Source organism: Saccostrea cucullata, unplaced genomic scaffold, assembly GCF_032062105.1.
Source record: "Saccostrea cucullata isolate Sc308-1 unplaced genomic scaffold, CSIRO_AGI_Scuc_v1 ctg773, whole genome shotgun sequence".
Taxonomy (NCBI): Eukaryota; Metazoa; Mollusca; class Bivalvia; order Ostreida; family Ostreidae; genus Saccostrea; species Saccostrea cuccullata.
This window is the reverse complement of record NW_026928493.1, coordinates 270,277-342,365: the sequence shown is the minus strand read 5'-3', so window position 1 is coordinate 342,365 and position 72,089 is coordinate 270,277. Positions and strand designations below refer to the sequence as shown.

The 72,089-nt window shown below is 33.2% G+C and overlaps 3 protein-coding genes across 3 annotated transcripts; all 3 read right to left on the bottom strand.

Annotated features, from left to right (window-relative positions):
- Window positions 1-451: 451 nt before the first annotated feature.
- LOC134277762 (NFX1-type zinc finger-containing protein 1-like) lies at window positions 452-9,882 on the bottom strand. Its single transcript, XM_062760073.1, is given in 3 exon segments — window positions 452-1,923; window positions 2,196-8,501; window positions 9,778-9,882. Coding segments are annotated over 3 exon segments (7,065 nt in total). The 5' UTR covers window positions 9,851-9,882; the 3' UTR covers window positions 452-1,237.
- A 5,826-nt stretch (window positions 9,883-15,708) lies between these two features.
- Window positions 15,709-41,282, bottom strand: LOC134277756 (uncharacterized). Its single transcript, XM_062760066.1, has 21 exons — window positions 41,201-41,282; window positions 40,213-40,303; window positions 36,887-39,804; window positions 36,648-36,791; window positions 36,352-36,510; window positions 36,148-36,234; window positions 35,971-36,052; window positions 35,480-35,556; window positions 35,252-35,389; window positions 34,751-34,888; window positions 34,267-34,412; window positions 31,659-31,818; window positions 31,247-31,274; window positions 23,210-23,229; window positions 20,396-20,606; window positions 20,173-20,280; window positions 19,941-20,068; window positions 19,621-19,709; window positions 18,532-18,612; window positions 16,134-16,590; window positions 15,709-16,037 (listed from the first exon to the last, which is right to left on the bottom strand). Exons 2-21 carry the CDS (start codon window positions 40,247-40,249, stop codon window positions 15,756-15,758), a joined length of 5,490 nt encoding a protein of 1,829 aa, XP_062616050.1. The 5' UTR covers window positions 40,250-40,303; window positions 41,201-41,282; the 3' UTR covers window positions 15,709-15,755.
- A 12,882-nt stretch (window positions 41,283-54,164) lies between these two features.
- Window positions 54,165-59,206, bottom strand: LOC134277761 (putative amine oxidase [copper-containing]). The gene is made up of 3 exons (XM_062760072.1): window positions 59,054-59,206; window positions 55,181-57,283; window positions 54,165-54,995 (listed from the first exon to the last, which is right to left on the bottom strand). Exons 1-3 carry the CDS (start codon window positions 59,093-59,095, stop codon window positions 54,702-54,704), a joined length of 2,439 nt encoding a protein of 812 aa, XP_062616056.1. The 5' UTR covers window positions 59,096-59,206; the 3' UTR covers window positions 54,165-54,701.
- Between the last annotated feature and the right edge of the window lie 12,883 nt (window positions 59,207-72,089).

Sequence of the window (72,089 nt, the reverse complement as noted above, 5' to 3'; positions counted from 1 at the left end):
TAAATTATTATTCAATTTATAAGGGAGTTTTGTTTCGCTATTTGATACTGAGCTGTTTCTTTTCAGTACTGGATAAAACAGTTTAGGAATGGCTGATTTTATTTTACTATATTCAAATATCCAACATCTTTTGTCTACTAATTTATTAAAAATGGTGTCGTTATATTTAAAACAATTTTCCGCATCATTCCAAATGTCTTTAATTTTTAATAAACCACTTTTGATAAATGATTCCACATATAGGCTTTTCCCTTGGAATTGTATAAGTTTATTACCAAAGAGTGAGAGGTTAAGTATTTCCTCTCGATTCTCTGGCACAAATTTTGACTGAAATTCGCTGTATGCGATGAGTGCTTTCTTTTAAAAACAAGACATGTTATTTAAGGAAATTGGAGATAAATCTGAACAAGTGCATAAGAAATATTCTTGACTTGAATGCATATCAATATTCCAATATAACATATACAAGTTGAAGTATAACATAATGATGAAAAAATCATACTTAAAAGAAAAAAAAATATACAAGAAACACAAGTTAATGGATTAAAAGCACAGAGCAACGATAGACGGTGTTACAGGACATATCAAATCCACTATTGCTTACTGCAATTAATACATATATACTCATATATAATGTATAAATCCTATTGGATGGCATTGTGATACATATCATAGAAAAGATACACATATACACGATGAGCATAGCATCAGACAAAGTATGCAGATACTATTAAAGTCTTCACAGTTTAAACGCCAAAAAATTTATTTGACGGTGTTAAATCATTGAATAAGCGTCTCTTTTAAGCGTCACTTTAAGTTTTTCTGTATAACCAAAACGTAATTTTTCTTTTGGAAGCATTCCTTGGACAATTAAAAAGAAAATGTATTTCATCTTTAAACTCTTAAGTGAACAGTTCATACAATTTCTCGCAATTCTAGGAAAACCACAGTACTTGCCTGTTTCAATTCTTAAAATGTGTGCAATTATTTAAAATTTAGTGAGTGTCTTTCTCTGATTAAAATTACTCACAATTGTTCAATACTTTTCAAACTCCTTACATTTATGCTCTGGTAGCTAAGAAATATAATACATTCTTCCATATACATGTATAATAAAAAATAGACAATATACTTAGTGTTAATGTACTTAGTGTAAAAAATAAAAGTCAAAATACTGGCTGATACATTATTCACAGCATTAAACGTGTACACATTCAAACATACGTTTAAATCTTTGTCAGTTTGGTCGAGTTTTCCTTCCTCTACCACGCTGACCCCTTCCCCTGCCTCCTCGCCATCCACCGCGATTTCGGCCTCGTTGTCTTGAAAAGTTTTGATTTGGAATTTCAAAATCATTTGTAAAATGATTTCCAAGTGCGGAATCTACCATATAATTGCTGTCTTGATGTGAGGGATGTTGGTAAACAGACGTATTATGACTCCCCCTTTTCTTACCCCGTCGTGGATTGTGTTTGTAAAGAACTTCCCCTTTAATATTATCTTCAGTCTGTGTTAAGTCTCTTATCATGGACTCTAAGTCCACATTTGGTTCTGCTTGTTTCGAGTCTTCAGGAAGATGGAATTTAGATGATTTGTCACGTTTATTTCTTCTTTTACCACGATTTCCTATTGATTCATTTCTTGCCTCTAACAATGGTTTCAATTCTAATGCACCATATCTTTCTGCAATTTGAGATTTTCCATTCCTGTCCTTTTGAGGTTTTACATGACTCTCATTTTTTGGATTCAATGCACTTGAAGATGTTGTGTTCCCATTCAAACGACCCTGTTTTGGCCGAGCTCCTTGGTTTTCATATTTACTTAAGGAGGTTGATGGTAGGCAAAATGGATATTGGAACATAATCTTTACATCCTGGCAAGTTAAACATGACTGGTAGTCATCATATTGACAAAATGGATGGCCTGTTTATCAAAATAAAGAAAATTAAGAAAATAAATGTTTTTTTCTATAAGGTCAGAATTTGTTGTAAACGTGTGGACAAATCGAGTTTTTAAACGAAATACTTGCCTCAAATACATTGAGTATAAAATATACCAGGGATATATATATATATTTTTAAATGTCATGCAGAATTGCAAATTGAAAACATTTAAAAACTGAAAATAACTTTTACAACTATAACTGTATTTATAGATAAATGAATTTAATAATGAGAAATATTTATCATGCTTACCATTTTTGCAAAGTGTCCACGTATTAATGTGACAATCTATCATTCCCATTGCTTTTGGAAATCCTTCCGTTTTTCCAATTCTTGATGCAACTTGTTGAGTTAACACAGGTTTTATTAGATCTATTGCCTTTTCAATTTTTCTCTGCTGTACAGTCGAAAATTTTGCAGGAAATTCTACGAGGTGAACCAATGAAGCAATAGTTTCTTCGACTTTTTCAGCTGTGACAAGGGAGTGTTTGTCACTGATTTCATTTCCAGTGCTTCTATTTTCATAAAGGATATCATCCTTATTTTTAGCGAGTTTAATCACCAACAACTTCCAGATGAAACTAACGAAAGTCATACCCCTATACACGTCGATGGCATTCTGATAGTTCAACAGTGAATCTGAGTTTATTAAATTAAGTAAAACGTCTATGAAGTATTGGGAACGCTTAAAAATGTCCGCCTCTGACTTCTCACATTTTCTTTCAAATACTGAGATAAAAGTGCCAAACTCTGTTAGATATTTCACACATTCCTTTCTGTCCCCAAAGAGAAACGGATAAGAAGTGGCACCTCCAAGCTGTATCGTTTGTCTTAATTGAGACTTCATCATGTTCACTAGTTGTGCTTGTTTTTTAAGTATTCCATTGTAACGTGGGTGGTATATTACTGCCTTTTTACATAAAGGACACCGTAGAACAGTTAGTATATCATTCTTTTCCGAATCGAACACGGCATCCAGTTCATTTGCAGTAAATATGTGTCCACATGATTGCAGCTGAACCAGTCCTATCTTTTTATTCAGCTTTGCTTCTAGATGTGGATTACACTCCAGACAACTTTTGAGGCATGGCTCTCCACAAAAAGCAGCACATTTATGTCCACATTGAAATACTTCCGTACATTGTTTGTTACACCTTGGTCTATTACATGGTTCATGACAAAGCAATTTACAAGCAAAATGAGGACATTGCCATTCGCATGGTTCAGAGCATTGAATACATGGTTGACTACATCTATTTTTACAAATTTTGTGAGAGCATCTAGCCATGCATTGTTTCTCGCATGTATTACAATCTCCACATCGCCTGCTTTCACAGTCGTGCCCACAAACGAGGCGATTTTTGCACATTTTATTACAGGCCTGGTGAAGTAGTCCTCCATTGCATTTTGCACAATCACCTGTACAAATGTGTCCACAGGCTAGTTTATATGTGCATTTTTCTCTGCAAACATTTTTATAAGGCTGAATGCAGGGATTGGTAACATCATGTCCACAGAATTCTGTCCTTGTTACATTAGCTGTGCATGGTGGAAATTCCAAATTTGGATTTGCTTGAAGTTCTTGGTTTAAATGACACGGAATTCTATTAATATGATTACAGTTAGGTTGTGTTATTTCCATTAATTCTTTGCATTTCTTTTTGTGTGAAGACTCCCAACATTTTATTGACATCAAATGACCACAGCCTGGCAAAGGTTTCATGACATTTTCTTCACATCTAATATTCTCAGGATTTGTGTGACATATTGCCTCCGTAGTATGTCCACATCGTAATGTTTTGGTAACTAATCTTTTGCATTGAACTGTTGATATATTTCTCCAACACTCTGTCTCTTGTTCATGGCTGCAAGGTAACTGTTTTTTGGTTCTCTCAGTACATTTGATCTCTGATGGGTTATAACAGCATTTCATTATCTGCATGTGACCACAAGATAGGGTTTTTTCAACATACGTTTGACATTTAACGTCATCGCTGTTGATGTCCTGATAACAATTTATTTCCTTTTCATGGCCGCAATTTAGTATTTTTCTCACTTTTGCCTTACAATTAATTTGAGATATTTTAATGAAGCATGAGGTCTCTTTTGTATGACCACATTTAAGAGACTTAACAACGTTGAACAAACACTTCTTTTCTGCAACATTTTCGGAACATTTCAATGTCAAGAAATGGCCGCACAATGGATGCTCTTTTTCCACTACCTTTTCACAAAGGCATTTTTCATTAAAATGACATTTTCTTAAACACTCATGACCCATGGGACAAAGTAAACCACAGACTGAAGTACACTTTGTTTTGTCCTTGTTGCAACAATCAACTTGTATATTGCTATGATGACATTTAAAGTCGGTAAACACTTTACTTTTACAATCCAATTCTTGTAGAGAAATATGGCAATTTACTTCAATTGAATGCCCACATAACGGAAAAGTCTTGCAAACCATTTCGGTACATTTGTTGCGTACTTGGAACAGCAAGCTTGAAATATGGCAAGCACGGGTGAAATCATGCTTACAATCCTTTCTTTTTTCCACTACCTTTGTTGGACATTTAAATGTTTTAACATTTTCAAAACATTTCATTTCTACCTCATGCTCGCATTTTGGAAGAATTCTACTCACATTTTCCTGGCACTTATATAATTCGTAATTAATACAGCATAAAAGTTCAATTGAATGTGTACAAGGCAATGTCCTTGTTACCTTCTTTTGGCATTCAAACGTTTCTATTGGTGTCCAGCAAGGCATATCTGCGTTGTGGCCACAATTCAATATTTTGTTGACAGTTACACGACATTTATATGTTTCTGGTTCCTGAAAACAGGGCAAGTCTACTGTATGGCCACATTGTAATTCTTTTTCCACTTTAACTCTGCATTTGCAAGGTTTTGGAAAATGGCAACTCTTCTGACATATATGACCTCTTTCACAAAACTTTTCGCAGCGGTCTTGACATGTGATGTCTAAATGCTCTTTGTCATAAGGATGGCAAAGATGTGTACAGGTGTGACCGCAATTTAACTCAAAATTGCAAGGTAAGATACAGCCTCCCTCCGGGGCTTTATCAAAATCGTCCGGATTTTTAGCAAATATTTTCTTAGTCCCTGGATGATTTTGGCAAAAAAGAGGTAAACCCTCTCCAATAGAATTCGATTCCTTCATTTTGTCGATTGCAGACCGAAGCAGATTTGTTTTGCGGGTAAATTTTTCAATCATTTTGAAATTACCAATCACATATAATCCGATCCTAGCTCTGGATAATGCGACACAGATTCTATTTTCTTTCTTCAGGAACCCGATTCTGCCCTCTTTGTTGCTTCTCACCAGTGACAGTAAAATGATGTCGTTTTCCTCCCCCTGGTAATTATCCAATATTGAAATTCTTATCCCTGCAAACTCACTTTTAGGCATTATATCTCTTATGCAAAACATTTGACCAGAGTATGGAGTCAGGATAGTAATGTCTTGTCTTTTATACCCTTGTTGTAAAAGATATCTTGTCAATCTTTTAAGGTACATTGCCTCAAATTCATTGGAGTAACTCTGTGACTCACCTTTCTGATATTCGTTGTTGGTATGAGAAATAAAATAGACATCCTTCTCGATGCCAAGAATATGTTCACGATTGAAAACGGTGTCATCATCCTCTAGTCCAGGATAAATATCCTGTACAAGTTTAGATATTTCCGGTCTCATTCTGTGTTGCCGCATTAGACAACTGAACTCTAGTTTATTCTCAATCATTCTTTCAAACATGGATAAAGCTAAATTGTATCGTTCAGCAAGTTCGTAGACTGATGGTTTTGGTTCTAATTGCTTGTGATCTCCAATTAATATCAAGTGTTCACATTGAGTACTCAATGTAGAAATGATATGTCCCTCTAAAACTTCGGCAGCTTCCTCCACAATGATAATTTTCGGTCCAATTTCATTCAGAACGGTTTGATACCGAGCGGCACCGGTAGTTGTCATAGCTATAACAAGCGAACTGCAAAGAATTTCTCTGTCAACGTAATTTTTTTCAATCAAATAGTCTTTGTATATTTTGTCATATTCTGCCGACTGTTCGCTTATTTTTTTGGCCTGGATGTCACAATATTTCTCTACAAAATATTTATACATTCTCCACCTATCTTGAATAGGCAAACTCCATACATCATCAATTTTGTTTCTCATTTCGTCTACTGGCATCGGCTTGCTTTTCTGGAAGTAGTCATTTACAACTGAGGCTTCATTGTCAAGATATTTAATAAAATCTTCAGATAGATTTTGCTTTGATTTTGACTTAAGCAAAACTGACTCTATGCTCACCCCTATGGCCTCAAAATTGTAATCCACATCAAAATCATCCTCTTCAATCATTCTGTCGTTTATCATGTAATCACCCTCTGTTTCCACATCAATAAGTTCCTCGGTATCTGCTGTTTCCTTTAAATCAACCACATCATCTTTATCTTTGTTCTCATACTTTTCAAATGCAGCTTCTGTAAAATAGCTTTCATTTACATTTAACCAATCCATCATCTCAAATGCATTTCCTTCTTTATTTGTTTGCTTAATGATTGTACCAACTTCTTTCACAGTACTCAGTATTGTTTCATCTAAGATATTCTCTTGAGCGGAAAATATATTCCATTTAAGACTGCATATTTCAGACCGTATTTTCTGAAGCTTATTCTCAAATTTTCCGTGATTAACAAATACCTTTCTAAACGATCTTCTTTTATTCTTCAGTTTGAAATCCTCAATTTTTTCACTGTTACATCTTCCCCCGACACGAACGATATTTTAACTCCACTCCCCCCGATTCGCCGGATCCATAAAATCAATCATCCCCTCTAAAAATTGATCGAGGGCATGGTTTGTATAGCATACGATCAACATCGGATGTATCTTTTCCTTTTGCTTCTTAACTTTGGCTTCCTCGTCATCGATGTCAGGATCATCCTTCCGTCTCCAGAACAAGGAGTTATGCAGCAAAGTTTTCGCAATTCTGAGACCAAGATGAGTTTTGCCTGTTCCAGGAGGCCCTTGTATAAGCACAAACTCTTTTGTCAGAGCAGACTTAAAGGCTTCATACTGGGAATTGTCAAGATGTAGATCAGTTGCCCTAGGCCATTTATTTTTGTATAAAATTGGTATCTCTAACTTTTTTTCTTGATTTCGAAAAGGTAAAGTTCGTCGTTGATAAGGACGATACTTTTCTAGCATGTTTTTTTCCTTTGCTTGAAATATTAGAGATTGTGAAACAATTGGATGTAAATCGTATTTAACATCATCTATGCCAATAAGGTATTTTGGTTTCTTAATGTCTTGTTGACAGTGTACTATATATCTTTCAAAAGGCATTTCTCCCTCTTTAATAGTTTGTAAACAATGCAAAACATGTCGATATGCTTCAAAGTAAGCGACACTTTCTACCACTGTTACAATAAGGCCCTTCGATAACGCTTGGGTACCCTTTTGTCTTTTAATAAGAACTTTGATCATACCTTTCTTCTTTATGGCTTCGTTGTCGGTTTCAGCTACTATGCCAAAATATAAACTTTGAAAATCATTTGGCGAAATACAAAGCAAGGAACCGTACATTAATCTGTTGCTCCTTTCCCATCTTATTCTTGACACCTGATTCATGTCTAACTTGATTGTATACATTGGACCATCTAAGGTCATTTCTTTTTCATCTTCAATTGTAACATTTCTATAAAGTCTAGCATCTTGTAATTTTCTAATTTCTTTCTTTTCACGTCGCTTTGTACATAAATACTCAATTATTCCACTTCGTAATTGAGCTATACAATCTTCTCGAAGCAATCGAAACTGTATATCAAGATATTCATCCAAGTTGTCAAAAGGTACATCGCGAAGATTAGGCCTAAAGAAAGGAACCTTATGTATGTCATCAAGAGTTGGAAGTATAGAGATTTCTCGAAAATTATTCGGTGGTTTACGCGTGTCTTTTTTCTGACATTCACTTTGTTTTTCGGGTCTAACAGAATGTTCAGTTATTATATCCAAGAGAGCTTTGATTTCATCACTTAGGTCTAGTAGGTGTTCTTCATCCAAATTCCTTTCAGCTGTCAAAACATTAATTTTGTCCTCGGTTTCTAGGGTCAACTGGGTAAATTCGTGTGCTGTGGTAGGGGATCTTTTACATAAATGACTTAAAAAGCATACGACGTTTTCTAGCTCGGGTAAATTCTTTTTTGTTGATACCTGTCTTATTATGGATTGAAGATTTTTTGCAAAGTTTGAGGAACCCAAGACAGGTATAAGACTAAGAACTTTAGGATTCTCAGCACATCTTTTATTTTCTAGTACCTTTACCACGATTTGTAAGAAAATTTTACATTCTTCTAAATCTTGTTCCGATTTCCTTAAAGTAGTTCTTAATTTATCTTCTGTCCATAGACTAGATGCCAATATATCCTCAACTTTATATGAAAGCAAAGTTTTCAAATCTGCAAGGCGAAGAGGTTTTGTGAAATAATTTTCTCCGTCCATTGCTACTTTAACTGGCCACGTCTGCATGATCTCTGAGGAGAGAAAATGTTTTTGTACAATCAATGACAGTGGGTGGATACGTTAAAAGCAGATTTTGTTCAATCAAAATATGAATTTATATGTAATTCTGTATTTTGTTTTTAAATAGCATGATTTTTCATCAAGAAGACAAATAATTTGATACTCATTACTAGCCATTTCTATTAATGGACCGACATTTAAATTTCTTTTTCATCCTGAACATTATAATTAAAACTACAAATATTTTGATTATATTATATTCATATAATTCAATCGATCCTCTTTTTTTAAATCCAGATTTAATTTTATATTCAAATTTTATAATTCATTTTATTATTTTAATTACAAACAAGAAAATACATGTTTAAGGGCCGAAATATACTCATATTCATAAGAATTTTGGGTGTAAATTCTTCAAACAAATAGTCCATTCTAATTTCAAGTTGTGAAAAAACGAAAGTGAACAACTATTGACCAAAACAAAAAAAACAAAAACAAAAAAAAAATTAAACAAACAAATAAAAACGGGAAACCCTAAACGAGACCGTTTTCGTATGGAGAAAAACTGAGGAAGTTTTTTCAAATAGAAAAAAATATTAAAATTCTTCCGCCACAAAAAATAGTATCTCACTTAATCTGTCAATGTTTTTGTATGGAATTACATGCAAATCGTTGGTTGTTATTTAAAACAGCTTCATTTGCATTGTGGAACCCTTGACAAATTAATTGCAAAAGCTAAAATTTTGATGCAGATATTTAGAAATCGAGGTATAGCCAAAAGATCTGTTCCCGATATTGAACTTCCTTAAAATCCATTATTCAGCAAAAATACAGATCTATATTTGATGAAAAACCATGTAAATACTTTACTTGACTTTGTAGTTGGCTTTGGGCCTCATATGATATCTTGATATTTTTTATATGCTGTACAAGCTTATTCACCCCTATTTATGGCAACGTGCCAAATGTTAAGATTCTTTACCAAGAATTGAAATAAAAACCGAAAGTATGTTTTGTTCCTTAGAAAATCTATATCAAAACCCAAGACCACATTTTTCATGAGGCCTGGATACATGAAATTCCGTTTACTAGTATTTTGTTTTACATATATTAATCAATTACCTAACTAAAATAATTCTAATTCGATAAGCTAACATACATGTGTGTAAAACATGTTGACGAGAATTTTTTTTCAGAAACGCTTTGTATGAACCATGTATCTCGTTATTAGCTTCATAAAGCAAGCATATATATTTATAAAATTACAAATACTGTAATTATATATACTTAGTCTAGATTGTTTCTCCTTTTTCAACGAATTCCGATCGACCATTCTGACAGTGGAAAACGTTATACGCATGCGCCTTAAAGAAGTTGGGTGAACAAGGATTGTGGAATGCCTATAGCTTCAGATATAAAAATTATAATCGATTTGTGAATATATTATTAAGAATGAAGTTCTTTTTTAAGAAGAGACGATAAATATTTTTTTTCAAAGAAAAAAAAATCGGCAAAAATTATTCTTTTACTAGTATTTAAAAAGTAAAGTGTTATTCAAACCATACTTCAATAAAAATTCTGAGTACTATTTTGCTTTGAAACTAACATGCAAGCTAACCACTGCGCTACTCTTCACCTGATGAAGACTGGCATTTAAATCATGTCTGTGATATGAACCTTTAATAAATGAACTTTAGGAAAGATGCGATTTTTTTCATAATTTTTTTTACTCATAATATGAGAAATGGCCCCTTTGTTCTCTTTAGTGTGTATATGCTATTTCATAAGGAAATACATGTAATATCAAGTGAGATTTTTGCAAATTTTATAAATTATATTGTCCAAGATGAATTGATAAACAAAATTTTTATATTTAATTCAGATTTAATTTTTCACCATATTCCTCGCATTATAGGCTTTTTGCTAGCCTTGTTCACCTATCCTCTTTAAAAACCAGGAGTAATGACATTTACATTCATACCATACATCAGATGATGATGAATTTAGAACTACTACACTGTTCTAGGTTTAATAAATACGAAACTCTAAACTTCAATAAACCGAATGCTAAATATAAATGACACTGAAAAGTTTAAAATTGATTTTTCCGAGATTATACAGTTTTGACGAGCAGCTTACTACTATCACTGACAAACAGGTTTTACATAAATCTTTTTACATTCTTTACCTATTGCACAATAAATAGATATTTGTCCTCGATGGTACACTATGCTGTCAGCTGAATTATCGATAATACAACCGTACTTCTAAATGACTTGATCACAGATAAACTTCAAACATTCCTTTTTTACGCTATATGTACGTCTAAGTTTTCAATATCAAAACGTGAAAAATATTTACAATTATTCCTGAATCATACTCACAGGTACATTTATATTCCTTATAGATCTGCAGTGACATTGTGAATGTAATGAAATGAACACCACCCGATTCTTTTAAGTACTGACATTTCATTTTTTAAAAATCGTTCAGATCTACGTTAATGGCCTTCTGCCAATTTTTATATATCTACCCCTGATAAAACTGCACGAACGTACAGGTAAAAGTGTATGCATTATGATTGCTTTTCAGTAATCAGCACTGGACTTATTACATTTCCAAAAATATTGAATTTTTTCCATTTTTCTTTTCCGCGAAATATTGTGTTTCCGCAAAATGAACATCAATACTTCTATAGTATAGTTGTTACAAATCTGATAATAAAGATTCTTTTTGAAGACGGGATTACTATTTTCCCGAAAAAAAAAACCTGAAATGTTGCGAGGATGACCCGAACGTAGTAGATTATGCAAGTATAGGCAGGTAAAGGATACCTATGCATACGTGGTGAAAGTAAATTTTGTTTACAAGTACTTTTTGACATATCAACCCAAATAAAGCAAGCAGAGGCTTTTTAAAACAAGAAGCCCACGGGCCTTATAGGTCACCCGAGTATCATGAAACAACTTTCCACCAACTGAATTTGGTTCATGTTTTAAACCAGAGGCAATGAAATTCACAATTTTGAAAGATAATGTTAATGCGGGTGTGACCGGTCGGCAGGGGATGCTCACTCCTCCATGGCACCTGATCCCACCTCCGATGTTTCAGAGGTCCGTGTTTGCTCTGCTCTGATTTTGTATATTGTTTAATGGACTTTGAGATTGAATACTGTTCGTTATCTCCATATCCTTCTTTTCTTAATTGAAAACCTGGTTGCCCCCCCCCCCCCCTCTTTTAGACTTTTAGTGATGCACCGAAAATGTAGTATTAGAATTGGTACTGAAAGTAGTTGACACTGAGAAAAAAGTAACCTACACCCCCCCCCCCCACCACCACCACCACCACCACCACGAAATAGGATTTTCGACTTTGGGCAACTTTTCCCTTTTCCCTTTTTTTTTTGATTGTCAACTTTTTCAGGTAAGTAAAAAAAAATTTTTCTATGGCTGGCCCCCCACTTTCAAAAACGATGCTACGCCACTGTAGTTAGTTTATTTAATACCCAGGATCAGAGAAAATCTTCATGCATTAATGCATTTTCACTATATAATCAACAGAGCCCCGCAATAACACCAGAACCACAATTTTCGAAGAGGCACTCTTGCTCATCTGTTTATTCAATACCCAGGAGCAGAGAAAGAGATATTCAAATACTTTATACATTTCACTATATTACCAATAGAGCCCCGCCCTAACACCAGAACTCCTAACCCTGGGGCCATGAAATTCACAATTTTGGAAGAGGCACTCTTGCTCAAAATAACTATGTGCTTAGTTAGGTTATTTGATACCCAGTAGCAGAGATGAAGAATTTCACCGATAAATTGTATTTTCACTATAGAATTAATAGAGCCCCGCCCTAACACTCGAACCCCTGACCCTGGGGCCATAAAATTCACAATTTTGGAAGAGGCACTCTTGAACATCATAATTTTTGTACTTAGTTTATTTAATACGCAGGAGCAGAGAAGATTTCAAAGAATTAATGCATTTTCACAATATAATAATTAGAGCCCCGCCCTAACACCAGAACCTCCAACCCTGGGGCCATAAAATTCACAACTTTGGAAGAGGCATTCATGGTCATCATAACTATGTACTTAGTTTATTTCATACCCAGGAGCAGAGAAGAAGATTTTTAAAGAAATAATGCATTGTCACTATATAATCTATTTAGCCCCACCCTAGCACTAGAACCCCTTACCCTGGAGCCATGAATTTCATAATTTTTGTAGAGGACTCAATGCCCATTACATTCATGCCAACAGTTCGACTGCTAGATGTCCAGGAGTAAAGAAGATTTTTAAAAATTGCATTGATTTTAGTGGTTTTGGCCGCACCCCTCCGTTTTTTATATTTATGATCCTTTCCTTCCCAAATCAAAACATAAATTTATACATCATATCTAAGGGGGCCGACTATAGTTTTATTGTGTGAAAACTATAATAGCGAAACTCTTCATTTTTATACCATATATAACTTACATTATTCTCTGTGTACATGCAAAGTTTGGGGGAAATCTACCGTCCAGGTAGGGACAGTCTCAAAATACAGGTACATTTACTATAGGATTATATAGGAAAATGCCAATTTTTAGCACTTTAGAGCAAATTATTCAAATACTACAATAGACATTTTGTTCAAACTATAATATTTGATGAGTAATACTATATTATACAATATATGTAAGAAACACAAAATTCTACCGTCTTGTTACCAGAGGGGGCATCTCAAAATGCAAAAAATTAGCAAATTTCACTATTTTTATAGAGTACTACAATTTATGACATACACAATGGATTCACATGAAAACATAATAAAATATTGGAGATATTCTCAAATGTATGTTTAAAATTTCAAGAGCATATGTTTATTACTTTTTCTTAAATAATATTTTTATTACCCCTTTCTTTAAGAGGTACAAATTATCATAATGTCAAAAACACGCTGCAACGACGTCAACATACCTATCAATTGCAAAATCGGTTTAAAAAATCATTTATATCAAATTTTCTTCCATTTTTATACCTATAATTTCTTAATTTTGTTTGATTTTAATAATTAAGCGAAAAAAGTTACATTAAAACAGTAAAACAGTTCATTTTACTATGATGCGCCAAATATTGCGCAATGAAAACTATAGTCGGCCCCCTTAAAACCAAATCAATCCTTATACATGTATATGTTTTTTCAATAGCGGGGTTATTTCAATAAGGCTTGCAATGTAGTTTTGGTATTGTATTGAAATCATTGTCAGCAACTGTTAAAATAATTATTTCAATACCTATATATTGAAATCTTTATCTAAGTCACTATTAGAATCAATATTTCAATCACTATTGAAATCTTTATTTCAATGGTGAACATGATTTCAATAGTGGTTGCAACCTGGATTAGGTTTTGAAATGCATTCAAAACCTCTATTGAAATCATTGCTTCTATAGTGAACGTTATTTCAATAGTGGTTGCAACCTGTGTTGAATATAGAAATGTACTTTCAACCACTCTTGAAATAATTATTTCAACAGTGAAGGTTATTTCAACAGTGGTTACAACTCTTACACTTTGACCAAAATTCTTGCTGAATAAAAATACATGTAAATACCTTTATTAATACCCCAAAATCGAAATAATAATAAACACCGGGGCGGGACACTTTGAGAGGGACGGGCGTGGATGAGAATCTAAAGATTAATTTTATCTGGCCTTATATATACTTTTCTATGTAAATCTTTGATCTTATTGTGGCTCAACCCTGTCCCTATGGCTTATGATTTTAAAAATTTACAATCTACATCCTCCAGGAAACTTTCTCACTGTTCTGGTCCAATTTCCCTGTGGTTCTTAAGAAAAAATATTCTAACAGACTTCGCCTTTTTATTTCATGGTAAAACTAGATTTCCTATTGCTGCGAATCCTCCATCACACAGGGGCCATGATTTGAACAATTTAGAATCTACACTACCTCAAGCGCTTTTAAGTTTTACCCTTTCTGGTCCAGTGACTTTTGAAAAGAATAATTTTAATGATCCCACCCTTAATTTAGCCTTTTTTGAGATTACCTCTCCTTGCAAGTGACTTGGTCCTTCATTTGAACCATACATATTGTAAGTGTACACATATTAGCATATTTAAAATTTAGCACAATCACTTTGTATTGAGCTGTTGGCATATTCAAGAGTAAGTACTACATACTAATATGTCATATATTGGGTACTAACTGTTTATAAATGATTTCTTAGCTGTATTCATGAATTAGTATATCATTGTCCTTGCTAAAATATGAAGCCTGATTTATAAGTAAACATACAGTAACCCCTTTAACATTCAGATGCTTTCTTCCAACTTTGGTTGAAATTTGCCTAATGGTTCTTGAAAAGGTGCCACAGATGAGAGGACAGACATGGGAGAACAGGTGATGCTCCTCCCACAAAAAAGGAGAGGACTACATATTTACAACTATTCAAGTACATGTACATGCAAACTATTCAAAGATACATAATTTCTGTTTATTGATTTTGAAGAACAGACAATGCATTGTAAAGGTCACTATAAAATAAAAGTTATGCTACTCTTCCTATAGATTTGTTCATTTGAACAAAGCTTGGAACAAAGGGATGTTATCCCTTAACATTAAACATTAAAATTCTATGGACAATAGTGTTACGAGAAATAGAACAATGTAAGAAACATTTCACCTCTGATTTTATTTTACTTTTAGTGTGATTTCAATAAATCCTGGTGCAAGTATAATAAATTTAAACTAAAACATAAAAGTATACTTCTACAGTTTTAAATTGATTAGAAAACATCATGAATAAACAACTCATCAATATATAAAACTGACCTTGTTTTCTTTTTGGGGGAAAATAGACAAACAGAAGACAAGCGGTATTCACTTGACAGATGTCTGACATTTTTCTGGTGGAAGCAAATTGGATGTATAGCTTTAATTTGGTGAATTATTACATTAATTTTAAAAATCTTTCACTGGAGTCTGCATAATTTCAAGAAAAAAACATAGGTAATCAGAGATTAAAAAAAAGGCAAAGTACACAATTAACCAACAAAAAGTAAACATTCAAAAATGAAAATATTTTTAAAAGCAATTTAATATTACATAAAAAATTTAAACTACTTCTAATTCATGTCAAATAATGAAGCAAATTTGAGAGTTATCTCTTGATAAAAAAAAAAAGTTTTTGGTAGACAACTTTCAATGTAATTTTTACACACAGAATTCAATTTTAGTTGAATTCATTTCAGATCAATTTTGCTATTTTCAAACCATTCTGTATGCCATCTTGCCTGACATCAACACTTGTTATTTTCCTTTTGCATGAAACTTCAGAATCAAACTCCACATCATAACTCAAGTCTGTTAATATTTTTGTTGGTCTTGTTATAACATTTAATTCACCTTCTTCAGTGATTTTTGTTCCCTCCTGGAAAATTTGTGTAGATGTTTGTTCACTTTTTGTTCTGTTATCAGAAAAGGGTTTGAGATTTTGTTCAACTGGAATAGTTCTGCATTGTCCATAAACCTCTTCTTTAATGAATATGTTCTTGCTTTCATTTGATTCCACACTATGCACAGGAAAATTAATTTTAACCTCCTTAGTTCTGCATTGTCCATAAACCTCTTCTTTAATGAATATGTTCTTGCTTTCATTTGATTCCACACTCTGCACAGGAAAATTAATTTTAACCTCCATCGAGTGTTTATCACTGATTTCAGTCCCTTCTTCCTCCTTTTTTACCTCAGATTTAATACTTACACACTCAACAGTAGGAATCACAAACTTGTGTGGATCCTTCACATAGACATTTAATTTCTTTTCTTTATCAGTATGCATTGATTCCAAAAGAGCTTCTGGTCCCTGGAATTTTGGGATTGTAATATCAAGTAATTTGCATAACTGTAACATCACTTCATCTACATATTCATGAACTTTTAATGTAGCTTTGTTGTCATGCTTGGTTGGCTGTAGATTCACAATAACCAATTTTCCACCCTTTTTTCTGGAGGCCAGTGGAAGGTTTCCACTGGGAACAATTTGCAAAGAAGTTCCAAGTGTAAGATTTAAGTCAGCTTTCCTAAAATGCAAATTGAAAATAAAATCCCCAGTTCATAAATAATATCTAAAAACATGTATATTTCGTAGATTTCTTTACAAAAATTTCAATAAAGATTTGTTTTTTTAACCTGCTTTAGTTAAAGCATGAAGAGATGACAAAAAGTATTATAGTTTGATTGACATTGAGGTACATTATCATATCAATCACTGAAATGAAAAATTATTCCAAAAAATAAAGTTTACCCCCGTTAGTTGTGAAGTTTACAATATTATATCAATTCAGTGTAGTTAATTGGTTTTATTCTTGAAATTGTTCCCTTCATTTTACTGATTTTGTTCAATATCTTCTGTGCAAAAGGGACGTAAAAAGAAAAACAATAGGAGTTTGGGATTCCTTGGGGGCCTGGATACAGTTGCATTGTTTTCATTATAAAATTCTATGCTTATTCAACATGAATATAGAATTTAACAACATTTTTCTTTACATCACATCAAACATCTGTTTTTGTGAACAGGGCACTCTGTTATTCTTCATGTTTAATGTTTATTGTTTCACCAGGTGTGTTAATTTGTTAAGCTCTGCACACATCACTGAGCACGGACTAATAATACTTGTGAAATGGTTTTGCTTTCTACTCTGAATTTTTCTGAGTATGATATGAATATTTTTTATCAGCACACAACTAAACTTACACTTTTCTAATGTATCACGGCTGAAAACGACTCATAAATAGGCATACACCATTTCCAATATTTTATCTAATCAACCAAGGTATACTCTTCACATTCGTTTATGGCACGCGAAATTCACAAAAATGAGCTAAACATAGTTTCACAGTTGATAAACTAGGTTTATCAACTGTAAACTACAGTTTAAAAACCGTGAAGTATAGTTAACAATTCATTAACAATAGTTTTCATCTGTAAAACTATATTTAATGGTTGTTAATTATAGTTTATGAATGCTAATCTAAGTTTATCTGTCTGTAATAACACGTTAACAATAGATTTTGAGAAACATAGATTCACATCTGTAAACAATAATTTACAATCGTGAACTATATTTAAGAGTTGCTAATCATAGTTTCACAAATCGTGAAACTATATTTATCAGATTGTTAACTATAGTTAAGAGTTGTAAACCATAATTTACAAATCGTGAAACTGTACATGTATTTATCAGATAATCTATGTTTTGCAATCACAAATGACTGTTTTCAGTGTTAAGTATAGTTTACAGTTCTGAAACACAGATTATCGCGTTAACTATGGTTTACAGATGTAAAATATAGATTAACGTTGTTAACTATAGTTTACAGTCCATTAACTATAGTTTACAACCGATAAACCTAACCTAGTTTATCGACTGTGAAAACTAGGTTTAGCTCCTTTTTGTGAATTTGGCATGCCATATTCGTTACACCTGACTACTTTATTATCAGATGCTTTAGGTATAAGTACTTCTCACTGGTAAATATAAACTACTTTACTACAGTAATTACGAAATATTTCAAGAGGAAAATACAGAACATTCGGAAAAAATTGAAAAACAAATATTTATTATTGCAAATTTTCTAATCGCCATGTGGGCTACTTGAATGTAATTTTAAGTCGCCCACATGGAATATTAGTCACAAATTGCGAGTGGGCGACTGTTAATTTCAAACTCTGTTATTATATTTAAGCATGAAATCCTTTCACAACATATAAGTCATATTATACTAAAAACTTCAGAAAATATTAACTTCAAATCTCTGTCCAGGCTTCTTTAACAGGGGATTTAAAGGGAATACCAGATAAACAAGGGATTTACATCATTATAGGCAAGGTAATTCTCTGGCTCCCTAGGTCATGGGTACCCCATTATTGTAAAATGTAGTGTATTGCAAGGTACCAGCTATGATACTCAGGCCTACTAAAGTTTTATGAAGTGCTGATCAACTACAAGAAAACACTTTACTTTGCATGTAGGTCTGCCAACTCCAGGTCTCTGTCAGGCAGGGAATCCTCCCAATCCAGGATTGTGTCTCGGAGACGCCCCCTGAAACAATGTACAGGTCAATAAGTACAGGTCAATATCTATCAGAATTGTTTTTATTCCCTATGAAACACTGTATAGTGCTGGTCATTATCTATGATATCAGACTTGTTTTTATTCATGAGTATGTTGCTTTAATATATCTTTATGTTCAATTACAGGCCTCTATGCCTCCTCAACAAAATGTTCCAGACAGATTAACCAATATTAAATATTTCTTCTTCATTACAATAATTTTGTTGTTATATTGCATGATTATAATCATTACAATCATAAGTTTGATTATTCATTGTCCACCTTTAAATGCCTTTAATAGAAATTTATAGACTTATAACTAGGCTGTCGATTGTCTGTTGGGATATTCACGTCATACAAGTACATCTGATTTTTTTTCACAGATTACTGGTCTAGGTCAAATAATTAACTGTGTAACTTTGTTTAGAACTTTGCATTAATAAAATGGAAAACTGTTTTAAACCCAAATTTAGCCTTCTGTGATATTCGTGTTTCATATGCATAGAATAACTATGCCAGTGATTTACCACAGGAATTCAATATAAAATGGTCACCCATGTGGCGCAGTGATTAGAGTGTCTGCTCTAGAGTCGCGAAGTAAGGAGTTCATCCTGAGGTCAGGGGTTCAAATCCCATTGTGGGATGTGAAGACCAGTCCTTCGGATGAGACAGTATAATCTAGGTCCTGATGTTGGCATGAAAAAGATACCTCCCTGTTCATTGGCCTTGAGTGTTGAGTATAGGAAAAATATTTGCAGCTCTCCACCGAAAAGTGTTGGTGTCTCCATATATGAGAGAAAAATTCTCGAGAGGGACATTAAATAACAAAAAATCAATCAATCCATATAAGATACAAAACTAACAATTATATTATTAATACTTTTTTGACTGAAGTCATTCTGTGACAAAGGGAGGTTATACAATGAAATTTATTTTTCTATCTAATCAAATAATCCATATTAAATATAAAAAAATTAGTTTAAATTGAAATTTTACCTGCATTTCCTGTCTCCTGTTTTGATGAACAAGCATGGATTTCCTGTTGGCTTTAAACCCATGGTGGCTACAGCTGAACTGTTTATAAACTACACAGAGAAGGGAAAAGAAATATAAACATCATACCATAGAAATTTTCGAAGAGTTTGTTTGTACCAGTTCAAATCTCCATTCATAGAGACGCAGAGGACTATGTAAAGTTTGAGAAGATTAAGAAAAAATCTATAATTGAATAAAAATTGTGATACCACAGAATTTTGACTCCCTGGAAAAAAGGTACCTTTACAGTACCTGTTTATGATAGAGCTATTCACACTTGCCTGTGTTCCACATTTATCACATTCCTCTACAAACATGTTCCCATGGAGCTCAGACAGCCTGTTTCTGGGAAAACCTGATCTGACATGTAAGCCATCAACATTCTGTGTAATTACATACTTGACAATTCCTAAAAATATTTAATTATTGAATTATATATCCCATAAAGGAAGTACAAAGACATGCAATTTTTATGAAATCAATCCACAGGAGATATCCTTGCACTATTTTTACCTGCTCTCTCTAAAGCCACAAGTGCCATATGAGTTAGAGTTGGCCTGGCATTATCAAAAGTCACATTTACTTGTGGTTTTTCTCCCTTCTGCTCCAAAGTCCATACACCTGTAACAAAAATTTTAAAATAATTAATGCTCTAAATGTAATTTTGAAAATTCACCAGAACATTAATCAATTTCTCAGAGGGAGAATGTCTGCATTGATGTCCCTTTGCTGATACCTCTGGGTCCACGGAAATCCGGGATTCCAGCCGCGGTGCTGATGCCTGCCCCCGTGTGCACAACCAAGTGTCTGCTTGACCTTATCATGTCTGCCAACTGTCCAACTTTGTCTGCTACTACCTCAGAGGGATCAAACTTTTCTGCTTGGCCACATTTACCTTTATGTTCATATGGAGATAATCCATCAGAGTAATTGACAGACATTTTCTTCTGAAAAAAAAAAGAACACCATTTTTTTGTGTCAGAAAAAAATTCTACAGCATCTACTTCACTCATTATTTCTTATTTTTCAATTTGTGACATGATAGAGGTGTTTTTCTTTGAAGTTTACTGTTCTGTATTAGCAATACAGATTGGGACTATGGGCCTTATCCATTACTGTTTATCACTTGATTACATCTTCCCCATGAAATTGTCAAAACTAATCTGACCGAATCTTACATTTTCCTTGGAAAATATATACTGCGGATGCTTACTCCCCGTCAGGGCCTCATCTACAGAACGCTGGCAGAAGTTTGGATGCTGCACAGCTATAAAGTGGGCAGAGCTATTTTTCTTTGATTGATCGTGTCACAAATCATTAAGAGAACTCAACAGGTTCTGTATATACAAATTTGGGGGTGGAGACTCATCCTATGCACTCGTCCATCCCAAATTTGTATCTACGGTACAAAATCCATCTTGTTCTCTAAATAATATACACAGTATTCCTCATCAATCATATGAATAATATGTTTCAGCAAGTCAAAAAATGACATCATTTTGACCCATATTCACAGGATCATGGCAGAACACCGAATTTCTCTGAACTGGATTTCGTGTTTGACTCTGTCACTTAGAATCTTCCGACTTACCAGTTACTGAGCTTGGTAAATGAAAAACAAAAGCTGTTAGCAGAAAAGTAGAAAAACGTAACATTCAGACATTGTAAGGGCCTAAGAGTAGGGGGTTCAGGTAACCCGTCTTACCTATGTAATCGTGCCATTTAAACACAATTTATCAATGTTTATAAACATAATTTTTGCATTATTATTCATATTTATCTAGAAATTAAATATAATGATTTTTTTCTACATTGTTTGAACTTTCGTATGGTATGTGTGTTATGTCATTTTGAAGAGTTTGCATTAAAAATTAACCCGGCCGAAGTTGTGCTAAAATTGAATACGGGGTTTCCCCTTTGATGCATGGCACTGTAGTTTTGTCTCCGCGGCGTTGATAGCGTCATTTTGATTGGCTTTCCGGGAGGCGATTTTTAAGTAATTAATGACATTGACCTATCACAGGAAAGCTTACATTTTGAAGATCAACATTGTTAATGTTGCATCTCAATGCAATGTGCAGAAGTTGATGCATTTTCGTTTCAAAGGAAAGAAGTCAATTTCTTTATGGTAAGTAATCGAAATATTTTTATGCAACATACACTATTAGAAAGCTGAGAAAATTTCCTATCTCAATATTATGGTTTTGTAATAATTTCGGAAAATAATTCACCCGGATTTACAATCAAAAGTCGCCACCCCGACGCAAATTTTGAACAGTTTCTATGTACCTTTAAATTCATGCACACTTTTGTATCGTAAAACCACAAAAGAAAATAGAAATGCGACATTAAATAATATTAGGATCGACTTATTGGAAAAAAAATCTATGAAAAAAATATCATTTCCTACAATGTACTACACATAAACAGGGAGCTATAAACGGTCCCTGATATAAATGTACAAATTTAATTCTGTTGCCAGGATTTCCTCTAGATTCTTAAATACATATAATGTACGCCACTGTGTAATAACTGAATAATCCGAAGTTCTTCTAACTAGGCCCTATAAAAATATTTTTGTTATTAACATGATACTTTGTGGTTATTTTCTTTTTCAGCGAGTATAAACAGTCAGACTTCGGGAAAATGCGAGAATCATTCCATATCATGATCATGGTACCCGCCGGTAGTAGCAGATGTCATTCAACTTTTCCAGGAAGCATGGATAATTTAGACTGAATATATACAATTATTGATTGAAACCGAAAATTTTATATCATGTATTTTAAAGATCGATCTATACAAATTTTAAATAAAGTTGTGAATTAACTGTAGTGAATTTTTTTCCCCCAATCTTTGCCATTTTCATATTAATATTGACAGCTTTCTTCTTTGTGATGTCCAGACAGAACTCTGACTTTTAATGAGCATATTTGATTAAGATCACTATTTTCATAAATCTTTTAAAAGTAATAAATTGTTAAGAATTTATAAAATTTCATTATTTTTTTCCTAACTTAGATTTTGAAAGCATTTTATCAGAAAGACTATATCGGCCATTTTCAATATTGGTGGCCATTTTGGATATTTTGCTGCCATCTTGGATAATTTTTACCTGGCATGAAAACAGAAGATTAGGGCTTGCATAGACCTTTCCGAAAATATATAGTTTGTCATACTTCCAAATAAAATTAGACTTGTTACTTAAAAAACTACCTAGATTTAACGGATTTTTCTTCCTTTTATGTGCCATCAATAGGTACCCTTTAATAGTTAAATTTCCTTACATCATGTACATAAAATAGCAGTATTCACGACATTGATAATTTCATAACTTCTGTTCTACTTGGAATTTTTTCACCAAGTAAAGTTTTTTATATTTCTGAATGTGTCCATGTTTGTGCTAGAATATATTTATTTGAATATTTCTCATCGAAAATTTATACCTGAACCCCCTACTAAGAGACAAAAATATAAATCAAAGACATCTCTGCATGACAATGGCAAAATCATCAATCCATGATTTATTTGCTTCTGTTTCCATTCTTACATCAAAACAACCATACAGGCCTTAAACATGCTAAATAGGCCTATTTGAGATGATTATCCCTAGATAGAATGTTCTATCGTTAAAATGATATTGTCCTACGGACCCGGTGGTGAGGGCCTGTACCGAGACACAGGGTGCGTTCACAGTTCTGCCGCTGGTAGACAAAAGTTGCCGTTGGTAAAATTAATTACCATTGGCATGCCACTGGTACCAATGTTTTTTGCCAATGGTATATTTTTCTGCAGACAGTCTAGAGTGTGGTTAGTGTTGGTAAATGACGTCACAGCTAGTTATCGACATGGCAACAAGCTAGAAAGACTGGGATCCCGGATTTACAATGATATAAACGATTTTTCCTCTAATCCTTTTTAACAAATCATGCCAAAATCACATAAAAATCATATCAAACACTTATATTCATGATTTTGAAGTATGATTTAGACATGATCCTTTAAATGGATTATACAAATACAAATACTTTATTGGCACAAACACAATTACAATAATTGGCAAAGGCCCACTGAACAACATTAAATAATGTTTACATATTTTTTCAAGAATTGTCAAGTAATTGACTTCTAAGATCAAAACAGTCTCTGATATATTTAACAGTAACTTTCAAGACTTTTTGTATATTACTGTTTATACATAATTGTAGCATATATTTCTCATTGCTAAGATTAATATTTTTCTTTGTTATGTTATAAATATTACTAAAGAATGCGTTTCTTAGCTTAGAGTAAGAATTACAGTGAAAAAGAAAATGTATTTCATCCTCAATCACACCAGTATTACAAACATTACAATATCTTTCATTTCTTGATGTGGAAATATATCTACCACTTTCTATTGCAAGTTTATGTGCGCTTAGTCTAATTTTACTAAGAGAGGATCTCTCAGATCTTTTTTTGAGTAAATCAACATAGGGACTTCTTTTTCCTGAGTATACTTTCTTGAAGAGATCAAGTTTTTCTGAACCAAAGATTTTTGATGTTTGCTCTTGAGTGCACTGATCTATGATTCTTTGTTTAATGTTTGGTAAAAGGTGTTGGATGGAACCTGTATATTTTGTAATGTTAGAGAATCCAAGATTATCAAGAATAGAAAATAATTTCTTAGTCCAAGAATTACAGTTAATTGTGGATTGGTAAAGTTTAAAGGCCAAAGAATCAGAAGTTTTCAGGTGATTCCAATATTTGATACTTGAGAGGGAAATTTTGGACCAAAGTGGTAGTCTTTTAAGTTCTGCTAAACAACCAGCATTGGATGTTTTGCAGTGCACTCCAAGGATGTCTTTAATGAATTTTAAGTGAAAATTTTCAACATTTGAAATATCTTTGGATGAGAGATCCACTCCCCATATTTCACTACAATAGAGAAGAACTGGAAGTACGATAGCATCTAAGAGTTTTTCTAAAAGTTTACATGGGTTATCAAATCCAATAATTCTTTTCATTTTAAAACATGCTTTTCTGGCCTTTTCAATAAGCACAGCTGTTGCTAAATTAAACTTCCTATTACATTTCATCATAATACCTAAATAACAGTATCTTGGTACAATTTGTATTGCATTACCATTAAAACTAAATTCATTTCCTTGATGCTTGCCATTTGAATTAAATATCATAACTTTAGATTTATCTACATTAACTTGGAGTTTCCAATTTGAGCAATAGTTACTGAGAATATCAAGACTGGTTTGTAAACCGCTTTTGCTTTCTGAGAAGATTACAATATCATCAGCATATAACAGACAATTTACATGCATATTGTTTACTTGTACAGGATCACAATTTCCATTTTTTAAGTCATGGACAATACCATCAATAAAAACATTAAAAAGTGTGGGGCTTAAGACATCCCCTTGTTTGACACCACACTCAGAATTGAATACATCACTTAATCCATCAGAAAATTTGATTCTACTCATTGTATTACTATACATTGAAAATAAAATATTGAACATTTTTTGGGAAATATTACATTCAAGAAGTTTATAAAATAAACCTAATCTCCATACAGTGTCAAATGCTTTTCTAAGATCAATAAAAGCAGCATAAACCTTTTTGTTTTTGTAGTGGTCAATTATTGTTTTTATTGAGAATAAATGGTCTGATGTTCTACAATTTTCCTTGAAACCAATTTGGTTTTCACTTATCAGTGATGCAGAGTTTACAAATTCAAGTAGCCTAGTATGTATTATTCTGTTGAAAAGTTTTCCTAGATTTGAAGTAATTGATATACCTCGGTAGTTATTAGGATCGAGCCTATTACCCGACTTATACAGTAAAACTAAGTAGCTCTCATTCCAACTTTTTGGGAATATACCAGAATTAAGTATAAAGTTAAATAATTTTTCAAGAGGTTTCAGCATTACAGATCCCCCATTTTTTAACATTTCATTTGATATCATATCTATAGAAGAACTCTTTCCATTTTTCAGGGATTTAAGGGCATTCCTTATTTCAGCGACAGTAATTTCTGGTTCAAGGAAATGGTTATGATGTAGTTTTTCTTTCAAGACATGAAATTTATCTATTATACTTTTATGAAAATTATTGTGATTGTTGTCAGCTTTGTTAAGTTTCTTAAAAAACTGATAAAATTCCTCAGGATGAACATCATGAGATGAAATTTGTCCAGTATTGATTTTATCTAATTTATTGAGTAATTTCCAGAATGACTTTGGATTTTTATTAATATTGTTGTTAATGTCATTACATATTGTGTTTCTGTAATTTTGCTCCTCAAATTTATATAATCTTCTGTATTTTGCCTTGTATGTATAGAACATTTTCCTATATTCTCCATTAAAAGGGTTCTTGTTTACAAGTTTTTCATAATTTTTTACTGTAATTCTCAGATCAGAACATGACTGTGAGAACCACGGTTTTTTCTTATTTTTACGAGTTTTATGCCTAGGTCCTCTCTTAATAAGTTTAGTCGATATTTTTGCACATTCAACAAGTATTGAGCTGAAGGCTTTTGAAATGGAATCACTATCAGAAAATTCATCCCTCAAAAATTCTGAAAATTTAATTTGGAATAGTTTGCTGTGAATATTTTTAGTGTAGGATTCTATTGCATCATTATTCCACAAAAACTTTCCAGGAACTGGTTTTAAATTATTTGAGTTATTTGAGTTTGGTTCTGAACAGAAGCTGTCGAATATTGCACAACTAATTGGACAATGGTTTGATAGGGAAGTAAAATCTAGTACTTCAAAATAACCAATTGAATTTAGAAAGTCTTTTGATACAAGACAATAATCAACTAGACTGCAACCATTATAGGTTATACAGGTGGGTCGACCTGTTAGATCACCTGTTGTTCTACCGTTTAAGATTCGTAAACCCGATTCTTTACAAAGGTTCAGAAGATTTTTGCCACTATTGTTAATGTGCTTGTGGTCAAGATTATTTCTTGACAAAATTTTATCTGGTTGATAAAGAACATCATCTGAATTAATACGTTCAGAATCAAATATAACAAAATCAGGTTGGGTATTGGTGTAGGCATTGAAGTCACCTTGAACTATTACGTCACCGTTTCTACTATATTTTACTATGTCACTTAGTAAAACTGAATATATTTGTTCAATGTCATTCACATTGCCATTAGAATATTGGGGAGATATATAAACTGCTGCAAGATAAATATCTCTTTGTAATCTAAAGAAACTTTGATCAAGTTTGATCCATAAAATATCTGGATGACTATTGTTAATTGGTATAATACCACTTATAATTGTAGGTTTTGCATAAATATGTATTCCACCGGAATATCGTCTTGCCTTTTTATGTTTTTTTCTAGAGCTTGAGTGAACTAAAATGTGATTGGGAAATGCACTGCCTTGATTTGTTTCACCTAACCAGGTTTCAACTAGGCTAGCTATGTGAAATTGTGACAACTGCTCTTGAAATAGGGGGTCTTGGATTTTTTCACTTGAAAGACCCTCTATGTTCCACATACCCAACTTCAAAAAATTTGAATTATTTGCAACATGTTTGGAATATTTTTTCATGGTGTAATATTAGAGATAAAGGATACTGGATTACTCATTTTGAAATTATAGTACATATATTTATATATATATATATATATAAAAAAAAAAAAGATGATTTTATCGACATAGAAGCATGTCTTCTAAGATTACGAATTTAAGAAATATTCGTATAATAGTAACCACATTATACTTATTAAGTAATACATCAGTAAAGTATACAATTATGTGGTTTATGAATTACACTAAACAATAAAATGGATAAATGGTAGTATTAACTACATTAGTAACTGTAGATTGAAGCAAATTCTAGTGCACATAGATCAGTTTGATATCAAAGTTGAAAACCATATCTAAAAGCGTACTAAAAATTACAAATATAAAAGTATTAATTGAAACATCATTTCTTATATAAAACTCATAGATATGGCAACTAAAGAAGTGTGATTCTAATGTGGTTTGTTTGTCGGATACGAGTCTGCCATGATTTTCTTGCGATTCTGGCATGTGCCAATAACTTAGAAGACAAAGAAATCTAAAATTCAGTATTACCAACGTCTCCATTGGACTCCCATTGGTAACATTGGTAAAATTGTTACATTTGTATGCCAATACCCGTTCAGGGTTTATTGGTACAGTTGGTACCATTGTCAAATTATTGTACCAATGGTATATTGAAAGTTGGTACTAATGGTAGAACTGTGAACGCACCCTATGTTAGATTATTCTAACTAGATTATCCCCAGTTTATAATAGCATCCGTCCACATTTCCTCGGACAAAATCTAAACACTTAACCAGTTACACTTTTAACCAGTACTTACAATGACCAGTTGCTGATAAACAACAGATAAATCTCGTTCCTGCAAATTAATCTACAGGCTAGGTAAAACATTTTCTAAGCATTGTAAGCATCTTTGATGTCCCTGGATAAATTCAAAATTGATTTTTGATGTTGAGTTTTCTAAATGTAAAACCAATATCGTTGACGTTAAATTTCCGATATAACCTTAATTGTTGGTCCCTTAATAAATGCTTTTAATAATTTTCATTTTTGTCATGGAAACCTTAAAGCATCATAAAAACATAATTACTTTTGTACCATGTGTTTGTTGCATAATACGAAATGTTAATTGCACGAAAATATATTTCTGAAGCAATCGGAACACCACTCGGCCTTTTCCGTCTCGTTTTTTCTTGACTTGACGGAAAAGGCCGAGTGCTGTTCCGATTGTGCATATAAGTAACGCCCCCCCCCAATTCAGAGTAAAAATAATTACGGTGGGAGAACAGTCCCCGTTTTAAAAGGAAATGGATGAACATTCCGCACGAATTTCCATTCTTATGTTGATACGATATATCCCAGTGAGCTTGAAATAAAAGATACCATAGGATCTGACACATCTGTATTCTATATTTATAGATATTTTGAAAAAGACGTTCATTGTAATCTAACAACAAAGCTTAATGACAAACGAGATTACTTTAACTTTTCAATCGTCAACTTCCCTTACTTATGCAGCAATATACCCTCATCGCCTGTATACAGGGTTTATATATCTCAGTTGATTTTATACGCAAGAGCATGCTCTACGTTGAACAGTTTCTAAAACGAGGTTAGTTATTGTCAAACAAGTTGCTGAAACCAGAATATCAGCAGTCTCGTTTAAAGTCATTCGTAAGTTCTATGGTCGATACAATGACCTTGTCAGCAAATATAATTTATCATTGAGTCAAATGCTGACTGACGTTTTTCATACTAATTGTTGGTCAATTATTTATATGTACTGAATTGACGACGGATTTCTCCATTATTTCCCGATAATGACAAGAAGCATACGGCGGGTGTGACCGGTCAGCAGGGGATACTCACTCTTCCATGGCACCTGATCCCACCCCTGATGTTATATGGAGATCCGTGTTTGCTCCGCTCCTATTTTGTATTGTTTTATGGACTTATCAAAGTGAATACTGTTCACGATCTTCATATCCTTCTCCATACATTTCATGAAACCTGGTGTTAGGTGTATTTAGTTATACTGACTTTTATATTTAGGTTTAAGGGGGGACCTATGTCCGAAAAGTCTTTGTGTGAAATTTTCAAAACTTTGACATTTCTTTCCTGACCACTTGCTCTTAATTTTTAGGTATTAAAAACAATACCTTTATTTGCTTATTTTTACACAGGAGCACGTGCAAAAACAGTGTAAAATGCTAAAAATAGATTATTTTCAGACATTCTTGTTCTACTCCAAATATGCGCAAAAAAGAACCAAAAATGTCAAATCACATTCGAAATCAACATGTATTCAATTTATATGACTCGTATCTTTAAAACGAAGGTAAATTCATTAAAATCTATTTCGCAAGAAAAATTATAAAGGCGCACAATCTACGTATCACCCCGTTTTTTCTTGTCGTATTTTTTACAATTCCGACATGCATTACAGGTAATATCTTAAAAAGTCTTTGTATGAAAATGTTGTAATTCGAATATTTTTAAAGAAACGATTCATCTTTTTATTTTAACAAAGAAAAAAGTATACCTTTTTGATAAAATAAACGAGAAAAATGACATTTTCTTTTATTTTAGTACTCTTGTGTCATAAATTTTGACCTTTCTGCACTAAAATAAAGGTAAGTAAACACTGACAAACATCAGAATATAAAATTATTTTGCGAAAGACGAGTATTTTGTTTTGATTTAGAAACCATTTAAACAGATTCATTCTTTTCTTCTTGATTCTAATCATTCTGCCCCCCCTCCCCCATTTCCCCATCAACAACGAACACCTATTAGAATCTAGGAATGACTTTATACAACAAAATCTGCATGTACTACAAATCAATAAGCAAATAAACGTACAAGCACATTTCTAAATTTTTTCTTAGTTTTATCCAGAAAATACAATTAATGGTTAACATAAAATTAAACATATTTCCCTGATTTAAGCCGCTTTCTTTGCTGAATTTTATCTTAAATCTTTTGCACTTATATATATCAGCATATCATCGGGGTATTTCTTCACAACTTAAAATGCTATGAATTATCTACCAAAGGAAGAGAATTCTAATATTAACAAACTCTATAAATAAAATAAGACTGTAATTAATGATGAATTAATTTTCTTTTTTGTAAATTGTGTATGTTATTGATTAATAAAAATGTTATTCCTATATCACTATTGCAAAAGTCAACAGGTAAAAAACAAACGTCGATATTGTGACGTCACATAACGCTGCTTTGACGTAGAACGACATAGGTCCCCCCTTAAAGAATGAAACATTTTACATGTAGAAGAAAATATGATTTTTAAAAACGAAGTTACATCAATTAGGTACAATATCAAAACAACCTTTATTTATCCTATACTGATATCAAAATGAAAAAGGTTGTAATACTAAAATTATCCGGCCACATATGGAATCAAAATAAATAAATCTCGAAGATAAAAACAAAATGATTACTTTAATCTTCAATTCAAATGAAACGAATATAAAATAGATAATACAATGTACCTATTTACATTTCATTGGCACTTATGGAATTCATAATTTTTGTTTTTAAACTCCAACAAATGTATTTGCAAGTTTTATCTCATTTGCGATCATTTAATACAAAAATGGATGGAAATGACATAAATTTATTGGGTGCATAATGCAGTGTATGTGTATAAAACTATATACAATGTATATTTTTCGAAGCCAGCGAACAGAGTTTATAGAAATTGCACATTTCCCAGCAAGACAATTCATCAAAATGAATTTTTAAGCTAATACTACAATATATAAATATACAAATGAAAACCATGAGAGACAAGGCAAGATTTTTTCTGAAATTTCATATAGATATCGTCATCTCACCGTGCACATTAAAAGTATTCAAGAGAAATCACGTGAAATATACTTCTTTAAAATAACTTTTCAAATTAATATAACGCTCAACAAGATCAATATGTAAATTGGTATAAAATGACAAATCCAAGATATAATTGGTTTCAACGATACGTCAATTGAACATTGTGATATATTTACAAGGCACTAACTTTGATTCGGTGTATACCTGTGTAACAAAATACATCAAACAAACAAAGGCAAACAATCGAAACAAAAATAAGAATGAAAATATACTTCGAACTCTTTGCATTAAGTCTATAGAGGAATAATATTTTCTTTGACGGTATTCTTATAACATGTGCTGCAGTTGAATAGCCGAGGATGAAGATTGTGTCAGTTTAGGGCTTCCCATGATTACTGCGTATTCGTTCAGTGTCTGCAAAAAGAATACAGAACGGACTTGTACACGAGACTTCTTTATTCTCAACAAAGAAAATTACAATCGTCTCTATACATGCAACATTTTATTCCTAGACAGGAATACATGAACAAACCATTGGAGGTTCCCTGTATTTTTTCAAGAACTGGTGCAGGAAGTTGAATAAAATACCTTATAAATGAGAGCGTATTGTTCCTTGTTTTGCACGATTCCAGCACGCTCTTTTCGCATGTTGCAGACACAACCCAATATATCTACTACCCTCTTGTTTTCGTAGGAGCGCATACAAATATCAATGGCGATTAGAGTCCCTGTCCTGCCTGTACCCGAACTGAGAAAAAAAATTAAAAAATATATACTAAACACGATCGTCGATACATTTCTGCTCTTTACTCGATATGAAAATAATATCTATGGAATTCAGATATCTACGGAAGCCTTTTTACAGTTTTAGGGGCTACCAAAATTACATTTGAATTTGTTATAAAGAATAACAATTTTCTTGATAGTGTTCACTAAATGTCTAGAAAGGTGACCGAATGGCGGAGTACTAGGCTATAAGTGGGTTATGCCAGCATTGTAATATAAGATAGTTAAACTTGTATTGTACTATAAGTGGGTTATGCCAGCATTATATGATAAGTGAGTTATACTTGTATTGTACTATAAGTGGGTTATACCAGCACTGTATTATAAGTGAGTTATACTTGTATTGTACTACAAGTGGATTATACTAGCGTTGTATTATAAGTGAGTCGGACGATTTGAAATCACAAGACTTTACCAAAATCAACAGCTTAAAAACTTACGACTTTTCAACTTTATCCACTATCATTCCCCACGATAAGTTAAAGTCCAGACTTTTCGATATCATTGACAGCTGCTTTTTCAATAAAAATGGAACTCGTAAATTTACTTACCTTGTCATTGGTCATTTGCAAAATTATTTAGTTAAAAACATTCTCATTGTACACACAAGCACTCTGAAGTCGATATCAGAAAGATGCTTGAGTATCTGATTGACAATACATGTATCTATGTTTTTTTTTGGTGACCAGATCTTCCAACAATCTATTGGAAATCCCATGGGTACCAACTGCGCCCCGTTATTAGCAGACATATTTTTGTATTCATATGAAGCAGAAATTGTGCAAAATCTTATACGTGAAAAGAGAAAAAAAAAACACTTGCTGTGGCCTTCAACTCGACATTTAGATAAATCGACGACGTATTGTCAATTAACAATTGTAATTTCCATTCTTATGTCGATACGATATATTCTGGAGAGCTTGAGATAAAAGATACCACAGAGTCTGACACATCTGTTTCATATTTGGATATTTTACTTGAAAAAGACGTTAATGGTAATTTAACAACCAAGTTCTATGATAAACGTGACGACTTTAACTTTTCAATCGTCAACTTCCCTTACTTATGCAGCAATGTACCTTCATCACCTGCATACGGAGTTTATGTATCTCAGATGATTCCGTACGCAAGAGCAAGCTCTATGTATGAACAATTTCTAAAACAAGGTAAATTATTGACAAACAAGTTGATGAAACAAGAATATCAGCAGTCTCGTTAAAGTCATCATTTGGTAAGTTCTAGGGTCGATACAGTGACCTTGTCAGCAAATACAATTTATCATTGAGTCAAATGCTGACTGACGTGTTTCATACTACATGTAATTTTTAGTTCATTATTTATACACTAATTTGACGACGGATTTTTCTATTAATTTCCTGATTATGACAAGGAGCACACGGCAGGTGTGACTGGTCAGCAGGGGATGCTCACTCCTCCATGACACCTGATCCCACCTCTGCTGTTTTGGAGGTCCGTGTTTGCTCTGCTCCTATTTTGTATTGTTTTATGGACTTTTGATCTTGAATACTGGATTACTAGTATTCCAGCATTGTTTATAAGTGAGTTATACTTGTATTGTACTGTAAGTGGGTTATATATCTGCATTGTGGACTATATCTGGATTGTAAGTCATATCTGCACACTAGTAATACTATAAGTGGGTTATACATGTAGTGAAAGATCAATGGGTTATACTTGCATTGTATTATTGGTGTGTTATACCCACAAACTATAAGTAAATTATACATGCAGTGAAGTATAAATCTGTATATAACTATCAATGTTTATTCCTACAATGTACTATCTATGGCTTATACCTACAGTGTACCGTCAGCGGCTTATACCTGCATTATGCTATCAATGGGTTTTACCTGCATTATACTATGTCAACAGGTTATACCTGCAGTGTACTATCAATGGATAATACCTGCATTGCACTATCAGTGGGTTATACCTGCACTATACTCTATCAACGGGTTATACCTGCATTGTACTATCAGTGGGTTATACCTATGCTATCAATGGGTTATACCTGTATTATACTATCAATGGGTTTCACCTGTATTTGAACATCAGTGGGTTATACCTGCAGTGTTCTATCAATGGCTTATACCTGTATTATAATATCAATGGGTCATACATGCAGTGTACTATCAATGGGTCATACATGCAGTGTACTATCAATGGGTCATACATGCAGTGTACTATCAATGGGTCATACATGCAGTGTATTATCAATGGGTCATACATGCGGTGTACTATCAATGGGTCATACATGCGGTGTACTATCAATGGGTCATACATGCGGTGTACTATCAATGGGTCATACATGCGGTGTACTATCATTGGGTCATACATGCGGTGTACCATCAATGGGTCATACATGCGGTGTACTATCAATGGGTTATACCTGCAGTGTACTATTAGTGGTGCCCCACTATCCTCATAATGGACACGTGTGTCTAGGATAAGCTTTATCACTGATATTGGTTCTGGGACAGAATCCACAGGCCAACTTGTGAACCAGAAGTGTCGAATTTCTCTTAAAAGGTTGTTCTACAAAGAACCAAACCACAAAGAACATCACATTTTTTTAACGACAAAATATTATAAAAAGCTAACATTTTCTACACTTCAAACAAAGAAACTCATGGCCCAATCAATCTTTTGCTATTGTATATTATATGTAGGGGAAAAAGACGTGATTTACAACATAATCTAAAATTACCGATTTGTAGTAAAGCACACAGACTTCCTATGCTTTTATGTAAAAACTGTGCACAGCCATTTTAAAATGTTTTTGATAAATTACAGTCAAAATAGCAAAAGCAAATTAGTTATAAAACGAAACAATAGTCTTACATAAACAAAATCACAAGAACAAGCAACCTTACTTCTATATCTTTAACTTCCAGCAATGACATAATGTACTCTTGTCTAACTTCTTTCTTTTTCAGAACAAGTACAATATCGCCGTATCGAACACGTCCATTAATTCCCTCCGTGTCTGGAATATAGTGTGGGTCCCGGGGCTACAATAACAATACAATTTCAAGGTTTTTACTAAAAGAGAGTCCTGAAGAAAATTCTAAATATGGTTACATTGTGCAATTCACAAAATACTTTTTTTTCGAAACAAGATGTCTTATATTCAAAAGCGTTTTAACAAGTGGGGTTACCTTCTCTAAGCATTATTAGTTTGCGCTGCAAGAGAGCACTACCACAGTCATCATGATAAGACTAATTTTAAATAGGAGGCAGGGTATCTTGCTAATTAAGGTAAGATTTTTATATCGAGATCATAGCTTATCCATTTCTGTTTGAAACATATACTTTTTAATGTTGATTTAAGAATTTCTCTGGTGATTGGGAATTAAATCGATAAATAACCAAACCGGCTGCATTTCGTTGACAGCAGTGATCATTATGATGACCCGACACTGTTGTTCCCAAACCATTCTCCAAAAATCTGCAATTGTATTGGGCAGAGGGGCCTGTGTAGCAATATAGGCATGTAGGTCACTTTTGTATCCCTACAAGAAATGGTCAATAGAGGAAATTAGTCTCTACATTGTACAGAGTAATGTTGAACTGTAATCACCGCTAGTAGCTAGTATACTTACTGTGACAAAATTAGCATTGATGTATTCAGAGTGTTCTTCGTGTTCTAATTTCTTTAGCTTAACACGTGAATGTGTTTCTGTAAGAGAAACAATGTTCAGAAAAGAAAATTAAAAAAATAAAACAAAAATTAAAATCATTAATTGAATCATGCATGTATTTAAAATAGCAAAATAGTTATTATATCAGAAGTGTATTATATCTACATTATATTTTTTTCAAGTTGGCAATTCCAACTTTGATTTTTGCTTTTCAAGCTTTAAATTCTAATTAAACGTTTGCAATTCTTATTCTAAAGTTGATAATTCGAAACTAAATCTTGGCTTTTCCTACTTTAAACTAAAAAATTTTAACCCTCAAGGTGGTATGCCCATCTTGAACGCTAGCTTTTTAAACGTAAATGCTGTAACAATATAACACGCATGTAACTCTAGTCTATATGACGTTATTTTTGTAAATGTATAAATTTCAATCAAACTGACTATTGGCTTACGTGGAATTACGTTGGCATATCTGTTTTTATCCTCAGCTCCAATTGGGACACAGGAAAGGCTTGGCATTTCATATGGGAGTTTCTTTAAAAAGATGAGCTTAGCATGTATCGTGTAATTCGAGTTTATCCCATAACAACTCAAAGACTTCAAGGTGTACTATGAGTACATGTACTTACGTCGAATTCCTTGTAGATTTCAACCATATCTCGAGTCATGTTCGACAAATTGTTGAATCCAAGAGGATTTGAGCATGACGAAGTACTCTGCAATTTCAGAAATTTTAACCCAATGTTATTTCTAAATTCTATCTTTTGGGACCTAAATCAAAGCAACTGACACCAGGAAGTAAATATTGAATTCTGAGATAGAGTTACTAGTACCTCCTCATTGTTCTCTAAACCAGGATTCCAAAAACCACTGTGTGGCCTCGACTTTGGAACAGCATTAAGTGCAATGGAATCTAAGCTTCTCAGAGAAAAACGATTGGAGCCTGGGAGAAAGTTCTCTGAACCTTTATTGCTTCTTCTGTGCATCAGAATCTGCATAGAATGTTCAAAATGGTCACCATGTCAAGTGAAGCAGAAGTTTAGATGTGCATGTTATGTTGCAAGTTGAAAAATATGTAAAGAATTTGGTTTTATGGGATATAATTTTTTCAAAACTTTGACGACATTACCTGTAACATAATCAGACAAACACAACAGACGCCCCCGATGATAACAATGATAATGGCAATGGTCATGCCAGAGTTGAGACCTTTGTCTGATTCGTCTTTCTGGTTTTTGTTGACATAGGAGTTGATAAGATGGACATTCACAAGCTATTATAAAAAGTTTCAAATGAATATGAGCAGCAAAGACTTAAAACAAATCCACAATTTTTTTCCCACAAAATTTGGTTGTTTGAAACACTAACCTTTTGACCATATCGAGACTGGGAGGTTGAAAAGCCAGTTCGAAGAAATTCGGAAGAATCTATTGTCAGTTTTACGTCAATCTGTCCTTTAATATCAGTAACGTATAAATCCACAGTAACGATAGTAATATCACCTTTCGGTCCAGAATCAATTCTGTTTTCATTGACTTTGTCGTAACACAACTGATTGATGAACTTAATCTGCTTTTCCTCAAACTTATCCATTTTCCGCCTTATAATCTTTGTCAAGTCTTTCAGGAACGTTGATTTTTCTGAACAGAACTCGTTCAATGTCATACGGAACTGCATGCTAATATACACAGGAGGCACCAATGGCTGTGTTGTGAAAGTATCACCTGGTTTCTCGGGAGGTTTTGGAGTTTCTGTGGGCTTCTTTGTGGTTGGAGCATTAGTTCTTTGTTTTTTAGTTGTGGACCGGGAAAGTGTTGGATACGGTCGTCTTGTAGTTACATTTTTTACTGTAGGACGTGTCGAGATGGTGGTGGTATTTTTGAGAGGACTTTCGAGAGTTGTAAATGTTTGACTGATCTTTGATGATTCTATTGTTGTTATTCGATCCTGCTTTTGTAATGTGGACATATCGTTAGAAGATATTACGTCTATTGTACTATTTTCAATTGACATTGTGGGATATTGGCTTAAAGCAGAGAACGATGATTTAGAACTTTCTTGGCTTACAGTTCTTTCAGATGGCAATGTTTTGGAATAAGCTGCAGTGTGCCCAGGAGATACCGTTCTTTCAGATGTTACGCTGGTGAGAACCTCGGGTATTCTATTGGTTAACTCCCCGTCACTGACAGTGGGATGGGTGCTGCTGAATTGAGAATGCACTGTTTTCCATAGCTTTGTGGTCGAGTTTAAATCCGCTTCAGTATGAGCAAGAGGTAGACGACTGTGTGATATTTCTTCGATATTAGTATGCTGTGTACTAGTAATGCTATAATGTTGGGTTCTAGATTCAGATACAGTTGTTTGAAAATCCACATTTATTTCTTCTGGGACAGTTGGGTAAGTTGGTTCTCTCTCCTCAGCTGTAGCTTGAAAACTTATTAACTTCTCATTTTCTTTTGTAACTTTGTCATTATTTTTTTCCGTTACGTATCCATTAATACTCGAAGATATACTAGTACCCAGGTCCGATGACTCTGTCATCGGTAAAACTGTTGTTGTAGGAGGAACCTCCATTGGTTCTGTTGGAATGTACAGAGTAACATGTGGTACGGGTTCATCGGGTCTCTCTGTCCTTCCACTGATTTCTGGACCAACCTCTGTTGCAGCATTAACTTGTGTGGATTTTTGAAATATGGATTCGGTTGGCTCAGGATTTATTTGTTCTGTTGGTAGCCTGATGGTCATTTCGGGTACCACTTCGGTAGGAGGAAATGTTCTACCTTCGTTGTTTTCTCCTTGATGAGAATTTGTACTCGAATAAATTGGTCGAAATGTTTGAAATTCATCTTTGTTTGTGGAAGAAGTCAATGTAGATCGAGTCCTTATTGGTAGTTCTTCATGTATAACAGACACCTTTCCATTTAAGATTTCTTCGGTTGGAAATATTTCGCGAGTTGTTGATTTCGTAGAGAAATCTCTCACGGTAACCTGGTGAAGCACGGGCTCTTGAGAAAAGTTGGTTATATGCGAACCTTCTTCATGTGAGTTCTGAGTAGTTGTTTGCCTACCAGTATACTCATTTGGTAATTGTCTAGATTCTGGTGTTTGTTGAAGAGGTTGTTCTGTGATTTCGTGTTGATGAGGTGCTTTCTGTGGAAGGGTCATTTCAGGAATATCACCTTTGGTACGATATTTATTCTCTTTGGTATGTAAAGTTTCCGTAACTGTTGTATTTTCATGGCTTAAATAATCAACTGTATTGTTAACGATTTCTATATGTTCAACGTCAGGATTTTCCCCCGAAATGTCTATTGTGGCTAAGGGAACAATTTCTGTTGGTAAGGCGAATGTGCTATGTCTGTTTTCGAGAACATTATCGCTGTTATTTCCTTCATATTTAGCACTCGGTTCCACTACAGTTCCAGAATCAGGATCAATTTGTGGAAAAGGTATGTTGGAATGAGGAGTTTCTAAAGGAGTAATTGTTGTTGAAGAGTTAATTTTTCTTGTGGTACCATGATTTTCTATCTTAATTTCATTATTGTTTAGGTGGAGATCTTGAAGATTAGTATCATTAGCATTCAGAATCTCAGGATTTGGTTCATCTGGCAATCTTCCTCTCTCCGGTCCTTCGTTTGATGGAGCATTTCCCAAAGACAGTGATATGTTTTGTGTTTCAGTAAAAGGGGAAGGTAAAACTGTGCGCTTCACTATGGGGATGAGTTTTTCTTGATTTTCACTTTGTCCAAAGTTAATGTTTGATGATTCATTCCGATCACCAACTTCATTTCTACGACCTAAGACCTCTTGTCCTAAATCTATGTCATTTTTTCTTCCGTGAATTTGAATGATGTTTTGATGGGTTGTAACATTAGTCCCGTTCAAAGAATTCGTCGTAGAATTTAATTCAGCAAGATGTATATGTGTATTTAACTTCTGGTTTGGCACTATATCAGATTCTCTTGATATGTTTTGTGTAACTGAAGAATTCTTTTGCAAATTACTTTTGATTGTCTGAACTAAGACACCTCTTTGATTGGAAACTAAGTTTTCGTTTTGAATTATATCCTGACGTTGTTGTAGCTGAGGTACCGTGTCAATATCCCTCCTCCTGGGACTATTTTGGATGTTGTTTTCTAAGAACGGTGGTAAATATTGTTGGTCTTGAGCACCAACCCTATCCCCGGCGGGATGTACCTGCTGGTGTTCCTGCGATTCTTCAGCATGTGGCTGGTTTCTCTCAAACACTGGGTTTCCTACACATTCTTTAAACACGCACAGTAAATCTGTAATTACCACATAACCTTACAGAGTATGTGAAAAAATTAAATGTTCTTAATTACATTGAGTAAAGGTTTTTTTCTGAATATATCTTCTATACATAATCAATAGTGTAAACAAAACATTCATCAGAAATGTCGTTTATCTATTAACTTATCTGTATGCGAATTTGTTACTCAATAAATTATCGCTTAGTATATAGCCATCTCATTGCCTTAATTTTGATAGAGATAACATCGTACATGAAAGTTATTTTTACATGTATGAGTGAACACCTCGATTAGCAAACTGAAGTGATCTGCATATGAAATTCAGACCAGTTTTAACGGAATGTTATTTCTCGTTGATGTACATATCATAAGTATTTCACATCAGTTCTGTCTTATTCACAATTTATAACTGACCATACATACACACAATAACAACCCAGGTATTGGCGACGGACGGCATCGACAACCACAACTAAAGAAACTCCAGACAGGCATCAGTATCCACCAGCAACATCTGAAAGAATTAATCATTATAGACTATCATCACTTCAAAAGTTCTTGATTTAATTCAAAGTGAGGCTTGCACATTTTTTATTGATTTAAATGTCACAATTTCTTTATATGAAGTTTGAAGTCTCACTCAAAAAAATTGTTCTGCTTCAGACAGTCATTAACTTTTTAAAACTTCTAAATGATTTCCCAATATTAAATCAAGAAAATTCCTTCCATTGTTAATATATATATATGTTATGATAAGAATCTATGTACATGTATTAAGCAATTTAGTGTTTTTAATTTAATTTAATTTTATTTATTCATTTAAGAAAATGCTATCAGTTCAGCTTGATTATTTACTTGTAAGATGCACGAATTTCATTTCGAAGTAAAATTTTTTTTTAAAAGAGTGAGTGAATGTATGTAAAAACATTTAAAAATGGTAATTCACAATTTTCCTCTTATTTTAAGGTATGAAAAACTTTTTATTTGCCTTGAAAAATTCGAATAAAATGTTAAATTTTAACAAGAAAGGTTAGTATACGACCCAGATAAAAATCTGCGCACATACTACTCTATATCTTTTGATACATATTTATAAGTTATAAGATAAGTATATCTGTATGTAGTCAGGCTCCACAACAAATTCAACATATTATATTTTTTCAAAGTAACTTACTTACAGGTCTAAACATATTAGTTTCATTCAACATATTACATATATATTCCGTGACATACTTTGAGGAAAAGACTTCAAATTTTACGCCATATATAATGGATAATATAGCTGCCATTGAGCAAAATCTTTATTCATTTTTTATTTTTAAAGTTCAATATATTTTTTTAAAGTAACTTACTTGTAAACTTTTTAGTTTCATTCATACTCAATAAATATACTGAAATAATAAATATTTACCTTATTAGTTTCAGGGATGGTGGGCCTTTATCGAACTAAAGTTATCACATGATACAGGGAACTTATTTAATGCAGGTCAAATCAACAATAATGATAACATTTATTAGACCTATATGGCTGTATCATAATTAGGCGATAGCAGCGTGGTTTTCTTGGTACATAACTATTTCGAGTATCAATAAAATGACTTTCTTAATATAATACCATAGATTACTTACCTTTGCTGGATTTACTGTCTCGAGAGATGTTTATATTAAAAAAAAATGAATTTAAAAAGATTTCATCACAAGCATTGGACTTTCAACGTTATATTCCGTCATAAATTACAAGATGTTTGTATTCGATGGTGTAATACTAAAATGGAATATATTTCTTTGGTTTAATTAAGAGGGTAAGGAATGCACAGAAGTTTTTTGTGAGGACAGGATAATTAGATCGTCACTCTGAATAGCTTATTTCCTGACCCACTTGCTGCTGGGGCGGAAGTTTTGTTCTGATACTTAAAATACTAGCCAAGACAGAAGGTGAAACCGTGTCTTCTGACTAGTGTTTATATAAATAATTTTTTGGGAGGGATATCAAGTATCATCCATAACCAAATCAATCTCGCAAACCAAAACTAAACTCGTTATCGGGGTATCATTTACTGAATTTATCGTAATTATGGAAAACGATTGGGACAGATAGTAAAACATTTACAAAACGTCACTATGAATTCGGGAATATGCAGTGTATTCTTTTAAGCCTTTGGTGGAATGCAGTACAATCAAGTACAGTGACAAATGTCTGGAGTGCATATTTAATCAGCTTTCCCTTACTTGTTGAAAAGTCAATTTTCTCCAAATATTGTACACGCTAAGAAAAATACATTTACAGTAAGTATAGACAATGACCCGTCTGATTTCGTGAGCAAACTTCGGCCAGCTTTATAATTGGGGTAGTCCGCTTTTCTGCTCCAAAATTAAACTAAGATATAGGGATACACTGTAGTCAGCATTATTCAAGCTCACATGTCCCAATAAAAATCAGGAGCAGAGCCAGCATCAGATGTCGGATTAGGTGTCACGGAGAAGAAAGCATTGTTTCTTTGTTTATAAATAATGGTCCTCAATTTGAGAAGTTTAATGAATCTCAATTGAGATGCCAGCACTTTCTGGTCGATGGCTGCAAAAGACCTTTATCCGTCACTCCAGGTCACTGAGCAGCGGAGGGTCTTTTTTGTACCAACACCTACTACATGTACGACACGGGACCTCATTTTAAACGGTTTCACACGAAGGACGGTTCTCCACCACAAGGGCCTGTTCCCAGCGTGTACGTACGAATTATATACTGAAACGAAAAAGAAACGCGGGGTAAACCTTTGAAGTAATTTAAAGTTTTTTGTTCGAAAATATTTTCCAGAATTGTTATCTTTAACCTTTAAGGTTAAAGTTTTTCTAATACAAATCAATCCAAGGTCAATATATCAAAATTGCTGCAACAAGGAATACATATAAGAACCAGCACCAATTCGTTCAGTGTTAATGAGAAGGTAAAACTCTAAAAATAAAAGGGCCAAAAAATGGTGCCCAAGGAAAGGTTTCACAAGGAATACATAATTGAAATATAAAAGCCCTAGCAGTTATAATATGCCCAAGGTTAAACCTTCCCTAAAAAAGTCAAACTCCAAGGTCAAGGATAAAAAGTCAAAACTTCAGGTATCAACGGATAGGGCTTGTCAAATGAAATACGTTTAAAACTTGAAAGCCATAGTTCCAACAACTCAAAATTTATGGCCAAGTTTAAAGTCTTTCAAAAGAAGGTCAAAAGTCAAAGTTTAAGGGTATAAACACTATATTTAGTTTTTAAATTAATTCAAAAAGATGATACCGTGCTAATAAATCATGTTCCGTTTTATTAGCAATCCAAGAGATGTGTGCTAAGAAGCACAGGGTGAATAACTCTATTTTAAAGCAAGATGAAGATGCTATTACAGTTATCTCACGTTAGACATATATGATGGCATTATTGTATAAATTGAAATTTATTAATTACTTTTAATATATTGATAAACATTGGACATTCCCCCACCTCACCGCCCGAAATATTTTCTATATTTGTATATTCTACATATCTTTTAGACCATTCCAAATTTTATTTTCTTCGTGAAGCGCCTACTCCTAATTCGAAAACCTATCTTTCCATCTGGAAAATCCAAAAGGGTAAAAACCATTTTTTAAAAACACAATTTTAGAATTTCTCATCGATTGAGAAGTCTATAGTATAGGAACTTTATTGTGTACATTTTTAATTTCATAACCTCAAAACCAAGCCGACCACCGACGCTAAACATTTAAAAAAACCAAGCAAATTCAAAGAATTGTGGTCCCCCGCTTTCGGTGTCTTTGTGGGTGAAATGTTATTTTTATGACATATTGTGTGTAATATGAACATCCTATCATATGTCATTTATTTAGAAAGTAACTCTGAAGTTGATTTTTTTGAAGGATGAAAACCCTAATCCTGACCGTTAAAAAGTTATGGCCAAAGTAAAAAGTTTTTTAAAAGTAGGTCAACTCCAAGGTCAAGACCAAAGGGTGAACGTTGTTGATATCCAATGAAAAGTTTTCTCACAAGGATTACATATGTGAAGTATGAAAGCCCTAGCCCTTACTGTTTAAAATTTATGGTCACGGTTAAAGTTTTTTCATAAGTACATATATCTTTAAGGTCAAGGTCAAAAGGTCAAAGTTGTTGATATCCAATGAAAGGACTTGCCACAAAGAATACATATGTAAAATATAAAAGTCCTAGTATCTACCGTTCAAAAGTTGTGACCAAAGTTTAAGTATTTTTAAAAAGTAGTTAAAACTCCAAGGTCAAGGTCAAAGGGTAAAAGTTATTGATATCCAATGAAAGGTCTTCTCAAAAGGATCACATATGTGAAGTACAAAAGCCCTAGTCCTCACCGTTCAAAAGTTATGGTCAAGGTTAAAGTTTTTTCATAAGTACATAAATCTCCAAGGTCAAGGTCAAAATGTCAAGGTTGTTGGTATCCAATGAAATGTCTTGCCACAAGGAATACTTATGTGAAATATAAAAGTCCTAGTATCTACTGTTTAAAAGTTGTAACCAAGGTTAAAGTTTTTAAAATGTAATTAAAACTCCAAGGTCATGGTCAAAGGGCAAAAGTTATTGGTATCCAATGAAAGGTCTTCTCACAAGGATTATATATGTGAAGTACGAAAGCCTTCGTCCTCACCGTTCAAAAGTTATGGTGAAGGTTAAAGTTTTTTCATAAGTACGTAAATCTCCAAAATCTCAAAAGGTCAAGGTTGTTGTTATCCAATGAAAGGTTTTGCCACAAACAATACATATGTGAAATATGAAAGTCCTAGTACCTACTATTCAAAAGTTATGGCCAAAGTAAAAGTTTGGAATTTTTGTGTAAAAGTGGGTCAAACTCCAAGGTCAAGGTCAAAAGGTCAAATTTGGTGGTACCCAAAGAAAGGTCTTGTCACAAGGAATACACTTGTGAAATTTGAAAGTCATAGCTCCACTAAATCAAAAGTTATGGGCAAGGTTAATGTTTTTGTGACGGACAGACTGACAGACTGACGGACAGACGGACAGACAGACAGACGAATGAGATTTAATGTCCCCTCGCTTTCGCGAAAGCGGGGGACAAAAATAATGGACTTAGTACTATGAAGTAAATTTGTATGTACCAACAATAAGGCAGAGATAAGCTGAATAGTGAGTAAGGGTCAGTTAGCATATTATTGCATTATCGCCAACGCATCAACGGCTTCGCTCGCTTCATCTTCATCATATTATCAAATCTTATTTTGATATCATCGACAGCTGCTTTTTCAATAAAAAAATGGAACTCAATAAATTTACTTACCTTGTCATTGGTCATTTCACTCATTTGCAAAATTATTTTGTTAAAAACATTCTGATTCTACATACATGTACTATGAAATACAGACATCAAAAAGATGTTTAAATTTTAGTTTCTCATTCACAATATCTATGTGGATTTTTGAAGCAGAATTTGTTCAAAATCTTATACTTGAAAAGAAGAAAACACTTGCTGTGGCCTTAGATATACATCAACGACGCATTGTCAATTAACAATGATTATTTCCATTCATGTCGATACGATATATCTTGGTGAGCTTGAAATAAAAGATACCACAGAGTTCTGAAACATCTTTTTCATATTTGGATATTTTACTTGAAAAAGACGTTTACGGTAATCTAACAACCAATCTCTATCATAAACGTGATGACTTTAACTTTTCAATCGTCAACTTCCATTAGTTCTGCAGCAATACACCATCATCATCTGCATACGGAGTTTATATCTTTCATTTGATTCGATACGCAAGAACATGCTCTACGTATGAACAGTTTCTAAAACGAGGTTAATTATTGACAAACAAGCTGATGAAACAAAAATATCAACAATATCGTTTTAAGACATCATTTCGTAAGTTCTATGGTCGATACAATGACCATGTCAGCAAATACAATTTATCATTGAGTGGAATGCTGACTGAAGTTTTTCATACTAATTGTTAGTCCATTATTTACACATTGAATTGACGACGGATGTTTCCGTTATTTCCAGATCATGACGGGGAGCACATGGCGGGTGTGACTCGTCCTCCATGGCACCTGATCCCACCTCTGATGTTTGGAAGTCCGTGTTGCTTTGCTCCAAAATTTATATTGTTAAATGGACTTTTGAGTTTGAATGCTGTTCGATATGTCCATAAACTAGTACTGCATTTTAAGATTTTCATCACAAATTAAAAATGGTGTTACACATTATCAAAATCTTAATTTCTCCAAATAAAATAATTACATCTGAAGCAATTTTTCTTCAAAAACGTTTTACATTGCCATAAATTTTACCTTCAGATGATTTATCAATTAGCAATAGTTTCTCCCATTCACACGTTGACACGATATATCCCAGAAAACTTAAAATAAAAGACACCACCGAGTCTGCCACATCTTTTCACATTTAATGTTTTACTGAATATAGACGATAAGTGCGAACTTAACAACTTGTATTACTCCTGTATCAATGAAATATATTAAATCAGCACATGAAACTTAAAATATATGGAGATAACAAACAGTATTCAAGCTCAAAAGTCCATAAAACAATACAAAATACGAGCAGAGCAAACATGGACCTCATAAACACCAGAGGTGGGATCAGGCTCCATGGAGCAGTGAGAATCCCCTGCCGACCGGTCACACCCGCCGTGTGCTCTTTTCCACGTTAGAGAAATAACGAAAAAAATTCGTCGTCAATTTAGTGTGTAAAGAATGGCCTTACAATAAGTATGAAAAGTCAGTCAGCATTTGACTCAATGATAAATTGTATTTGCATACATTTAAAGGAATATAATGTATCAATAAAAAAAATCGAAAATATGCATTGAAACTTGGTTCTCTATTTTCTTTTCTCTAATTTTGAGCGGAACTTCATCCAAAACTATTTTCTGCAACTCAGACCTTAAGTTGAACTTGTTCAATTCAATAAGGTTCTTGACGACTATCATAAATCTAATAGAGAGTGCTTTATTGTTTGTTGTTTCGAGTTCCTTTCTGTAATTTTTCACTCATATAGAAGACGTCACCAGATACCGTTGAAGGGCGTCAAATTAAGACCTTTTCTCGCCAATAAGGGACATGGAGCAGTGATGGATTTTTATTCTACCAACGCCTGATACGTTTTTGGTTTTAAACATTTCTCCGAAGAACCCGCCATTCTGCCTTCACATAAGTAAAGAGCACATGGCGAAGAAACACTTATCGACTCACTTTTGTCGCGACCGGGGTTCGACACCATGACATTTTAATTACAGCGCGAGTGTTGTATCGAATGAGCTACTGTAAAGACCTTATATTAGATGGAGAGTCAATCAATTATTTCGTTACTATGTGTTTGATCTTTTTTCAAATTTCATCGAAATTTTAAATTTTTAAGTTGGTATTAAACCATACAAGTGTATATCTGTACAGCAGTTATGAAGTTGAAAAAAAAATCAGGAACTGTATTAAATTAACCCTGTCTTCAGAAATCTTTTAGTGCTTCGATTTTTAAAAAAAAATCATTGACATAATTTGTCTTTTTTTATAACACACCTTGACAGAAGTTCATTTAGTAGTTCAGTCCGATATGGAAGTTGTAAATGCCACAACCACAATCAAAACCCTTGACCTTTATTTTCCCCGACAGAACTTCGCATTTCTAACTCAGTTATTGATGTCGTTAATTTTCCAAAGATTCATCAATTTGTGTTAAACAGATATAAAATCACGCGGTTTGCTTTTAGATTGCATGCTAGTATTTGAGATTTCAAGGTGATTGCTATGAAACTGTGATTAAATAATAACTTTCTTTTCTATTGCTGTAATCAAGTGAACAGACTAATTACAACTAAGAAACATACTTCGTATACTTAACTCATCAAACTTTTTGCTGACACATCATTCCGACGTGTTCGACAGAGATCAGTAGTAGTTGGATGCAGTCTGATGGCACAAAATTACTTCTCTCTTCTCATTCCAAATTTCATTGAGAGGAAGAGAAAGAGAGATTGAAAGGAATATTGGAAAACCTTTGTGTGTACTCGTACCGTTAGCTATAATTTATTCAAATTCTCTAAAATGTCCTAAAGATTGCCTAGATATTGAAAATATACGAAATAAAATTTTATCACCGGAAATTTTTAAAATGTTAGATTTCAATACAACACATATTTGCAGAAATTACATCAATTCCAGGTTGTATATTGATAAAGGATTATTACATTTCCTCTTTATTCTGATCTGTATAGTATTAATTGAGTAATGTACGCCAATCAACTTTTTGTATCTCTTTAGGCTGTTAAACTATGGTAGGATCAGTCATTCACACTTTTATGAGGAGTTTAGCATGTATTGTAATAGTACAAAGATGCACCGATTGTCCTCAAAACTTTTTATGTGACATTATGTGTGGAGTTCTACTTTCTTGTTTTTAAAGTAAATGTTTTTCTTAAAGTATCATTCGATACTTTTATGTCCCCGAAATCGAAAATTCGGGGGTATATAGTTTTGTCCTCCTTCTGTTCTTGACTTCGAGTTTGACCCACTTTAAAAAAAATAACCTTGGCCACAAGTTTTGATTTAAACATATTTTATGGAAGCATAATCAATGGGATTGGACACAAGTTATGCCAACTTAGAATGTCCTCTCCAACACAAACAAAAAAAAAAACAAATTTATATACACGTGATGAACAACAAACAAATCTTTGTACAATGCAAAAAAGAAGAAGCCATAAGTTTTGAATAGCTAGTATTAGGGTTTTTTATATTTAACAGTTGTATTTCTTGTGGTAAGACCTTTTTGTTGGATGCCAACAATTTTGACCTTTTTATTGACCTTGGAGTTTGACTTAATTTTGAAAAACGTAACCTTAACTATTACTTTTTGAACAGTTGGTACTAGAGCTGTAATATTTCACATGCATATTTTTAATGAAAAGGTCTTTCCAGGGTGCCATTTATTTGACTCTTTGACCCCGACCTTTGCAGTTCAACTCACATTTTAGAAAGTTTAATATTGGCCATAACTATTGAATGATTGGTGCTTGGGCTTTCATACTTCACAGGAAAAAATATTTAGACAATTTCTGTCTTTGAGTAACAACATTTTTCATCTCTTAACCTTGACATACGAGATTGCTTTCATTTGAGAAACTTAAATCTTCTCACCATACCGGGGCATAATGTTTCACAAACACAAGCTATATATTAAATAGACTGATTTAACAATTAATTGGCTGGGGTTACACAAAATATATAGTATTATGACAAATTGACTAGCTAAATATGCTGACTAATCACAAGAAACAATTCTTACTTATTACGTTTTATTGTACCAATATGCTGTATTCACAAAATCTTCCTGTAATGAAAGGACACAATTCTGAATATTTGCAGCTTGTTTGTATATAATATTTTTTAAAAAATATCCTATTAAGTGAACATGTCATGAAATATATGGGGATAACGAACAGTATTCATGATCAAAATTCCATAAAACAATACAAATAGGAGCAGAGAAAACACGGACCTCTAAAACAGCAGAGGTGGGATCAGTTGCCATGGAGGAATGAGCATCCCCTGCCGGTCACACCCACCGTGTGCTCCTCGTCATGATAGGGAAATTACGGAAAAATCCGTCGGCAATTCAGTGTTTAAATAATGGACTAACAATTGGTATGAAAAACGTCAATCAGCATTTGACTCAATGATAAATTGTATTTGCTGACAAGTCCTTGTATTGACCATAGAACTTACGAAATGATGACTTTAAACAATATTGTCGATATTTTTGTTTCATCAGCTTGTTTGTTAATAACTAACCTCGTTTTAGAAACTGTTCATACGTACAGCATGCTCTTGCGTATCGAGTGAACTGAGATATATAAACTCCGTATACAAGTAATGAAGGCATATTGCTGAGGAAGTAAAGAAAGTTGACGTATGAAAAGTTTGTCATCACATTTTTCATAGAGCTTGGTTGTTAGATTACCATTAACGGTTTTTTTCCAAGTAAAATACCTAAATATGAAACAATTTACTCTGTGTTATCTTTCATCTCAAGGTCACGGGGATATATCGCATCGACACAAGAATGGATATAACCATTGTTAATTGATAATACGTCGTCGATATATCGAATGTCGAGTTGAGGGCCACAGCAAGTGTTTTCTCCTTTAACGTATAAGATTACAAATTCTTCTTAATATGAATACAAGAATAGATCTGCTAATAACGGACCGCAATTGGTAACTTGGGAATTCAAATTGATAGTTGGAAGACCTAGTCTCTAAAAACCACATAGATATTGTCAATCAGAAACTCAAGCATCTTTTTGATGTCAACTTCAGGGTACTTGTGTGTACAATCAGCATGTTTTTGAGAAAATAATTTTGCAAAATGACCAATGACAAGGTAAGACAATTTACGAGTTCCATGTTGATTGAAAAAGCAGCTAACAAATCGCCTGGCCTGGGGGCCATAAAACTTAGACTAGCTCACTTTTAATCTCAGTCTCATTTTCTGCTATATAATCCTTTGGTAAAAGTGAGACTGAGATCAAAAGTGAGCTCGTCTAAGTTTTATGGCCCCCAGGCCTGGACTTGAATTTATCGTGGGTAATGATTGTACATAAAGTTGAAAAATTCGAAAGTTATTGAGCTGTTGATTTTGGTAAAATTTTGTGATTTCAAATTTTCCAAAAGTCCCTTGGAATTTTTAAGTATCTGCATCTGATTTACACAACTTCTCGAATATATTGATGAACATTACTTTGACATTTCTCCTTCACTACTGTTAATATCTTAGTGAGGAGTAAAGAAAGAGGCTTTGTTGAACATTTACTGGAACCCTCTAAGTATCTTTCTTTGTAAGGATTTTTATGAAGTTTGAAGTCATCTATTGAAACTAACGAATGATATGACTTAAAACTACAATTTTATGTTTTTCAGTAAGACAAAAATATTCATACCAATCAAATTAATGTCATGCGCGCTATAGGGAAATATTGTACATATATATATATTAAAAGTGACATATTGGTCCAATGGGCAACAATATTATGTGTTTCATGCTGTTGCATTATGACCACGCTCATGATAAAAAAAACGATCCTGCTTTATTTCAACGGACTTGAGGGTCTTAATTCAACACCTTTGGTCTCAAATTTAACGCTGAAAAAAGACCATCGGCAATTTTCAACTCGAGTCAAAATTCTTCGTTACACGGTAACCGGAAGTACATGGAAAACCCAATCGCACTTCTCTGGCCCTTCCGACTAGTGGAAGAAACGTTTTCCGACTTCTGACGGAAAGGCCCGAGATGATACGATTGGGAAGTTTGGCGCGGCTTGTGGCTTGTTTAGATGCCACTGCTAATTTGCCCCTCTGCACCCCGTAAATATATTTATAACTGTCGTGTCATCAAAAATAATTTGCAAAAAAAAAAAAATTGCGCTACCGGATCATATCAAGGTGAGGTTTATCGCCCTAATGAATAGATTTTATCTCTGTATCACAAGTACAGTTACTACATTTAACCTCTCATTTACTGATTTAGTACTCGAAGGTTTTTAAAACTTTTTTCTTGATGTACTTCATCATTGTATATTTTCATAAACTTGCACTGCATTCAGAAAAAAAAACAGGAAAACGAGTACGTGTCACGTATCAAACTTATCCATTCATTTCTAATTTTTTAACCCATTTATTAATCTGTTCATTCAAAATAAGTAAATTTAATCAAATAAATATATGAAACATGTATTTAGTAAAATTATATCATACATGGAATGATTTCCGACAAAACAAGAGTTCTCCGTCTTCCGTTTCGGAGAAAAGTCATGTGTTAAAGTATTTGGAGTATAGTACTTTCAATTAACCAGAAGTACAAACGCACTCATCAGCTTTTAACATGTATTTGAACTCTCTCTGCTCTCTTTGTTAATGGCGCGTTACGCCAGGACTCCGTGTGTGTGTCTCCGTTATCCCAAGGCACGACTGAAGTAGATTCCAATGAGTCTGCACTTTTAATTGGAATTTTTAAAATATTATTTTTGCAAATATAATCGTCCATCCTATTATTGATAGAAACATAAATTTAAAATTATGAAGATTAAATCTCTCTGGATCATTAAACAATGATTCTCATTCCTGTGTTACAGCTTTAATATAGAGTGATGATTGGCAAAAAGTGCAGCATAGTTGCTCATTAATGTTATCTGTAAATTACGTGTAAATCAATTACTGACTAAACAATGTCCTGGATTTTCGGAACTGGAAATTGTCCGAGTGTGACCTTAATCCTAAGCGAAATTAACCGATTTTTGGATTACAATGGCATAAGAAAAATAAACATCAAATCGGTCAAAAATGCCATCCATATCAATTTAATTAGGGGTATTTGCTTAACTGTATAATTACAAAAACCTTCAGATTCCTTCTCAAAACGGAGATGTTTGGATGTGATAGGAGCTAGAATGGCAATGGTAATCTCCAAGGTCAAGATTCTAATGATTAATAAAAGGAAACCAATGGGAAATTGTTATACTTTTGTTTTCTTCCATATATCCATGTTATCAATGCATGAATGACAATTGCAATACATGGTCCCATGGGTATTGATTGAATTACCCTTTTCTTGAAGACTTTTTCAGACAAGGCGCAAACTGGAGCAAGAAAAATCAACAATTCTATCTGTCCTGGATTGTTTAAAACAAAACTATCAATGTTTTTTCAAGTTTTTATTGATTTTTGTAGCGTTTTTTTAATTTAAAAAATAACATACATACATGTATAGATGAATCGTTTAAATCAACTCTCTGTTTACATGTATAGTGGAAAAATATCAAGTAATACCTTAGTATGTTTCTGAATACTGAAGAGTATCCCCCTTATATCGGCAATGATTAATGTATACCTTCACATGGCAATAAAAATATATTTTCTTAGGCCGGAATTAAAAATATCTTTGTTTCCCCTAACCCGACCCTAAATTTTCAAGTTGGGTCGGTAGGTAGGTAAAGAATTTTCTTCTGACAGCATCAATGAAAATACATTCTAAAACTTAATGGAAAGTTACCTTTATAAATAAGAAAAGTACAAAAGAAAGCGTTTTGTAAACAAAATGCTAAGTATTATACATATGCCGTTTAAAAGCAAAATTCATGATTTATTTTAAAATTCAAAACTGTTATATGTTCAGTTGGATTGTGAAATATCTCACGCCAGAGTACATTTACATAAATCGAATAAAAAAAGTTTCTAAAATAGCAAAGACCGGACATCCGCGTGTATTTTTTCAAACCTTCCATCAGCCTCTAGTGCTTATAGACAATCAATGTACCTTTTTTAGGGCCATGAGATTTGCAGTGGTTCGAGAGCATTTTGCTTTGGAGTTAAGATGTAAGTAGCTAATTTTAGGTTGCAGGTTCAAATCCCAATGAGGAACGTTGAATACGGTCTTTCAAAAGGAACCATAAAACATATGTCCAATGTCGCAGAAGATGCTGGCTCAAAAAAGATCCTCCACTGCTTAATGGCAAAAAAGTGCTGAGTACCTCTAAATTTGGAACAATGGGGAAATGTTCAAATGTCGTCCCAACAAATCTCGAAGGGATTAAAAGCATAGAAACAACCAATCTTCAAGGGCCTAATTGAACAAAAATACACTGGACGTCTCAGGAAGCTGAATCATGATTTCAAAACTATTTGGAAAGAATATGTAAACAATATTTAATTGAACCAACCCGAATCTACAAATGATAAAAAATGCTATATACAATGTCATAGTCACGAAGTTTAACCCATACATAAAGACAGGAAGAAATTTAAGGACATCTGAATTATATTTATTAGGATGAATATGCAGACATATTTACAACAACTCTTATGGTTCCATAATGACATATATAGTAAACAAAGGAACATATATGAACTGGTTATTGGATCAGAACTCAAATTAAGTATAAAATGCAGTGAAATTGAATGATGTGTTCACTAGGTGGGCCCCTCATCTGCTTATGACGTGGGCCTTACCATGTATTACGTACCTTAAGAGTTTCAAGAGTGAAGAATTCTAATTAGCCAAAGGCATAAGACTGAGGCGTCCTCATTGTTTTTTGAAGAACTAATTCTCTGTAATCATATATGGGTGCCATTTTGTTTCAAACAAATACTTGAAAATCACAGTAGAACAATGTCGGCCGTTCTTATAAAAACTGATTTTGATGAAATTGTATTTTATAAAACTTGTTAACAATAAAAATAATTTTTAAATTATCTTATTTAAAAAATCTTTTCAGTCGGCGTGATTTAATTGAGTCGGTCGCGTTAGGGGAAACAAAGGTATTTTTTATTTTGGCCTTATAAATATAGTCCGAGGATCACAGATTATCGAACAAACTGTCGCTCTCACTCCCTTACATTCATACGAACAGGTAAAACATCTCGTTCAAAACAGAAATTAACCAATATACATTTCAAATTGTGGTATCGACATAAAGCAGTTGGCCATTTTTGCTGAAAGCAATCGCTGAGGGGAAAATATTGGTAACAAGGCTCAAAGGTTGACTAAAATGGACGGTTTTTGCGTGTATATTACTGCTATTGGATAATTTCAAATCGGTTCCGGAGTTGAGTCATATGCTATTTACACATTGACTATTAGAACGATCATCTGTCTACACACCTTAACTCATGATCGTTCTCAACCTTCTGTAATGAAATGTATACCTCCTACACCTTTACCAAAAACAATCTACAAAACAATGAAATATAACATTCACATTTTTCATATTGGCATATAGCCTCAGAGGATTTTCATGAAACTGTGAATAACAAATTTTAAAAGTTATGTGGAATGCTGCCATTCAAGTATCACTTTTCTTTTAGGTTTCTCGCGTTCGTTATGTAAATATCGTGGTACTATTTTTAGATATATGAACATCGGGGTAATTAGGGATCGGGCTGCAGTGATGAGAGTATCTGTGATGTCTTTGTACGTTAGCCCCCTCTGTCGGACGTTTGGGGTCCTTTGGTGTAATTCGTACCGAGTCCTTGGATCTCATTGACGGATCTTCGTCAAAGTAATTAAATGGACTCAAAAACAGAGACAAAGCGCCACCTGCCGTGAGAGTGTTTGGAAGATTTTCTGTCTGTGGCAAGTGTTGGGTTCCTAATGTTACCCAGGCTACCAAATCCTATTAAAAACAAAGCATAGAACACTACATATACAAAACAAAATCAGTAAAAACGAATGACCGATTATTATTTTCTACTTCATGTGATTTCTTAGTAAACATCTTTACAAAGATGTTTATGCTAAAAACAATTAAGAATTGAATATTTATATTAACACATATGCTAGCATGAAGTAGTAACGTACCTCATCGACAATGCTATCGTTGTCGTCGATGTACGACTGGAAATTGACCACAGGTTGTTTGGCATCCCACATGGTGAAAATGGAACTGCTAGACTCTTCCCAATCTTTCTGCTTGGTGATTGCCACTTGGTAACGGGCCCATGATATGGAGCGACTGAAGCCATAGTTTTCAGGAAGGAGAAGTTTTGACATTCCAGACGGTTTGATTCTGTAGGAGCGTCTAACATTTTGAGGCGTATGTTTCCGTCTATTAGAAACTAACAAGTATTTCGGAGTTGAAAAATTATATTTGTATGCTGCCTCTTTTTCAGTTTGCCGGATATTTCTGCTGTATGCATTCTGCATATGATGATGACCATACCACGGATCCGTTTTGTTTTCCATTTTAATATCAAGGGTTTCAAATATATTTTTTGTCCCTTTTATGTCGAGGTCAACTTTGAAGTTGAAAAGATGGTTATGAAGTCCTGCAATGACTGTCTTTCGCACATGCGCGCCGTAAGGCTCTTCTTGAGGAACATAAAATGAAGTTCCCAGGTAACCAGTAAGTAATACCCGTATCTCAACCATTCCATTTTGATAGAACATATAGTCAAACACGTAATCGTAATTTATAACACTCATAATTGTTCTAACAACGAGGACTGTGTTAACTAAACCGCCGTAAAATGCCCCAGACCGACCATAAGCTCTATGACGCCGCAAAGGATAGTTTGAATTGTGCTCAAATACGCAAAAAGCATTTTCATACGTTCGGTGACCATCCTCATTGGCAGAGTAGAGATAAGAGTCAATAAACCGTGCATTCTCGGGACAATCTACACTCGGAACTAATCCTCTGGAACGGGTTCCAAATAACCCAGCGCTGTCGGCATAATACAACATCCGGTTTGTAGGGCTGAAACCTGAATACAAGACTGTCACTTCCTGCATGCTTAATTCGTATATAATTCTCTCCGAGTCGAATTTAATGTCAAAAAGTTGCAGTCCGTTTGTTGTCGACATTTTAAATTTAAAGTCCCAAGTCAAATATTTAATTGTATTCTTATTTATTTCAAATCGAGGTCCATCTGGGTAAAATTGGCGGGGCGGTCGCCTTCCATTTTCAGGAAACTGATTCTCGCGCATTTCCAATGAACTAAAAGTTCTCTCTTCTCCTGTTGGGAATGGAATTCTTGTCTTGTTGATTTGCTCACAGGTGTAAGCCTTTAAAAATACAGATAATGATTCAAATAGCTGATTTGCATACCATACATCTAAAATTCTCCACTCCTTGGGGTCTTGCGAGGTCATGTCTACCAAAAACTGAAAATCAAGCGGGTGCAGCGTGTAGAACTCAACGTTATGTGCAAACCAGAACCATGACTTCCTTGTTCCTTCCGGAAGATAACCGCTGGATATTGGTGTCATAGAAAACCGCAAACACTGATTACCACAATTAAAAGGAGTTGCATTATAACTTTCTACCAGCACTTGATGAGCCTCCCTCGCTACTCTTGCTATCACGTGCCTGTATATCGCCATAAACTCAAAACTGGAAAATGGCCGATAAATATAAGGGACTTTCGTTGTCCTTGCAGTCGTGTTTATTATTTCAGCGTAAGTTATATTCGGTAAAGGACCAACTATATATTCTCCTATGAATGGCGGACTAAGGTCTCCATGCATTATGAACACTTTAGCCTCCCTCTTAGGTTTAGGACCGTTATTATCCCAAAAATCTAGCACTTCCTTCTTTTTGGGAGTATGAACTTCTATGGCATGTATGAAGCTTTGATCAATTTTTGCTTCTTTGGGATGCTTTAGATTCATTTTGTCGTGAAGATAGTCAACCACTAAATTAATTTCCTCTCTTGTTAATGTCTCCAGAATACTTCCGTGTATTCTATTCATTTTTTCGCTATCAGTCTCTCCCCTCTCTTCTAACTCTGTAGCGGCGCAGGTTCCAGCATTAGCACTAAATGTTTCAATTTCTTGATCTTTGATTATCCATATTGAAACGCACAAAAACATGAAGATGAATGTGGAAAGTGAAAATAGAAAGGTTAGCCATTTCCATTTGACTGTACTATCAATCAGGTCCTTCATGTTTACAACGGTATGCTAAAATAAAAAAAAAAAAACAAATAATATAAACATATTTAAAGTACCTTTAATTACGGGAGACAACAATTAATATACAGGTAATGTTCGTAAATGATGCTGAAATATGTGATAAGAGTTATCTTTCGTGACACTTGTAGTTGCACTTTGGGAAGATAAAATCAAATATTTTATTGACAGTTGCTAATCTTCACAAGCATTACTAAATCGTTCATCGCTTTGGATATTTCTGGACAAATACCAAAAAATTGAACACCGTGTCCCTTACGGCGCTGATTGAGTGTCAGTGGGCCAATAAATTCGGTGAACGTAGGAGAATTTGATGAATATTAAGCTCCCAAACGGATAAATGAATGAAAAAAGCCCAACTCACGATAAGGTTCCGTAAAATCAGTGTTTTCTATTTTGGAACAGGATTAGACGCATTTAGAGAATACTCGTCAAAGATGTAATTGTGATGTTAAAATACAAAAGAAATTGATTTTGGTGGCCTTTGATCAGTATTTAGTGGTATCAATAATAGTGTTTAAAAAAAGGAAATCGTTATTTTCATGTAAGTTACCGGGCTCAAGTGTTAATGAATTGACATCCATCTTTTAAAAAAGACTTCCCCCTCAAAATCTAAAATATCAATGACCCTTTTGAATGTGAAACATTTTTACATTCCTAGAAAACAAATTAAATCGTTTTACATGTAAGTGTTCCTATTCAGCAATGACATAAAACATTGCTAACACTTTTTGTCAAATTTTTCCACATTATTTCTTTAAAAAAAAAACTTCGCACGTTCAACAATGCAATCCACTTGTTTAAGTTTATTACACTACAACACCCTGTGCTACTCTATCAGAATTCGGTCAGTTGCAAAACAGCTTTCCACTGGAGTGATGAGTAGTGTTTTAGATTACTCGTAATTCTTTGTAAATAAACGCACCTTACATCTTCCGTAACTGACCCTTGTAACCTACCAACCTACATGCAGCAATGCCAATACGGCTCTTCCGTCTGGCTCCAGATCCAAACCAAATTTCCGTAACAAAAATCAATGCCACTCAAAAATTCATGTTTCTTACTGTGCCATGTTTGAAAAGTAATTTTTATACCTATTTCATTTGAATGACCTTAAAATTCCACCTGCTTTATTACTTATAATTGGCAGCGAATTGGGTTAATGTTTTAAACTGACCTTGGAAAGTTTTTACTTAAGATTGATCGGTGTTTGTCTTCAGATGTGAAATGAAATCACATACCAGCACGGAGATTATTTTTAACAATTTGGAAAACAACTTTTTCTTGCGGACAAAACTAAGGGAAGCCTGCGAATTTTCAATTTTTTCTGATTTATATAAAAAAAAATATCCGCAGTTGAAATGCATTGTTTAAATTCCAGATCAGTCTAGACACAGGAAAATGAATGATCCAGCTGTCAATGTATTTCATTGATAAAAACACGATAATTGCAACTTTCCACCTGTCAACGTTTTTCATTGATGAAAAAAATCCCAAACTTTCAATGTGCAGATAAGCGATTTTCCTACTATTTATTCAACCATTTAAATTATCTCTTTACAATAAATTCCAACCCTTGAAAGTTGTAAGAATGCTTAATTCTTCTCTACAAATGTATTTTCATAGATTTTTAATGCGTTTTCCCTTTATGGTTATTTTTTAGAATAAGATTTAAATTTGAAAATAATTTTTGAATAACTTTCATTTGAAAATAATTTTTGAATAACTTTCATACATATTGAATAAGAATAAAACTCTTACCTTCTTCAAATAGTGGACAGTAACTGTATGTTGATTGTGCATATTCTTCTTTATTTATGGTGCCACGGGTATGTCAATTGTAATGCTGGTCACTAACGCGGATAAATTCAGCCAACTTATCCGTGACAATGCGTTAATTTGTCCAAATTTTGTAACGGTGAAATCCTTAGAGAAACTTTCTGAACTTTTAAAGTAAATATAAGACGATTTAAAGACACAAAAATGCGTGTCTTTCTGATTCGATTTCCCATCGTTTTCAATTTATATAAGAATATATACCTACGATGTTGCAGCAAATTATCGAAGGTGTGTATCTCCATTGGTCACGTGCTTCACGGTTATCAATAAGTCATCTCTACAATATTTACCATTCATACAAATTAACTATAGTATTAATAATTCGTCTTCTCTATTCGAGGGAAGTGCCGTCTAATCAATGCGCAGCTCCTCGGAACGCCCATTCTACGAAAATAAAACAACTGGAAATCCCCTGAAATTATGGAGAAAAATCAGTCCGGGATTCAGTTAAAATAGTTTTATCTTGTCATTTTCAAGATAAAAGAAATAGTTACTCTACTAGCAAAGAAGTCTTAATTTCACCATCGCGAATTTTTGAAATTAAATTTATTTGTTCAAAAGAAATTGTTAGACATATTTCATGATTTTCATGATAATATTTGAAATAATGAGCGAAAATAAATATAAATTGTACATAAAATTATGAAATACTGAAAAAAAATGTTTGAAAAATCACCACGAAAAAAATAACCACATGTGTACGTTTTCACCACAAAATTACGGAGAATGCGCACACTGCATTTTATATTTAAATTACTATATGGTGAGTTAGAATGAATAATGTTTCATTTTTTATGTTTGTGAAAGGAACAATATTAAGATATCTCGAGCGTGTCTACAGAAAAATATTATTAGTTGTGATTTTTTTTTTGGGGGGGGGGGGTGCAGCGATATCTTGAGAAACCATTCTGATATACACGTACGTGCGCGGGGTGGGTCAGGTAGCGACGTGACTTTTGCAAGATATTCTCTTTTGGTTCTCGGCTCATAAGCACCAAATGAAGTCGATACATGCTTAAATATTTCCGAATATTATTACTTTTGAAGATTTTTAAAATCGTACCTCGTCTTTTGGGGGGGGGGGGCTTTTTCTTTAAATGTGAAGGCGTACATGTATCTCAGAATTTAACAACCAGGGTCATTGAATTATCTTTAAAACTGGCGGATGTACGAAATGTCTATGTAAAGTAAGCGTGCGAAGACGTAGCATGCTTCGTGAAGAATATTTCATTTAAATAATGAAGCTGTATATTTTCTAATGATCATCGGAAAACACAAAATCTTTGTATTTATTGGAAATTACTTGTAGTTTTTGTTTACAGAGTTTTACTAGATTCGGGCAAATAGCGCGCTTATAAAAGAACATTTCCGCGAACTTCGTATTCTTATAAATAGTTAAAATTACTACAACGTGATAAGATTAACATACATGTCACATAACGTTACACCCTGTTCGTATTGTCTCGTCATTCTAAAATAATTGGGTCTTGGATTTTTTTTCAACTTTTATGATAAACTAGAACCTTTCATTATGTTGTATACATAGTATTGCAATGTTTGCAATTTTCCGAGACTTTCAATATGAAGCTCCCTGGGGAAAAAAAAACAAACATCCCCATAAGCTTTAAAAAATCAAAATTCTTTTCCGATAACTTTCATTTGCTTTAAAAAGTCTTCAAATACCTACATTTTCTTATATCAAGCGCGTGTGATTTTTGACGAATAACAATTGGCACTCTTTTCTTTAGCGTAGATTTAAATGTGCTGTACGTGCAGCTTCCGTATGGGGCCTGACAGTCTAATATATGCGACCTCATGGGTCGTCTAAGAGGGGCCAGTGCTACTAAGTAGCACGGAGATTAAGTATTCAGATATACATGTGTATAGTGTATTTACTTTCTCCGTGTTATTTGTCCAACATTGTCTCGAGTCAAAAGTGAATTTGCGAATGGTTGTATGCTTAGAGCCCTATACTAGTAATTTATTTCCAAGTCAAAATTTTGATTTTGATAAAAATGATTTGTTTCTCTAAATGTTTGTTTGAAACGTGAAAGTCATTATTCGATATGTATAAACATACGCTAATTAAACATATTTTAAAGTAAAATTTTATATAATCGAAGCCTGAATTTATAAGGCGTTGTTTACTTTTTAAAATACTTTATCAGATTTAGTTTTTGTTTAAACCTGCGATGTTGACAGGTTTTTTTTCTAAAGATACGAGCCGAATGATATTGCATGGCATCATTCAAAAACTGAGCATGTTTTTAAAAGAACATGTATGTAATTTCCGTTTGTTTGATGTGTATTTTTAAAATGTATGTAACAGATGATATAGCTTGTCCTCATATGATATTTCATTGGTGTAAAATTCTTTTAATTATTTACACATGTCTAATACTCTATACTTCAATTATAGACAATTTAAATGAATCGAAACTGTCGTAGATCTACACATAATGCAGTTTGGTTTAGTTCGTAAGTTTTTGCTCTCGGCATAAGCATGCTGCAGTCCTACGTTTCCGCTGGCCTTGGTTGGTGAAGCCCGATCTTTCCTCACGCACACACAGGGTGGGAGTCATAGAGAGATAGCCATCAAAATCAGCAGCCCTGCCAAGGATTTCAGCGTTTACGTGTGATGAATTAGGAAAACTGAAAGACAAATTCTTCTGCAAAATGCCAGGGTAAAATCGGTTTTAACCCTGGACGGGAACACGCTCGGATAAAGGATCGAAAAAATTAGATCCTTTAATGACATTATCAAGAAATCACAGCTTCATTTACCATGAGAGGGCCAGAAAAGTCGCAATTAAAGCAATATTTTCCAGGAAGCAAAAGTGAGAATTAAGAAAAAAAAATATGTATTATATTTGTTTCACTAATAAAAAGGAATGAGAATTTACTGTAAATCTTTGTTTTATTTCCCACCTTTAACAATCCAATACACTTGTTAAAACAAATAATTATAAATCGTCTACTTCCCTGCCATAATTAGCTATAGTTTCTCAAATTCCATCTTTTATACTGTTCTTATTGTAGACTGGCACAAAATTAGAAACAAGCATTCAAAAATCTTCCTTTTTGAACAAAGTTGGCTCCTTGAGTCAAAATTAACACTCACAAAACTTATTGTACGTCTACTGCACACAAAACATCAGAGGTGGGATCAGGTGCTATGGAGGAGTCAGCTTCCCCTGCCTACCGGTCACACCCGCCGTGTGTTCCTTGTCATGATCGGAGAATGAAGGAAAAATTCGTCGTCAGTTCAGTATAATGAAAGGAGAAAAAGCAAATACCAAAAACTGTATTCCACAAGAACACGACACCATCAATCACATTCCAAAAGATGAATTGGCGACAACGAAAAAGATAGGAAATGTTCTGCGAAGCAGATTTCGTGGATAAATTGTTGCTCGAACTTCCATCTTGACCCCCTAGGTAAAGTTGAAGTTTCCGAAACCCTATTAAAAATAATCATGGCACTATTTATTGATTATTGAAGATGAATATTCTACTGAGTAGTTCGAAGAAGAAAATATATTGTGACGGATGGACGAAATAACCAGGATATCTGTAACTTCAATGTACCATCACTTTCTTAAAATAGTGCGGGTATAAAAATTTTATGTACTATGTTCTAAAAAAAATCTATGTTCGCAAAAATCTCTTAACAGATTACGCCATAGCCAAATCAATCAATCTTTGGAACTTGGTAGGCAGTTTCTTTTAATCATACATTTTTACGTTTCTAAATGTTGTATATATCAATCTACAAGCCATTTTTTTAAAGAAGAAAATAAGTGGCATTTTGACATATTTATAATCTTTTATACTTTAATCTGTAAAATTTTCATTTTAAGGCCAGGTAAAATTAATCTTTAGTAAAATTTTCATATATATCAATGTGCAAATATGAATATATAATTTTTTTCATATTCTTTTAAATGTTTAAAGAAAATTTTTGCTTTAAAAGTTAAATATTTATTGTTAATTAACAAATTATCAAATACACATTATATCGGTTTTACAAAATGAGGTGGGGATACCAATAAATTGTGTATGCGTGACTTTTATTTTGCAAAATCTATATAAATGTTCTAATAATTATTGTACAAAAATCTAGGCCTTCTCTTACTGTGTAGTGTAGATTTTTTTTATTTCAAAGCAAAGTCACACAGCTGGAGATCGTTATATATAACTTGACAAATTTTTACTTAGTTACAATCTCTCTACATACTTGCTCCTGCCAGTGATGGTATCTATATGTGTTTATGCTATTTTTTCTTCTTTGCCTTCTATATACTGACAAATTATCTTTTCCTTACACATTTAAACTGCTTTTATTGCCGATTTTTCTCCATTCTTCACATGGTGTTTTTGCTATAAATAGCGACACGCGACTTTTACAGACGGGACTAAAAAATTCTTACTGAATAAAAATACATGAAAATACTCAAAATCATCTGGGCGGGACATTTTGAGAGGGGCGGGCGGGGATGAGAATCTAAAGATTAATTTTATATGGCCTAATGTGTAAAATTTATACTTAAATCTCTAAAATTTACACATTAATCTGTAAATTTTACAAATTAATCTTTAAAATTTACATTTTAATCTGTACAATTTACAGATTAAAGTATGGAAAAACAAAACAGTGTCCAAGTGGCCATAATACGCTTCCGTAATTTTTATACTAAAAATTATATAAAAGAACTCTCTGTTACCACTCAAACTACTTTTAGGAACAGTGGTATTCATAGTCAGAGAATCTCATTAAAGTTTCTGAGCTAGAGTTTTGGTTGCTATGTGTCATGGTTTCCATGGCAACTTGCATAAGGTTTGAAAAATAGTAATTTTAACAAGTACCTTGAAATTTGCAGAAATGCTGCAAAGTGAAACTGAGAATTTCTTCAAAAATTTAATTATTTGTACCATGATTTGGAAAATTATTATCAAAAAATCAATTAAGAAATAATCAAAAAAATATATATAAATTATAAATTAAATGTAATATTGTTTATTTACTAAGAAGCAATATTTTTAAAGACCCCTATAGCATATTTTGAGGAAAAGGTGTATTTTTTAATTTGAATTTGATACTGGTACTAGTTTATTTATGTTCATTATGGAATCATTTTTGTTGCTTGATTGTTAGTAACCCAGGTCAAAATGAGAATTAAAAAAAAACCACTTAGATGCAGTAATTAATATATGTCTTTTGACAACATATAGTTTACAAGAAAGTAGTGTACTAATTAATGTTTGAAGATCTACTAATTTGAAATCAAAATTTGCAAAATGAAAATGCTTTTACATCTGATTTTTTATTGCAATAATGAAATAGTCCAAGAAATATTTTGAAAAATCAAATGGACAGTACAAATATCATCTTTCGACAATGCTAAATGCTCTTTAATTACAATAAAGGCTAAATTTAAACTGCTAATCTATAGGTTTGAGTGTGCTCTGTGCGCGATTGGTATTCCTTCAAGGACTTCTGAGCTTGATTATTGTTCACTGTCTTCATATTTCATTTAGAAGTCCTTCATTAGGGCGAAAAGCTTAAAGATCAACTCCATTATGTCTATGTCAGTGATCAAATTCCAAGTGGCACTGTTGTTTTATTACATCCACTCTTTCTTTTAGCCAATTCTTGTGGTATGTGATTGGTAGTGTCCTGTAGATCCAGTTTCAGATTTTTTTTTATTTTCATCGGGGACAAAAGACATTAAAAAAGAAGACAATAACAAATAACCACAATATGAATAGGTTAAGTCTTGTATTTCAAGATATGTTAAGACCACACCTTGTATTTTATACAAATATACATTGACTATTTATTTCAATTTTTTAAAATTACAACAAGCATTATGAGAGTATCTTAGGTATAATCTGGTTCCCATTAAAATATAGATATACCATAACTCCGACAAGAAATCAGTTAAGGGGGAAATATGCAAAACAGATCTATAATTCATTAAGATGAATACACATGTATTTCAACCCACCACCCCCCCTCCCCCCTCCCAAAAAATGAGCTTCAAATCTGCAAACATTTAGGGGAAAAAATGCTGTTAATTTCTGATTATAGCACTTAAAATATAAAAGACCGTAAATTTATTTCAAATCATTGAAACGGAAGAATATATTAACTACAACCCAGCATTTACATGTAGGTATATCGACGACGATTGTCAATATTAACAATGGTTATTTCCATTCTTATGTCGATACGATATATCCCACTGAGCTTGACATGAAAGATACAAGTCTGACTGATCATATTTGGATATTTTACTAGAAAAATCGTTGGTCATCCAACAACAAAACAATTGTCTTTGTTCTAAAACAATTGTCTTTGTTCTTCTATGTAAATGTATATATTATTGTAAAATTTTGTAAATGTTGTATGGCTATTGAGATATTATGTATGTCATCCAACAACATATTGTCAATAAAATATGTTCCAACAACAGAGCCTTACGATTTATAAACGTAATGACTTTAACTTTTCAATCGTCAACTTCCCTTACCTTTGCTGCATAACGAGATTTATGCCTTTCAGTAAAGTATGCTCTACGTATGAACAATATCCAGAACGAGGTAAGTTATTGACAAGTTATTAAATCAGGAATATCAGCAGTCTTATTTAAAGTCATCATTTCGTAAGTCATATGGTCGATACAATGACCTTTACAATTTATTATTAAGACAAATCCTGACTGACATTTTTCATACTAATTCTTCTGAAGCAATTTACCTTGATGACCTGCATACATAATTTATATACCTCAGTTGATTCGATACGTAATAGCATGTTCTACGTACAGTGTATGAACAATTTCTAAAACGAGGTAAGTTATTGACAAACAAATTGATGAAGGAAGAATATCAGCAGTATTGTTTAAAGTTGTCATTTCGAAAGTGCTATGGACGATACAATGGCGCTGTAAGCTAATACAATCTACCATTAAGTCAAATGCTGACTGTCGTTTTTCATACTGATCGTTAGGATATTATTTACACAATGAATTGTCGACGAATATTTCCGTTATTACCTCATCATGACAAAGAGGAGACGGCGCATATGACCGGTTGGCAGGGAATGCTCACTCTCCCATGGCACCTGATCCCACATCGGATATTTAAGTGGTCAATGTTTGCTCTGCTCCAAACTTTGTATTGTTTAATGGACTTTTGAACTTAAATACGGTTTGTTATCTCCATACATTTCATTACTTGATGTGTAACTTATTAAGGTGCATTCTCGTATCAAAAATTATCTCAAAATCTGCTAGCATTTAGAAAAAAAAATTCCAAGTCAAGTGGGAAAGACTGACAGACAGACAGATAGAAGGACAGACATTGGTAATTAGTGTCTTTGGTTGGGCTTCTTAATTTTCTGTGTTTTGTTTTAGAAAATAGATTCTTTAGAAAGAAAATAAAGATTCTAACGTTTTAAATTTGAATTTATATATAAACCTCATATTAATCGTGTAGATGTGTTATAATGAATTTTGTTAGAATAAAAGGCAAAAAGGTAAAAAAAAAAAAAAAAAAAAAAAAAAAAGAGTACACATATAATTCCGCTTCTACGAGTTAAAATAGTCCCTGTAATTACTGATCATTAACAGAAGTACATAACAGTAGATTATAATCCCGAATGTTGCTTTCTGTAGAACACAATCCATTAGACAGCTCACAGAATGGCGCATGACAGACCTGTAATGTTAGGACTCATTAGTGGTAGGACTCACCGGAAAATAAATTGAGGTTTAAAATTTTTACAGACTTTCTAGATTTGTGAAATTTTACTTTAATGGATTAATTTATCCAAATACAATATCCTGTTACTGATTTTAACAAGGTTTATTATATCAGTAGTGCTTTATTTTTGTAAAGGTCGGACCATCCCAGTACTTGAATATAACAGAAGAGACACAACTACACTGTACAATCATATTTCATAAGTATGCATAGAATTTGCTTAATCCTTCAAAAAATTATCCCCAATGTTTCAGGTGACTTGAGTTATTCAGATAAACTTTTCTTATCTGTTTACGTCCATCGTCCTCCGCCGAATGTATTTTTTAAAACTCTTGGACGATTGAACCGATTCTACTAATTTTTGGCATATTACCTGAAGGAGCAAAGGGAAACAAGGATAAAATATGTAAAATATAGAGATGACGAACAGAATTCAAGTTCACAGTCCTGAATGCGAATGGAGAGCAGAACTAGCATGTACCTCCAAAAACACCAAAGATGGGATCAGGTGCCATGAAGAAGTCATTATTCTCATTGACTGGTCACACCCGCAGTGTGTTTCCTATCAAGATTGGGTAAAAGAAAAATCCGTAGTTTCGTTAGATCTTTGTGTAGCGATCAAACTGGAGCGGATCAAAGATCTAATTTTAATTAGATTGTCAACTTGATGGTTTATAGCTTGTCTTGTTGATTCGTTGAAAGAAATTGATCGTACTTATGCATAGAGTATCTTTTGCTTATTCAACTGGGAGACATCAGCCCAGGTGATAAAGATATATTGCTACAAACTAATGAAAGAAAAGTTGATGATAAAAAATTTAAGTATCACGTTAATCATAAAATAGTGTTGTTAGATTACCATTAACATCTTCAAAATCCCCAAATGTTAAACAAAACTGGCAGACTGTGGTGTTTTTCATTTCAGGTTCACTGGGATATATATTGAATCGAAAATTCGACGAAAGTAACTATTGTTACGTCGAAATATCTACATGTTAATGACCAACGATTTTTTTTCTTCTCATGAAAAATTAAAAAGAAATATATGCAAATAGCGGGATGCTATAAATATTGTCAATCAAAAATTCAAAAATCTACTTCCGAGTTCTTGTATGTACAATCAAGTTCTTTTAACACCAAAATGTTTAGCAAATCACCAATGACGAGGTCAAGATGACGTCTTTGTAAAGTAGCTTTATATACATGTAGCTTTTTTCAACATATTTCATCAAAGATGTTTTTCACTAATGAGCATTTTTTAATTGCCATTGAGGACATGACTAATTAGTCATGTACTCAATGGCAATTGAAAATTGATGATTAGTGAAAGACACTAGTATTGTTAAGGCAATGCATTTTATAGTTTTACCAACTACTTCATAGATTTAACCTTTAATTATCCTTGTAGCATGATAAGGGTATCGACGACAGCTAAGAATGGATTCTGATAACTTAACAGTTATATGTATTACTGACCACGGTAGGATTTTTTTTCTGTAACCTTTCAGTTATTTTCATTGTTCAGCTCGCACTCTACATACCGCTGTTATAATGATTTACTTATTGCCCTATCTTCAGCCTTATTCAAACAATCAAAATGAAAACTGTATGTGGTCATTTCAGAGTTATTGGTGTCCTAGCTACTGTTTTGTATTTTACCCTTTTGTATGACATTTTGTCCATCAGTGTTTACGGTCCTTAACACGGTCATCGAGGTCAAACCGATAGACTAAGTGTCATTGATGTAAAGATACCTGAAATACCTGAAATACCTGAAATATTGTCTGGACATTGTCAAAGGCACTAAATGTATTCATCATATACAAACAAAGAGATGCTGAAAGCACGTGAAAAGTATAGCCAAGTTACAATTAACAAAACAAATGCATTTGGAAAGAGCGCCAAATTCAACAAAGAAACCATCCACTATTATTATCAGAAGAATCAAAATGGTGAGACATCGGAAGCGTATATGATAAGTCATCAAAACAATCCTTAAGAAAGAATAGGGTAAAGGATACGTCAACAAGGTATCCGATAAATGTAAGCTAAAAACGTTTGGGGTGCTTAAATATGACGAATAAGAATGATTTGAATTTTTATGAACCTTACTTTACAAGAAGAACAATGAAAAAAGAAGAAAAATGGTGTTATAAATATTTTGCAAATATAGTATTATCGTTAAACTATGTAGTTATTATTTTGCATATGATCAATAAGTATAGAGAAGACATTTCTTATATGGAAACCTTTTCAGAATCAATCAAAACTTTTTTCAAATATAATATAACGTATTATCCGTCGAATTCGTTAAAACCAATTCTACTTACTATAACAACTTTCAGAACTCGTTCTCGCGAATTTAATTCATTATTATAACAAATTCTAGAATTCGTTTTCAAGAATTTAAACTTTTACAAAATTATTAAATTAATTTTCATTTACAGACTCTAAAACTTTTGAAATCGAATTAAATTTGTATTATAAATTTCAAAATTCATTTACTCATTTATCTCTATCCTAACTGTGGGAACAAGTGTTATGAAATCAATCGAAAATACTGATTCAGGATACTGAAATTTGTTATAAGGAAATCATTCTGTAACCTAGTATATTTTTGGTATTAAAATTATAACCTCTTATAATAAATGTCAAAACAAAGGACAAGATAGGGTAAGACCAGTATTTTGCCCCCGATTTTGGGTGTCTTTCAGAATTATCCAACAGTTTATCCATAAAAACCTGTTGTCACCCCTGGCACAAAATGAGTATTAGTTCTAAGATTTAGAATACACAGAGGTCACAGAGAGGTCAGAATATAGGTCAATATTCGAATTTTCTCATTTTTATGCAAATTTTCATCGATTTTACAGCACATTTTGTTTCGGAAAACACAGAGCACAAGCTTGCCTATCTACCAAATTAATATATTTTATACACTAGTAACAGATGCAGTTTATTTGTAAAAATATCAGATAGGCAAGCTTGTGCTCTATGTTTTCCAAAGAGAAAAGTATCTCAACTATGATGAAATTCTACCAGAATTGATGAAATTCTGGAAAATGTCCTACTTCTGCACCTTCTGGTGGCTTCCATGCAAGCTTTGAATCTAAATTAGTGCTGGTTTTAAAGTAAGCATCATTTTAACTTCTTAACTACAAAATATCACAATTTTACCAGTGTTCTGATATTTATATCAGATAGGGGGCCAGATTCGGCTGTTACCCTATCTTGTCCTTTATACATTCATTATAAGATTGATTGATTGATTATTAACAACCATAGTTCAGCCATAGTTCGGCGGTATGAATTAAATTTCAATATGACCGGTTTTGAAAGTTTATGGGTTTTTCATTCGGGGCCGCCAGAGAAACTCCAAAACTTTCAGAACTGTTCAGATAGTATTTAAATTCATACCGCAAAAGTATGACTGAAATATTGCCGACTCGGCGTAAAACAACAACAATCGATCGATCTGATAATGAATGTTTATTATTTGTTATAACAAATTTAAAGATTAATCATCTTATAACGAATGCCTGATATTGAAATTTTATATTGTTTAATTTATTCGTAAAAAATGCTTTTCACTGTAATAACATAGAATAAATACATTTTTAAAAATTGAAAAATATGAATTCATAATAATCAAATGCGTTAAAACGACTTTTGATTTTACAATTTTTATTTTATATAATTATATTTATTTATTTTCAGTTTACAATTCAATTCAATTCCCTTTTTCATTTAGATTAGTAAACTATAAGTAAACTATAAAAGAAAGCACTTGTATGTATGAAGAAGGTTTAATCCTTTTTGAAGCATTATTTTGAAAGTTGAACATTATATTCTAAACTTTGACTAGTTGTTTAACACATACATTTAATGTTATATCAGTTTATGTGGATTGACCAAGCAAAATAAATACTATTAAATCAAAATAACATCTCAGTAATTAGGTCTTTTCCAATCTGGTCTTCATACCGTTCTGACTTTACTACTACTACACTGTTTTTCTTTTATCTCTCCTTACCTCCAACGCTCCTGTTCATTATTTACAACGAGCTGCAATTGTTGTTCAGAGAGATTCTAATAAGATGTATACATTAACTCTGGTCGAATTGCAGAGTAACAGTTTACTCATATGGTAGAGTATATGCCATACTAGGTGTCTGACTGAAGAATGTCATTTCAATGGGCATTAGCTATATGCAGCAATTGCTGCAAGGCTTACACATTTTATAAACAAAAAATATTACGCAGGATCATGGTTACTGTGTTGAAATTATTATAAAATTATTAAGTTAATGATAGTTAATCTTAAGAATATCAAAAATAATTTGAAGTTGCTTTCCTGTGCAAATTCCATAAAATAATCATCTCATAAAATAATATTTTTGCTTATTAGCTCGACAAGAAGGTAAGATATAAAAGAACTCAACATTTTATTATTTCTTATCACATTTCATATCCGATTTCTGTCATAACATGCCGAGATCCAGCCAGCAAGGTATATCATTTTCAAACGATATAATGTCACCTAAATGTTTTTGAAGAGTTAAATTAGCACGATAAAATTATTATTTTTCAGTACCCGACACGACATTAATTGCATTGTCATGCAGTTAAACCCTTTAACTGGTTAATATTCCGGTAATAGGTCTATCCCTGTAGACAAGATTTTCAAGACACAAGCTGTAGGAATTGATTTTTATGCAATATATCTTTCACAACACTGTTTTAATCTGCAGTGAATCTGTAGTTACGCGCAATTATTGACAATTGCGAAGATTTCGTATCTTGTAAATTAATATGATCATTTTAAATGCGCGCATTTTGGAATTATATCCATTTGAAACAGACCATTTACAATATGATTTCAGTAGGAAAGGGGAAAAAAACTTTTCATGAAAGGTCTTTCATGCAAGTGATGTTTTGAGTCTTTGAAAAGGATGAAGATAAAGAACAATTGTCGATCTCAACATTCTTAAAACAATGGAAATCTGTGATCCGGGCATAAAACACAGATCTCTCGAAACTCACGAGGTGGAATCAGGTGTCTTTGAGGAGTAAACATCTGCTGTCGATCCGGCACACCCATTACGGGCCCTGAATATTAACCAGGTGCACGGAGTCACCCGTAATCAATCAGAGTATGAAAACAATGACTCAATAATAGATATGGAAATTA

Excerpts from the sequence above, each read along its gene's own strand:
- LOC134277756 (XM_062760066.1), bottom strand. The coding sequence starts at position 40,249 with ATGCCGTCCGTCGCCAATACCTGGGTTGTTATTGTGT. Across the intron at positions 34,889-35,251 it reads CTGTCAACGAAATGCAGCCG|CCCCGGGACCCACACTATAT; the intron begins GTTTGGTTATTT and ends TTGTTATTGTAG. Across the intron at positions 34,413-34,750 it reads TGGAAGTTAAAGATATAGAA|AACAACCTTTTAAGAGAAAT; the intron begins GTAAGGTTGCTT and ends GGTTCTTTGTAG.
- LOC134277761 (XM_062760072.1), bottom strand. The coding sequence starts at position 59,095 with ATGCACAATCAACATACAGTTACTGTCCACTATTTGAAGAAG. Across the intron at positions 57,284-59,053 it reads CTGTCCACTATTTGAAGAAG|CATACCGTTGTAAACATGAA; the intron begins GTAAGAGTTTTA and ends TTTTTATTTTAG. Across the intron at positions 54,996-55,180 it reads ACGATAGCATTGTCGATGAG|GATTTGGTAGCCTGGGTAAC; the intron begins GTACGTTACTAC and ends TGTTTTTAATAG.